Below are 60,948 nucleotides of genomic sequence, written 5' to 3' on the forward strand. Positions count from 1 at the left end.
AGCTTGCTTTGGTTATTGTTCGTCATTTCAATCATTTCTGACTCTTTGTGACCCCATTTGGGGTTTTCTTGGCAAAGACCCTGGAATAGTTTGCCATGTCCTTCTCCAGCTCATTTTAACAGATGAGGAACTAAGACAAATTTAAGTGACTTACCCAGGGTCACACATCTAGAAAGTGTTTGAGACCATATTTGAATTCAGAAAAATTAGCCTTTCTGACTTCAGATCTGGCACTCTTTCCACTGGCTGCCATAGCTTGCTTTGAGCCTAAAGGAAATAAAATTGTACATAGGCCCAGGTGGTACCTTCCTCTGCTACTTTATGGAATTTGTATTAAGCAAAACATTAATATTATATTTATATTTCCCCCATTTAGGAAAATTCGTAATAATATTTTGCTCTCTGCCCTAATTTAAGTTTTGTTTATTCACAGATCATTCTTGATTTCTATATACAATTGAATCAAAATCAAGGTTCAGGAAACACTAAGATAAAAAAAAGAATACAAAATAAATTTTAGTATCGGTTATAGCAGAGGGAAAGAATGGAGAAATAGTGAGTGAAGGTAGACCTTATAGAACTTCCTGTCACCTCTGGGAAGCAAGATGGTAGAATAAAAGTTAAGTTGCTCCCACCCTCCCTTGTGGACTTCTAAAACAAAAACAGAAAATATTGACCCAGGAACAATCCTAGAACATGCAAGCCAACAGAAAGACAGGGTGCAACAGTCTTGGAGTTTTGGAACTTTAGGGATTTGACAGGAAATGTCACTCTCATTCTGATGGAAGGGGAGTAGCATAGCACAGGAAGCATCCCAGCAAGCCAATGGCAAGCCCCACCTCAGCAAACCAGGGGAAGTTCCTTTGTCTCAGGGTGGTGGGAGACGCAAGCCCCAACACCAGGATCCCACCAGGCTCCCCAAATGTCTTGGGACAGGCAAGGGAACCAATAGAGTCCAACTTGGAAAACTACCACATGCATTGACAGGTATCCTCCAGCAGCCAAACCTCCAAGCCCTTCACTACAACTTCAGGAAGCACAACTCCAGGATACACAATTACAGGTGGGCAGGCAGCTACCAGGAGTCTAATATTCCAGAGATTCACAGAAGCCTCGGTGAACGTGGCATCTTCCAGGGGCCAGAAGACCCACTACTACCCTGAGAGTTTCAGTGTTGTTGACCCTAGCTCAATACCAGGTAAGGCACCAGATCCCTAATTCCTCCAGCTTTTAGCACCAGAGGCCCTAGCACACAAAGCCAGTGACCAGGTCCCTGGTCGCCAGCACAAGAAGCCTGGGTCAATGCCCCTTGTGCTCCAGTAGGAGAGCTCAACTTGATAAGCCAGGAAATAGGCAAAGATCATGAGCAACAAACAAGTAGACTATAATCATAGATCCTTACAAAGGGGACAGGGAAAATCAAATGGAAAAAAGTACATTGAAAACAATAACTCCTTATAAATGAGACTTAGGCAAATGAAAAAGGAAGTAAAAAAAAAACTCAAAGAAGAGAACTCCTTAAAAAGTGAAATGGAAAAAGAGGTACAAATTCTAATTGAAGAAAACAATTAATTACAAAATTTGGGTTGGACAACTGGAAGCTAATGACCCTATGAAACAATCAGAATTTGTTGAGATTAAAAAGGTAAAGTTAAAAAGAATGAATTAGATTAGATTATTTAGTTTCCAAATCATTTTTGGTCTATCTTCATATGGCCTTTGATTACTTATAATTTTTATTGCATTATGATCTGAAAAGGATGCATTGACTATCTGCCTTTCTGCACTGGATTATGAGGTTTTTATGCCCTAGTACATGGTCAATTTTTGTATATGTGCCATGTACCAATGAGAGAAAGGTATATTCCTTTCTATCCCCATTTATTTTTCTCCAGAGATCTATCATATTTACCTTATCCAGAGTTTTATTCATCTCCTTAACTTCTGTCTTGTTTATTTTGAGGTTAGATTTATCAAATTCAAAGAGGAGGAGATTGAGGTCCCCCACTAGTATAGTTTTGCTGTCTATTTCTTCCTGTAACTCATTTAACTTCTCCTCTAAGAATTTGGATGCTATACCACTTGGAGCATATATGTTTAGTAATGAAATTGCTTCGTTGTCTATGGTGCCTTTTAGGGTTAGGGTTAGGGTTAGCAGGATATGGTTTCCTTCCTCATATCTTTTGATTAGATATATTCCTGCTTTTGCTTTGTCTGAGATTAGGATTGCTACCCCTGCTTTTTTTACATCAGCTGAAGCATAATATCTTTTGCTCCCATCTTTTACCTTTACCCTATGTGTATCCCAACAACATAATGCTGGATTATGGTTTTTAATCCATTCTGCTATCCGTGTCCATTTTATGAAAGAGTTCATCCCATTCACATTCACAGTTATGATTACTATCTCTGTCTTTCCCTCCATTCCATTTCTCCAATTTGTGCTTTCAGTTCTCCCTTCCCCTCCACAATACAGTTTTAATTTTTGACCACCGCCTCTCTCAGTCTTCCCTCTCTTCTTTCAGCCCCCCTCCTTTTTACCCCTTTTCCCTTACTTCTTCCCTCCCAGAGGGACCACATCACACCTATCAGATTAGCTAACATGACAAAACAGGAAAATGATAAATGTTGGAGAAGTTGTGGGAAAATTGGAACATTTATGCATTATTGATGGAATTGTGAACTGACCCAATCATTCTAGAGAGCAATTTGGACTTCTGCCCAAAGGGCTATAAAACTATGCATACCCAGCAATACCACTTCTAGGTCTGTATCTCAAAGAAATCATAAAAATGGGAAAAGGAGTCACATGTACAAAAATATTTATAGCAGTTCTTTTGGTGGCAACCAAGAATTGAAAATTCAGGGGATTCCCATCAATTGTGAGTGGCTAAACAAGTTATGGTATATGAATGTAATGGAATACTATTGTGTCATAAGAAATGAGCAGTCAAACTGCAGGAAAACCTTGAAAATCACGTATGAACTGATGCTGAGTGAAGTGAGCAGAACCAGGAGATCATTGTATACTGCAACAGCATCACTGTGAGATGACAAACTTTCATGGACTTGGCTCTTCTCAGCAATGCAAGGGTCTAACACAACTCCACAAAATTCATGAAGGAAAATGTTGTCCACATTCAGAGAAAGAAATATGCAGTGTGAGTGTAGATAAAAGCATACGATTTGATCTTTTTTCTTCTTTTGTTCTTTTATTTTGTTTCTTCTTTCTTGTGGTAACTGCAATTGGTTCTTCTTTGAAAAAGGTTCATCTATACAGCATGCCTAATGTAAAAATGTGTTTAATATGAATGTATATAGAGAACCAATATAAGACTGCAAGCAAACTTGGGGAGGGGGAAGAAGAGGGAAAGGGAGAAAATTGAAAACTCAAAAGCTTATGGAGGTGAATGTTGGAAACTAAAAATAAATGACTTTAAAATATTTTTAAATAGACTTTCTCTTCTTTTTTTGAAACATATCTTTATTTGATTGACCGAAACATGCTTCAAAGTGCAATGCAGTGGCTCTGAGAGAGTTCATCACATCTCGCAGATATTGTTACTGATCCATTCAGCTGATATGTGACTCTAGACACTTTGGTACTGGGATAGTTTTGGGGCAGATGCATTAAGTGGAACAAAATACAGAGTGAATATATATATAGGACATTGTGAGATGAACACTTGGAAATCTCATTTTGGCTTTCAAATGCAGCCATTTTACTTGGAATTGTCTGAGAGGGGAAATTTAAACTACTCTGATGCCATATTAATTGTCAGTTTTCTGATATTAGCAAGATTTTAGGGGATGGATATTTGTGTTTAAAAGTAACCCAAATGTATCTTCTGGCTTTTGTAAGCATGTCAAGATTTATAAGAGGATGTAACAAATTTTTTTACAAAATGAAAGAGTTTTTTAATTTGTTTATTTCATTGGAAGGAAATCGTGCATCCCATAATATTATATATCATAAAGATACAATATACAATATTACAGTGTATATCATAAACATATATGATATTAATACTAGGTACTATATGTAATGTTATTCTATATCTTATGATATATTAAATTTTATAAATAATGTGGTTCAACATCTGAAGGGGTATGGAGCATTGTAGCCAGTATGTCACAACAAACAGATTTGTAGACGAGGGTCAGTTTTAGTTTCATGTATATTTAATGGTATAATCTAAGAAATAAAAAGGACAATGGTTTTTTAAAAACATAAGGATATCTAATAAGGCAATCTTTGTGTAAATTATAATTGGACAGAAGTTAAAGAGTTAAGAACATCTGGCCATGAAAGAATTCCTAGAGCAAGTGTATTCCAAGACCTGGCTGTGCTGGTCATAGAAATGTTCAAGGCTCCAAAATTCCTTTGTTGTGTTGACTTCTGCTTTTGGTCACTCACTCATTGGCCCTGGGATAATAGCCCCTTCACCTTCAGGAAGGGAAAATAAGTTCCAGAAATAAAAGTCTTGTGTAACAAAAACTAGTAGTCAAGCAAAAGAAATCAACATATTGATTTTTATTTAGGGGCAAGCGTTTATGGGTAGTGGTAGATATGAAGACACTAAGAACATCAATAAAATATTTTATGCACAAAATGAACACTGAAAAATGCAAAAATAAAGAAACCATGTTACTGTCTTGTTAAATCGTACATATTTGTGTGTGTTTAATTTCTGGTATGAAATTTTTAAATATATACATTAAAGAATAATTCTATATAATGAAATTTCACCTTTTCTTTTTTCTTTTTTTATATATTCATTTTATTGTTTTAATGCTCAACAATCACTACCATAAAACTTAGATTTTTTTTCCCCATATGTACCCCCCACCACCCGCCTCCCTACCCAAGATAGCATATAATTCTATATAAGATCTAAACATACGTTCCTATTGAATACATTTTCATTATAGTCATGCTGTGCAGAAGAACTAAAATAAATGGGAGAAATCATATAACAAACCAAAAGATAATACACACACACACACACACACACACACACAAATACTCTGCTACATTCTGTGATTGAATTCCATAGTTCTTTCTCTGAATGTGGAAGGCATTTTGCCTTAAAAAACCATTGGGAATTTTTTTAAGTCCTTTCATTGCAATGAAGTTCCAAGTCTACCAGACAAAACTCTCACACACTGTGGTCACTGCTGTGCACAGAATTCTGGTTCTGCTCCTTTCACTCAGCATCAGATCATATAAGTTTTTCCAGGCCTCTCTGAAGTCTTCTTGTTTATCATTTCTTATAGCACAATAGTATTCCATTACATTCATATACCATAATTTATTCAGCCATTCCTCAATGGATGAACATCCCCAGTTTTTGGCCACTACAAAGAGTGCTGCTATAAATATTTTTGTACATGTGGGACCCTTTCCCATTTTTATGATCCCTTGGGGATACAATCCTAGAAGCGATATTGCTGGGTCAAAGAGCATGCACATTTTTGTAGCCCTTTGGGCATAGTTTCAAATCGCTCTCCAGAATGGTTGGATGAGCTCACAGCTCCACCAACAATGAATTAGTGTTCTAACTCTCTCACATCCTCTCCAACATTTATCGTTTTCCTGTTCTGTCATGTTTGCCAATCTAATCGCTGTGACGTGGTACCTCAGAGTTGTTTTGATTTACATCTCTCTAATCCAAAGTGATTTAAAGCATTTTTTCATATGATTATGGATATCTTTAATTTCTTCCTCTGAAAATTGCCTGTTCATATCCTTTGACCATTTATCAATTGGGGAATGACTTGTATTGTTGTACATTTGACTCAGTTCTCTATACATTCTAGAAATGAGGCCTTTATCCCCGAGATTAGCTACAAAATTTTTTCCCAACATACTACATCCCTCCTAATTTTGGTTGCATTGGGTTTGGTTGTACAAAAATTTTTCAGTTTCGTGTAATCAAAATTATCCATCTTGCACTTCATAATGCTTTCTATCTCTTCTTTAGTCAAAAATTCTTCCCTTCTCCATAAATTTAATAAATACACTATCCCTTGCTCCTCCAATTTGTCCATGATATCAATCTTTATACCTAGATCGTGTACCCATTTGGACTTTACTCTTGTGTAGGGTGTCAGGCATGGGTCTATGCCTAGTTTCCTCCACGCTGTTATCCAGTTTTCTCAGCAATTTTTGTCAATCAGTGAGTTCTTATCCCAGAAGCTGGGATCCTTGGGTTTATCAAACAAGAGTTTGCTATATTCATTGCCTACTGTGTCTTGAGTGCCTAGCTGATTCCACTTCTCTATCCTTCTGTTTATTAGCCAGTACCAACTGGTTTTGATAATTGCTGCTTTATAATACAATTTGAGATCTGGTAGCACTAGGCCACTTGCCCCAGCATTTCTTTTCATTAGTTCCCTTTGATATTCTGGATCTTTTGTTCTTCCAGATGAATTTTTATATGATTTTATACAGCTCTAGAAAATAATTATGTGATAGTTTAATTGTTATGGCACTAAATAAGTAAATTAATTTAGGTAGAATTGTCATTTTTATTATATTGGCTCGGCCTACCCATGAGTAAATGGTGTTTTTCCACTTACTTAGAGCTAACTTTATTTGTGCAAAAAAGTGTCTTGTAATCGTGTTCGTATAGTCCCTGAGCTTGTTTTGGCCGGTAAACTCCCAAATATTTTATAGTGTCTACCCTAGCATTAAATGGGATTTCTCTTTCTATCTCTTGCTGTTGGATTTTGTTATTAATATATAGCAATGCAGAAGATTTGTGTGGGTTTATTTTGTAACCTGCAACTTTGTCAAAGTCGTTTATTTTTTCAAGCAGTTTTTACTTGAATCTCTGGGATTCTCTCAGTATATCATCATATCATCTGCAAAGAGTGATAACTTAGTTTCTTCTTTGCATATTCTTATTCCTTCAGTTTCTTTGTCTTGCCTAATTACTACAGCTAACATTTCTAGTACCACATTGAATAATAGTGGTGATAATGGACATCCTTGTTTAACCCCTGATGTTTTTGGAAATACATCTAACTTATCTCCATTGCATATAATGCTTGCTGATGATATTAGGTAGATACTGCTTATTATTTTATAGAAGGCTCCTCTTATTCCTGTGTTCTCCAGAGTTTTTAATAGGAATGGGTGTTGTATTTTGTCAAAAGCTTTTTCTGCATCTATTGAGACAATCATGTGGTTTTTGTTAGTTTTGTTGTTGATTTGATCGATAATGCTAATAGTTTTCCTATTATTGAGCCAGCCCTGCATTCCTGGTATGAATCCTACCTGATCATAATGGACTATTATCCTGATAAGATGTTGTATTCGTTTTGCTAAAATCTTATTTAAAATTTTTGCATCTATATTCATTAGAGAAATTGGACTATAATTGTCTTTCTCTGTTTTGTCTCTTCCTGGTTTAGGTATCAAAACCATATTTATATCATAAAAAGAATTTAGGAGGAATCCTTCTTCCCAAATTTTCAAAAAGAGTCTATATAATATTGGAATTAACTCTTCTTTAAATGTTTGATAGAATTCACTTGTAAATCCATCTGATTCTGGAGACTTTTTCCTGGGGAGTTCATTGATGGTTTGTTCAATTTCTTTTTCTGAGATGGGGTTGTTTAACTATTCAACTTCTTCTTCTGTTAATCTGTGCAATTTGTATTTTTTGAAATACTCATCCATCTCATTTAGATTGTTGGATTTCTGGGCATAAAGTTGGGCAAAATAATTTCTAATTGTTGTTTTAATTTTCTCCTCATTGGAGGTGAGTTCGCTCCTTTCATTTTTGATATTAGTAATTTGATTTTCTGCTTTCTTTTTTGTAATCAAATTGACCAAAGGTTTATGAATTTTATTAGTTTTTCCATAAAACCAACTATGGGTTTTATTTATTAGTTCAATAGTTTTCTTAATTTCAGTTTTATTAATCTCTCCTTTGGTTTTCAGTATTTCTAATTTGGTATTTACTTGAGAATTTTCAATTTGCTCTTTTTCTAGTTTTTTCAGCTGCATGCCCAGGTCATTGATCTCCTCTTTCTCTATTTTATTTATGTAGGAATTCAAAGATATAAAACTTCCCCTAAGAATTGCTTTTGCAGTATCCCATAAGATTTGGTATTTTGTCTCATAATTGTCATTCTCTTGAATGAAGTTGTGGATTGTTTCTATGATTTCTTCTTTAACACACTCCTTCTTTATGATTACATTATTTCGTTTCCAGTTGATTTTTGGTTTATCTTTCCATGGCCTTTTATTACATATAATTTTTATTGCATTATGATCTGAGAAGGATGCATTAATTATCTCTACCTTTCTGCACTGGACTGTGAGGTTTTTATGTCCTAGTACATGATCAGTTTTTGTATATGTGCCATGTACTTCTGAGAAAAAAGGTATATTCCTTTCTATTCCCATTCAATTTTCTCCAGAGATCTATCATACCTACCTTATCCAGAGTTTTATTTACCTCCTTAACCTCTTTCTTGTTTATTTTGAGGTTAGATTTATCGAGTTCAGAGAGGGGGAAGTTGAGGTCCCCCACTAGTATAGTTTTGCTGTCAATTTCTTCCTTCAACTCCCCAACCTCTCCTCTCAGAATCTGGATGCTATCCCACTTGGAGCATACATGTTTAGTAATGTTATTGCTTCATTGTCTATGGTGCCTTTCAGCAGGATATAGTTTCCAACCTTATCTATTTTGATTAGATCTATTTCTGCTTTTGCTTGTCTGAGATTAGGATTGCTACTCCTGCTTTTCTTACATCAGCTGAAGCACAATATATTCTGTTCCATCCTTTGACCTTTATCCTGTGTGTATCCCCCCGTTTCAAATGTGTTTCTTGTAAACAACATATTGTTGGATTATGGCTTTTAATCCATTCTGCTATCCGTCTCCGTTTTATGGGAGAGTTCATTGCTTTCACATTCACAGTTATGATTACAGTCTATGTATTTCCTTCCATCCTCTTTCCCACCGTTTGTGCTTTTAGCTCTCCAGTCTCCCTTCCCCTCCTGAATAGTTTTCACTTTTCACCACCACCTCCTGCAGCCTTCCCTTCCTTCTTTTGGCCCCCCTCCCTTTTAATCCCCTTTACCCTTACTGCTTCTTCCCTCCCTTTTAGCTTCCCGTCCCCTTTCTTCCCCCTTCCCCTCCTACTGCCTATAGAGCTAGTTAGAATTATATACTTAAGTTGGTTGTTCTCTCCTTGAACCAAATCAGATAAGAGTACCTCTCAAACAATGTTCATCTCCCTCCCCTCTTTCACTCTTCTATAATTTTGTACTTCTTCCTGTGATGTAATTTACCATTTTCTGCTTCCTCCTTTTCACGCCTCCTGTTACAATCCCTTCCCATGCTTAAATCATGTTTTTCACATGACATCATTTACTTTAAGCTCGTTCCCTCTATGTATATCCCTTTCATATTTCACAATAGGTGTACAATTCTCAACATTAACAGGTATTATCTTCCCTTATAGGGAGGTAAGCAGTCTACCCAAATTGAGTAAAAAGTTTTTTAACTCCCTGTTTACCTTTTTATGCCTCTCTTGAGATCTGCATTTAAAGATCGAATTTTATATTAAGTTCTGGCATTTTTGTCAGGAAGGTCTGGAAATCCCTTACATTGTTGAATGACAGTCTCCTTGCCAGAAATATTATGCTGAACTTTGCTGAGTAGTTGATCCTTGGTTGTAGTCCCATCTCCTTTGCCTTGTGGAATATCAGATTCCAATTCCTTTGATCTTTTAACGTAGAAGCTGCAAGGTCCTGTGTGATCCTGACTGTAACTCCTCGATATTCGAATGGTTTCTTTCTGGCTGCCAGTAATAATTTCTCCTTCACTTGATAGTTCTGGAATTTGGCAATGATTTTTCTTGGGGTTTTGAGTTTGGGATTCCTTTCAGGAACTGCAGATTCTTTTGATGATTATTTTGCCCTCTGGATCTTGCACTTCTGGGAAGGTTTCCTTGATGATATCCTGGAAGATATTGTCCAGACTCTTTTTCATTGTGGCTTTCTGGCAGGCCAATAATTCTTAAATTTTCTCTCCTGGATCTATTTTCCAGGTCAGTTGTTTTTCGAATTAGGTATTTTACATTTTCTTCTATCTTTTCATTGTTAAGATTGTGTTTGACTGATTCTTGCAGTGTCATAGAGTCATTAGTTTCTACTTGCCCAGTTCTAATTTTTATCAAATTGTTTTCTTCAGTTAACTTTTGCATCTCCTATTCCATCTGTCCAATTTTTCCGTTGAAGGAGTTATTTTCTCCAGTTAATTTTTGTATTTCCTTTTCCATTTGTTCAATTTTCCTTTTTAAAGAGATGTTCTCATCAGTGAATTTTTTTTTTATACTTTTAAAATCATTGGCGAGTTTTTCTTCTCTTTCCTTCTTCAACTATTCCAGGAGAGCTGTTTGTGTATGCGAGCAGTTCATAGTCCCTTCTGAAGTTTCAGATGGAAGTACAGTCTCACTACTGACCTCTTTGGTATTTGTGTTTTGGTCCTTGTTCCCATAGAAAAATTCTATGGTTTTTTCCAGCTTGTTTTGCTTTTTCTTGTTCATGATGTTGATTGTGTGTTCTGGCTTCTGGTTCTTTCACTTAGAAGATGCAGAACTTGATGTTGAGCTGCCTTGTGTGAAAAAGCTAAGAGCAAGTGTCTTTTTATCCTTTTGTTTTTGTTTCCCTGATCTGCCCTGGGGTTGGCTTGTTAAGTTAAAGGGTGTTCTGGTCATGGGAGATCTCTTCAGCTGAACTGAGGCAAAGGCAAGCTTAGGGGATGGTGATCACAGTTGTCCTATTGTCCTCCCATTTCCCTTGGAGCACTGAGGCATGCCTAGATCCTAGTGCGAGTTTCCACCCCTCCTGGGATTCCTCTCCTGGCACTGAGGCTTGCCTAGGTCCTAGTGCGAGTTTCTATGGCCCTGGGGCCCCTCTTGTTCCGGTTTACCTCCGCCACAGTAGGAGGAGTCCCCCTTAGCTATTTTCCTAGCTTCAGGTGTTATGAGACTATTTGCCCCCTCTACTGTTCCCGCTAATCCAGGATTTTTCTGGGGAAATATTTTATGGTTCTTTCAAGGTCATCAAGGGGGAAGGAGAGAGGATTTACCGATCACTCCGCCACCTTGGCTCCTGGAAATTCAACTAGGTAATTTACAGACATTTAATCTCCGGGTTGAAAGTGTCAGGAGCTTCCCTGGCTGATATCTGGTGCTCAACTGATGTCACTCGCTGGGTTAGGGCTGATTTCTTACCCTGGGCTGCAGCTCCCCCTGCTGCTGTCTCAGGTTTGTCCAGGCCCTCCCATTCTGCTGTGCTGGATGCGCTGTGTTGTGCACTGTGAGCTCACCTCCACCAATTTCACATTTTCTTGTAGAACCTTCTTTTTCTTTTAATATTGAAATATATATTGGCTGATAATTATAAAGTTCACAATAAAAATGAGAATTTTAAAAAGATTAACAAAAGAAATTCAGACATCACTAAACATCAGTAAAGTACATTTTTTGGAGAGAAGATGGGGACTTCTGGGTGACTCTTGAATTACATCATGATAGAGATCCTCTATTTCCTCTAAATGTAATAGCAGCCAAGAATAGGATGTAACTGGCCTCTTTATAAAACATTGTATGAAATTCAGAAAGTGATGGGTGAGGGGAGATACTTACTGCAGCACTATGACGGAAGGAGAGGATCCTGATTCCTCCCGTGTTTGTGATACCTTGAATGCCTGAATTTATTTTTATATCTTCAATCTACTTCTCTGTAAACATGTATGAACCAAGCAAATTTTAGTCCTTGTGTCCTAGCTTCCAGGATGCTTTCTGGCACACAGTAGACTATTCACAAATGTTTGTTTGTTCAGTGATTGACAGGGTAAGCCTATATTTAAAGACAGAAAACATCATCTTGCCCAGTATCACTATCTTATAGGTGATAAAAATCAAAATCAGAAAGTTTACATGGATGACTCTGGGTCATACAAGTAGTCATGGCTTTTGTCAGGACTAAAAAGAGAAGGCTTCAACTCAAATGCCAAACTCTGTTACAATATCCAGTTTCACACATGCTGCTTATAAAGACACAAATAATTTCCTTCCATGAATTTGTTTCTGCTTCTTATATAACTATTCCAGAATAAAACTCAAAATAATCACTATGATAATTTATTCTCATATATACTTTTTCATTCCCCTCTCAAGTTCCCTTTCTTCCTCCACAGCCTCTTCATGGCATTCTTCACTTCTGCATTTCTCAAGGTATATATAATAGGGTTCAACATTGGAGTAACCACCGTGTAAAACACAGCCACAAGTTTGTCTTCAGTGAAGGTGGAAGAGGGCCGCAAGTAGAGAAAGGTAGCAGGACCAAAGAATAAGAGGACAACAGTGATGTGGGAGGCACAAGTGGAGAGGGCCTTGCGTCTCCCCTCTGCAGATTGATTTCTCAAGTGAACCAAGATAACAACATAAGAAGAAATCAAGAACAGAAGGGAAATCACAGAGGATAAACCACTATTGGCAAACACAACAACCCCTACCATGAAAGTATCAGTACATGCAAGTTTGAACAAGGGATGGAGGTCACAGAAATAATGGTCAATCACATTGGGACCACAGAAGGGCAATTGGACAGTGATAAGAATCTGAATCACAGAGTGCAACATGCCCCCTAGCCAGGAGCTGAACACCAGCACATGACATATGGGACGACTCATGATGGTCACATAGCGCAGAGGTTTACAGATGGCCACATACCGGTCATAGGCCATCACTGTGAGCAAGAAGGTCTCAGCAACACCAAAGAAGTGGAAGAAAAAGATCTGGGTAATGCAACCATCCAAAGAAATGGTTTTATTCTCAGCCAGTAAACCAGAAATGAATTTAGGAACAACCGTAGAGGAGTAACAGATCTCTACTAAGGACAGATGGTTAAGGAAGAAGTACATGGGGGATCTCAGGCTCTTGCTAGTGTTGATAGTTAAGATGATGAGGCCATTGCCCAACATTGTGGCCAGGTACATGGGAAGAAACACCACAAAAGAAACTCTCTGTGCTTCTCGATCCTGGAAGAGCCCTGTGAATATCAACTGGGTCACATTGTTTATAACAGCCATGGAATCCAATTATGTCATATCAACTCTAAAGAAGTTCAATAGGCCTGAAATAAAACAAAAGAAGAAAAGGCCACTGTAATTATTAAGAGAGTTTCCTGCAAGAAGAACAACAAATTGATGGATGGATGGATGGATGGATGGATGGATGGATGGGTGGATGGACGGGTCAAATGGTACTTACTGAGCATTTACCAGGCACAAGACAGTGGTAAGTTCTAATATTAGAATAGAATAACAATACAGTCCCTGCTTTCAAAGAAGTTAGGGGAAGATAACATAGAGCAATCACTTAAAAAGTTGAATATAAATCAGGAAATAATAAAAAAGGAGAAATAAATGCACTTAATGTGTTAAAAGAAACCATGGTGAGGACAAAAGAAATAAAGAGAACACTGAGAATGAAAATCATATCAATTAAAAATAAACTACTTAGAACTTTAAGTTTTGCAAAACACATTGCATGCATCGCCTTGTTTGATCTCAAAACAACCTTATGAGTTGTTGCAAGTAACTCACTATGAATGACTATAAGCATTAATATCTCTATTTTATATCTCAACCGATCAAGAAACATTTATTAAGTGCTTTCTCATGCCAAGAACACTAGGTATATGAATCCAAAGAATGAGATTTATGAGTAAACTGAAATTTAGAGAAGTTACACCATGGTGAGTTCTGAAGGTTGACCTTGAACTCAAGCATCTCCTGATTTCAAAGCCAGTGCTCTTTCCATCACTTCACACTGAACAAATATATAGACACTCAATGATATGGCAACTAAAATTGAAAAGTTACCTGAATTGCAAAAACATTGAAAGAGAAAGTGATCATTAGTGTGATGTTTCAGTAATCTACTAAAGAAAGGTAATATGCCCAACAGAAAGATAAATCAGAGGTTAGAGATGTGAACAGAATATTAGAAAGACTTCCTGGTGTTTAGTCATTTCAGCCATGTCTCACTCTTCATGACCCCACTTGGGGTTGTCTCCCCAAAGATGCTGGAGGGGTTTGCCATTTCCTTCTCCAGATCATTTTGCACGAGGAAACTGAGGCAAAAAGGGCAGAGTGACTTGTCCAGGATCACATGGTGTCTAAGATCAGATTTGAATTCAGGTCTTCCTAACTCCAGGCTTGGTGCTCTAACCACTGCACCATAGAGGAATGACTAAACGTATCATAGAATCATAAATTCCATGCTGGAAGGGACCACAGAGATCATCCAATACAACTCTCTCATTTTATTATTGAGGAAACTAAGACCCAAGGAAACTATGGTAAGTGACTTACCTAATGTTACACATGTGATAAGCATCTCAGGTAGGGTTCAAACTCAGTTTCTCTTATTCTAGAGACATTTCTTCCTTGGGCACAAAGCAGAGTATCAGGGAACTTAGTTTCTACTCAAAAAACACATGAAACATTTGCCAAAACTGATCATACCTTAGGTCACATAAAGAATTTTTTAAAAAAAAGAAAGAAAGAAAAGCAAAACTTGAAATACAATTGATATTGACCATAATTTAAATTTTTAAAAGTAACCAGAATGTGAATTGAGACCAGAAGGCAGAAGCCTATATGGAGAATATTGAGAAAGCCTTGATTTATTTCTAATTACATTCCAAATAATAACAGAGAGACAGACAGACAGAAAATTATGGGATCAACAAAAAATATTAAATAAAATAAAAGGAATTAAAAACCGCAACATATCAAGAAAGTATTCTTTATGGTCAAGTGGAATTTATACCAGAATTTTGGGTATAACTTAGTAGTAGAAAATTAGAAATGATGGTGTACAACCTTTTTACCTTTCCTGGTTCATTTTAAATAGGATTTTTTCTTTATTCTCTAAACAAAAATTGCAGGGAGGAAGAATTGGGTAGGAGTTTGATGAAAAAAGAATTGGGGTGCAAAAGCATTTGACATATCGAATGACAAAAAAAAAATGAAATGAATTAAAAAGAAGTAAGAGCCGTCGATAGAAGTCAGACCTTTTTTGAAGGAATGAGGATGGATAGCCAAGAAACTGCCTGTTACAATCAAGATCTTTGTAGAGGAAGACCTTTAGTGCTTCCAGTAGAACCTCCACAGGAAAGGGAGGAGGAAGATGGAGTGAATGGGAAGATGACAAGAATCACAGCAAATGAGAATATAGAGTCATAAGAGATTCCTTCTTCATTATGATTCCATATCTTATACATAAATGGTTTTATATCTGACAGTCAACAAAAAAGATATTTTACTTTAACACATTCATATACACATATACCAACTTACCCATGTTCTTAGTTTGATCAGGTCTACAAATGTGATTTAAACTCATACATGTAGATATGTGTGTATATATGGATATGTGTGTGTATGATATTTACATATATGTCATATATGCATATATAAACAAAAGAAATATATTCGTTTGATACTTTCAGTCTTTGAAAAGATAAAGCTACAGGGTCATTGGAAGAGTAGTAGGTGATTCAATTTAATGAAACTTTTTTTTTAAATTACTAAGCACCTATTATACGTGGGGACATCATGTCAGGGGTAAAGATTGGAAGTTTATTTTAAAACACTACATACTTCCAAGGAGTGCATATTTTATTAGAGGTAATTGGTTATAGTGCTCTGAGGGTCAGAAGACCAAGATCCTCATAGTTTTCCAAAACTTGGGGCACAAAAAGAGATGGGGAGTGAGAAGAAGAAAATGGGGTGATATGATAGGACTCTCATTCTTGCTTTATTTTCCTTCCCTTCTCAATTTTCTGTGCATATGGTTGCTTCCTCTAGTTCCCCTTTCTTAAAGGATGCAAAAAATATACTTCTAAGCTTCCACAATACACCTTACCACCAAAGTCAGACTGTGGGAATTAAAAATGAGCCAGTGACTGAAAAGGATATCTCTAGGTTAATAATATTCCCTGGTCCTTAAATTTCAGGTCTCTGGGTGCCAAGATGGCAGAGTAGAAGGACGGACCTGTTGTACCTCTCCCACCAAAGCCCACAAAATGCCTGTAAAAATGACTGTAAACAAATTCTAGAGCAGCAGAAGCCATAAAACGACAGAGTGAAAGACTTCCAGTTCAAGGCAGCCTGGAAGGCTGACAGGAAAGGTCTATCACTGCGAGCTCAGAGTGGAGTGCAGCCCAGCCTTGGCCAAACAGCGTGCCTCAGACAATACTGCAGCAGGCTTCAGGGAATGGAAACCCAGGTAGCACCTGCAGTTCCCAGATTCCTCAACTCACAAACACCAGAGACAGTTTCAAAGGTCACTGAAAAAGCTCTTTCACCTGGGAGAGAAGGGAGCAGGGTCCTACACTAGCTCCAGCCCCAGGCATCAGCAGCATCCATTTTTGGAACCCTCGAACTAAAATTCTCGAGGGAATCAAGGGGCTGATCTGAATCTCAGCTCTAAGTGGCAGCCCTGGGGTGAAGAAGAACACTGGTGTGGTAGAGCTGGAGGCAGTTGTGGAGAGGGAACCCTACTCGCATATCCTGGGCAGAAAAGCTTGTGTTTGCTCCCAGACCACAGTGCAGACCAGGAGAGCAGTAAATTCATCTCCCTTGATTGTGCCACCTTGGAGGAACTGAGAACTTACAGGTCTTTAGAATATATCCTCCGCTTGAAAAAGGACTCAAAAGTCAAGTAACTGATGGGGAAATGGACCAAAAAAGGGGAAAAAATAAGAATATACACGGTTACATTGTTGATGAATAGGTATTTTTCTCCATCTTTTAAGATGAGGAAGTGCAAAGCGTCCCATTACATGAATACATCAAAGTCAAGGATTCTGGATACAAAACCTCCAAGATAAATACGCAGTGCTCTCAGGCCATGGAAGAGCTCAAAAAGGATTTTGAAAATCAATTAAGAGAGGTAGAGGAAAAATTGGGAAGAGAAATGGGAGAGATGCAAGAAAATCATGAAAAGCCACTGAACAGCTTGCTAAAGAATACCCAAACACTGATGAAGAAAATGACACTTTGAAAAATAGGCTAACTCAATTGGCAAAAGAGGTTCAAAAAGCCAATGAGGAGAAGAATGCTTTAAAAAGCAGAATTAGCCCAATGGAAAAGGAGGTTCAAAAGCTCACTGAAGAAAATTGTTCTTTAAAAACTAGAATAGAACAGATGGAGGCTAATGACTTTATAAGAAACCACGAAATTACAAAACAAAACCAAAAGAATGAAAAAATATGGGGGGCGGAGCCAAGATGGCGGAGTAGAAAGACGCACATACACATAGCTCTGAACCCACAACCCACAGAATGGCTAGAGGGGACCAACCCAGGGTGAATTCTGCACCCAGAGGCCACGGAATATTGGAGCGAGGGAGATTTCTGTTCCGGAGAGAACTGCAAACCTCTCGCGGGGGGTCCGTCGCGCTGTGGACTGGGTGCCAGGACTGGGAGCTGAGTGCAGCCCTGCAGCAGCCACGACACCGTGAGGAAAAGATCCGAACGGGCTACGGAGACGAGATATCCTGCGGCCACGAGGGTCCCTCCACCCACAGAGGGACCTGCAAACCTCTCACGGAGGGTCCGTCGCGCTGTGGCCACGGAGCCCAGCCTGGACCTGCAGTGGCCACGGCTCCGAGAGGTACAGATCTGAGCAGGCTTTAGGGACGGGATTTCCAGCGGCAGCACAAGCCCCTCCACCCACAGGTGAGGGTCGGTGAGAGAGTCTCTCTGGCGGGTCGAGAGGGGAGTGGGGTGCCCCCATGGCTCGGGCCCGCCCGGGAGATAGAAGCTGAGAGGCGGCTGCAGACAGGGGCTCCCCAAGCGGGCGGGAGCCTGGATCCATTGTGGAAGGTCTGTGCATAAACCCCCTGAGGGAACTGTGCCTGAGAGGCGGCCCTGCTCCGACCTGACCATCTGAACTTAATTCTCACACTGAATAGCAGCCCTGCCCCCGCCAAAAGCCCTAAGGCGTGAAGCAGCATTTGAATCTCAGTTCCCAAACGCTGGCTGGGAGGACCAGGAGGCGAGGTGGGTGTGAGGAGAATATTCAGAGGTCAAGCCACTGGCTGGGGAGAATGCCAAGAAAAGGGAAAAGAAATAAAACTATTGAAGGGTACTTTCTCGGAGAAAAGAAACCTCCTCCCTTCCTTTCTGACGAGGAAGAACAATGCTTATCATCAGGCAAAGACACAGAAATCAAGGATTCTGTGTCCCAGCCCACCCAATGGGCTCAGGCCATGGAAGAACTCAAAAAGAATTTTGAAAATCAAGTTAGAGAGGTGGAGGAAAAACTGGGAAGAGAAATGAGAGGGATGAAAGAGAAGCATGAAAAGCAGATCAGCTCCCTGCTAAAGGAGAACCAAAAAAATGTTGAAGAAATTAATACCTTGAAAACTAGCCTAACTCAATTGGCAAAAGAGGTTCAAAAGGCCAATGAGGAGAAGAATGCTTTCAAAAGCAGAATTAGCCAAATGGAAAAGGAGATTCAAAAGCTCGCTGAAGAAAATAGATCTGTCAAAACTGGAATGGTACAGATGGACACTAAGGACTTTATGAGAAAGACAGATATCACAGAACATAGCATGCAGATTCGAAAAATGGAAGATAATGTGAAATATCTTATTGGAAAAACAACTGACCTGGAAAATAGAATTAGGAGAGACAATGTAAAAATTCTGGGACTACCTGAAAACCATGATCAAAAGAAGAGCCTAGACATCATCTTCCATGAAATTATCAAGGAAAACTGCCCTGAGATTCTAGAACCAGAGGGCAAAATAAATATTCAAGGAATCTGCAGAACACCGCATGAAAGAGATCCAAAAAGAGAAACTCCTAGGAGCATTGTGGCCAAATTACAGAATTCCCAGGTGAAAGAGAAAATATTGCAAGCAGTTAGAAAGAAACAATTCAAGTATTGTGGAAATACAATCAGGATAACACAAGATCTAGCTCCCTCTACATTAAGGGATCGAAGGGAATGGAATAGGATATTCCAGAAGTCAAAGGAACTAGGACTAAAACCAAGAATCACCTACCCAGCAAAACTGAGTATAATACTTCAGGAGAAAAAATGGTCTTTCAATGAAATAGAGGATTTTCAAATTTTCCTGATGAAAAGACCAGAGCTAGAAAGAAAATTTGACTTTCTAACACAAGAATGAAGAGAACCATGAAAAGGTGAACAGCAAAGAGAAGTCATAAGGGACTTACTAAAGTTGAACTGTTTACATTCCTACATGGAAAGACAATATTTGTAACTCTTGAAACATTTCAGTATCTGGGTACTGGGTGGGAGTACACACACACACACATGCACACACGCACACATACATAGAGACAGAGTGCACAGAGTGAATTGAAGAGGATGGGATCATATCTTTAAAAAAATGAAATCAAGCAGTGAGAGAGAAATATTGGGAGGAGAAAGGGAGAAGTTGAATGGGGCAAATTATCTCTCATAAAAGAGGCAAGCAAAAGACTTATTAGTGGAGGGATAAAGAGGGGAAGCAAGAGAAAAACATGAGGTCTACTCTCATCACATTCCACTAAAGGAAAGAATAAAATGCACACTCATTTTGATAGGAAAACCTATCTCATAATACAGGAGAGTGGGGGACAGGGGCACAAGCAGGGTGGGGGGGAGGATGGAGGGGAGGGCATGGGGAGGAGAATGCAATCCGAGGTCGACACTCATGGGGAGGGAAAGGATCATAAGACAATAGAAGTAACGGGGGTCAAGATAGAATGGAGGGAAATATAATTAGTCCTATACAACACAACTAGTATGGAAATCATTTGCAAAACTACACAGATTTGGCCTATATTGAATTGCTTGCCTTCCAAAGGGAAGGGGTGGGGAGGGAGGGAGCTAAAGAAGTTGGAACTCAAAGTGTTAGGATCAAAAGTAATGTTCTTACCACTGGGAAATAAGAAATACAGGGTAAGGGGTCAAGAAAGCTATCTGGCCCTACAGGACAAAAGAGAAGACGGAGACAAGGGCAGGGAGGAAGGATAGGGGAGAGAGCACATTGGTCGCAGGGGTAATTAGAATGCTTGGGTTTGGGGGGGAGGGGAGAAAAGGGGAGAAAATTTGTAACCCAAAATTTTGTGAAAATAAATGTTAAAAGTTAAAAAAAAAAGAATGAAAAAATATAAGACAATGTGAAATATCTCAATGGAAAAACAACTGACTGGGAAAATAGATCCAGGAGAGACAATTCAAAAGTTATGGGGCAACCCAAAAACCATGATGAATAAAAGAGCCTAGACATCATTTTTCATGAAATTATCAAGGAAAACTGGCTTGATGTTTTAGAGGCAGAGGAAAAATAAATACTAAAAGTAAGAGATCCGAAAAGGAAAACTCCAAGAAATATTTCAGCCAGATTTCAAAATTCCCAGGTCAAGGAGAAAATATTGCAAGCAGTTAGAAAAAACAATTCCGGTATTGTGGAAATACAAACAGGATAACACAAGATCTAGCAGCTGCTACATTAAGAAACTGAAGGGCTTTGAATATGATATTGCAGAAATCAAACAAACTGGGATTAAAACCAAGAATCAGCTACCCAGTAAAACTGAGTATAATACTTCAGGGGGAAAAAATGGTCATACAATGAAATAGAGGACCTTCAAGAATTCTCGAAGAAAAGACCAGAGCTGAATAGAAAATTAGACTTTCAAACACAAGAATCAAGAGAAGCATGGAAAGGCAAACAGAAAAGAGATATTAAAGGGACTTACTAAAGTTGAACTGTTCACATTCCTACACGGAAAGATAATATTTGTAACTCTTGGGAATTTTTTTAGTATTGAGGTAGTTGGAGGGATTTTATATATGTGTATATATATATACATGCAGAAGGAACAGGTGACTTGAATATGAAGGGATGATATATAAAAGAATAAAATTCAGAGGTAAGACAGGAATATATTGGGAGGAGAAAAGCAGAAATGGAATGGGACAATTTATCTCTCATAAAACAGGTAAGAAAAAGCTGCTTCAATGGAGGGGAAAAGGGGGGAGGTGAGAGGGAAAAAGTGAAACTTAATCACATCACATTTGGCTTAAGGAGGGAATAACATGCACACTTAATTCGGTATGAAAATCTATCTTACACTACAGGAAAGTAGGGAAAAGGGGATAAGTGGGGTGTGGGGAGAATGATAGAAGGGAGGGCAAATGGAAGGAGGGAATAATTAGAAGTAAACATTTTTGGGGAGGGACAAGGTCAAAAGAAAGAACAGAATAATTGGGGGGGGAGCAGGACAGAATGGAGAGAAATATAGTTAGTCTTTCACAACATGAGCATTATGAAAGTTTTTGCATAACTGCACATGCATAGCCTATACTGAATTGCCTGCTTTTTCACTGGGGATGGGTGGGGAGGGAAGACAGGAGAGAAGTTGGAACTCAAAGTTTTAGGAAAAAATGTTGAGAATTGTTTTTGCATGCACCTGGAAAATAAGAAATACAGGTAAAGGGGTATAGAAATTGATCTTGCTCTACAAAGAAAGAGAGAAGATGGGGATAAAGGAAGGGAAGGTTGTGATAGAAGAGAGGGCAGATTGTGGAAAAGGGTAATCAGAATTCACGGTGTCTTGTGGGGGAGAGACAGGAAGAAAATTTGCAACTCAAAATCTTGTGGAAATGAATGTTGAAAACTAAAAATAAATAAATTTTTTAAAAAATTTCAACACTCTGGACATAGATCACAGGAAGCCTTGAAAGAATGCAACCAAGAGTTCTTTCAAAGCATGTCTAAGATGAACATTCGAGATTTCTAATAAAGATCAGATATGAGAAAGGACTGGGGGACAAATGGATTTCCCACATTCTACCTCTGGGACAAATATGAATCAACATGGGCCACCCTTAGAAAACATAGCCAACATAAACTAGACGATGTCCTTATTATCAGAAGTCTTAGTTAGTTGATTCTGAAAGTCCTTTGGACCCCAAGCAAATTCAATCCCGAAGAGGCAGTAAGTTTTCCTTAAAAATAGTGCTGTGTTGAGACAGTATGGAAGTCAAGATGACCATCTAAAGAAGAGGAGGACCACAGGAGAGACTCAGAGCTCTCTAGATGATCAGAAGGGAACAAGGTCTCACCGGCAAGTAGTGGGATACAAAGATGGGAGCACTAAGCTGAGCCTACCCACTGAGTGCTATCCTTTCACGAAGGTGAGAAAAACCTAACATTTTAAAATATATATAAATATATATGTTTATATTGGAATATACATTAGACATATTAAATTAAATATATAATAAATAATATTATACGGATATATTTCATTTTATATTGTTTTTTTATGTTCTATACTATGTATTAGACATATAATATATAATCATGTATGTTGAATATAAAATATATTAGATAGACAGGTATACTAACCAACAATTGGCTAAAGATGTTCACCACTATAGAAATTAAGGAAGAATCATAGAATAATACAATTTCAGGGTTGGAATTGGAATGAGAACATTAATTGTTAGAACTTAGAAAAAACGAGAATACAGTATATCAGAGTTGTGAGTGTCCATAGAACACTGGAAATAGGATAACAGATTTAAGGGTCAGGTAGTCAGTAAACTTAAAACTTAATATGTACCAGACACTGAATTAAGTTCTGGAGACACAAAGAAAGTCCCAAAGGAAAAGTACTCACTTGCAAAGACCTCACAATCTAACAATGGAAATGACAATAAAACTATGTATAAAAAAGCTGTGTGAAGAACAAATCAGAGAAAACCAATAGAGGGAAAGCACTAAAGAGGGGGATTAGGAGGGTTCTTAGGAAAGGTGAGATTTTTATCTGGGATTTAAAGGAAGCACAGAAGTGGAAAGGAGGAAGAAGAGAATACCAAGGATGGGGAACAGTCTGGGAATATGCACACAGTTAAGAATTACTGTGTCTTCTTTAAGGAATATCAAGGAACTCCATGTCATTGTATCAACGGGCATGGGGTAGGGAATGAGATACAGGAAGGAGTGAAGTTATTTGGAACTCTGAAAGACAAGGAGATATTATATTTGATCCTTATTTTAAGAAGGACCTGTGGACAAATATTGAGTCAGAGGTGGCGGGTGACATGATCAGAACTTCACTTTAGGACGATCCATTTGACAGTTGAGAGTGGGGACTATAGTGGGGAAAAACTTGAGGCAGGGTAGCCAACCAAAATGTGAAACGATAGTGTGAGTATGATGTAATGAGGTCCTTTACCACGAAGGTGATCATTCCAGAGGAGAAAGGGGAGCCTGTAAAGAGAGATATTGTAAAAGTAGAAGCAATAGAACTTAAGAAATGATTCCATGTGTGTGATGAGAAAAAATGAGAAGTTAAGGATGACACCGAGATTATAAGCCTGAATAAATGAGAGGATGATGATGCCCTCAAGATAAATAGGAAGAAGGGGGGGTTCCAAGGGGAATATGAGGGGTTTTTCTATGCACAGGTTGAGTTTCAAGGGTCTTTGGTCATCCAGTAAGAGATATCCAAGAGGAGGGTGAAGTAGCAAAACTGTGTGTCAGAAGAAATACGAGGGCAGGATACTTAGGTATGGGAATCCTATGCATACAGATTAAATGAACCCATTAAAGCTGCATAGATCACTAAATGAAATAGGATAGAGGAAGAAGAGAAAAAGATACTTGTTAGTGCCTATAGTTAATGGTCATGACTTAGATGAAGGGAAGAATGAGGAATGTATCTTAAAATACTGAACATAGAAGACAGTGGTAGAGGGGACTTACAGTATAAAACGTTCAATGTCATAGCTATAAAGGACTTAGAGATCAGCTGGTCCAACTTTTTCATTTGACCAAAGAGAATAAATGAGACCCAAAAAGAAGAGATTTGCTCAAGGCCACCCAGCTGTTTGCAATCAACAACCATACTAGAAGCTGTCTCTCCATTCAATATTCTTTCCACTACACAGTCTTACCTTCCCCATGGCATCAACTTTGTTATTGTTATTGCTGAATCAAAGTTTATAACTTGCCTTAACCCACACCAAATCTCAAGATAATTCATGATTTCTGAAAACAAGCAAAGTGTGTCCTCCTGGCAAGTAGTCATTCACAGCTCTATTCAAGATTACATGGCCAATCCGTTAGCCCCTTCCCTAGAAAGAGGAAAGAAATGCAAAAGGCAACGAAGTCACGGCTACTCACATTCTGTGACATCAGCGACTCACCTGCATGATTTCAATTCTGAGGTGCCCTAACATTATAAAATGCAGTAACACAACAGCTGAGATCAGATCAATTTCTCTGGAGTCTTCTTTGGCTCCTTTGGGAGGGAACTTTGTCAAAGAAATAATGACTTGGGGAAAGGTTGAATGGCTGCATCAATTATATATTTAGTGGCCTGAGTCTTCACCTATTTTTAGTGTAACACTGGTAGGTGTCTCTGGGGAGGGTGGATTTGGCTGACCAGTACTAGATCCTTTTCTCTCTTTCCTCTCTGGTGTTGTAATCAGTTCCACCGTGTTATAGGTAGCTTCCTTTGGCTCTTGCTCGGTCATTTCAATCATGTCTGACTCTTTGTGACCCCATTTGGGGTTTTCTTGGCAAAGACCCTGGAATAGTTTGCCATGTCCTTCTCCAGCTCATTATTACAGATAAGGAACTAAGACAAATTTAAGTGACTTACCCAGGGTCACACATCTAGAAAGTGTTTGAGACCATATTTGAATTCAGAAAAATTAGCCTTTCTGACTTCAGATCTAGAACACTTCCCACTGGGTGCCATAGTTTGCTTTGAGCCTAGGGGAAATAAAATTGTACATAGGCCCAGGTGGTCCCTTCCTCTGCTACTTTATGGAATTTGTATTAGGCAAAACATTAATATTATATTTATATTTCCCCCATTTAGGAAAATTCGTAATAATATTTTGCTCTCTGCCCTAATTTAAGTTTTGTTTATTCACAGATCATTCTTGATTTCTATATACAATTGAATCAAAATCAAGGTTCAGGAAACAATAAGATAAAAAAAGAATACAAAATAAATTTTAGTATCGGTTATAGCAGAGGGAAAGAATGGAGAAATAGTGAGTGAAGGCAGACCTTATAGAACTTCCTGTCACCTTTGGGAGGCAAGATGGTAGAATAAAATATAAGTTGCTCCCACCCTCCCTTGTGGACTTCTAAAACAGAAACAGAAAATATTGACCCAGGAACAATCCTGGAACATGCAAGCCAACAGAAAGACAGGGTTCAACAGTCTTGGAGTTCTGGAAGCTTAGGGAATTGACAGGACAGGTCACTCTCATTCTGATGGAAGGGGAGTAGCATAGCACAGGAAGCATCCCAGCAAGCCAGTGGCAAGCCCCACCTCAGCAAATCAGGGAAAGGTCCGGTGTCTCAGGGTGGTGGGAGACGCAAGCTCCAACACCAGGATCCCACCAGGCTCCCCAAATGTCTTGGGACAGGCAAGGGAACCAATAGAGTCCAACTTGGAAAACTACCACATACAATGACAGGTATCCTCCAGCAGCCAAACCTCCAAGCCCTTCACTACAACTTCAGGAAGCACAACTCCAGGACACACAATTACAGGTGGGCAGGCAGCTACCAGGAGTCTAATATTCCAGAGATTCACAGCAGCCTTGGTGAGCAGGCATCTTCCAGGGACCAGAACACCCACTCCTACCCTGAGAGGTTCAGCATTGCAGACCCTAGCTCAGCACCTGGTAAGGCACCAGATCCCTAATTACTTCAGCTTCTAGCACCAGAGGCCCTAGCACACAAAGCCAGTGACTAAGTCCCTGGTCGCCAGCACAAGGAGCCTGGGTCAGTGCCCCTTGTGCTCCAGTAGGAGAGCTCAACTTGAAAAGCCAGGAAATAGGCAAAGATCATGAGCAACAAACAAATGGACTATAATCATAAGTTCTTACAAAGGGGACAGGGAAGATCAAATGGAAAAAAGTACACTGAAAGCAATAATTCCTTAAAAACAAGAATTGGGCAAATGAAAAAGGAAGCAAAAAACCAAAAACACAAAGAAGAGAACTCCTTAAAAAGTAAAATGGAAAAAGAGGTACAAATTCTAATTGAAGAAAACAATTAATTAAAAAATCTGAGTTGAACAACTGGAAGCTAATGACCCTATGAGACAATCAGAATTTGTTGAAGTTAAAAAGGTAAAGTTAAAAAGAATGAAAAAATCAATGAAAACATAAAATGCCTCATTAGTAAAACAACAGACCTGGAAAATAGACCCAGGAAAGCTAATTTTGAGTTTCATGGTCTACCTGAAAGCCATGATGAAAAAAAGAACCTGGACAACATCTTCCAAGAGATCATTACAGGAAACTGACCTGAGGTTCAAGAACCTGAGCGTAAATCATCTTTGAAAGAATTCACCAATCACTTCCTGAAAGAGATCACAAATGGAAAATGCCAAGGCATATATTAGCCAGATTCCAAATCTTCCAGGTCAAAAAGAAGTACTGCAAGCACCCAAAAGGGAACAATTCAAATACTTTGGAACCAGTCAGGATTACACAGGACCTTGCAGCTTCTACATTAAAACGTCAGAGGACTTGGAATATGATATTCCATAAGGCAAAGGAGTTTGGATTACAACCAGGGATCAACTACCCAGCAAAATTGAGCATAATCTTTCAGGGGAGGAGATAGACAGCCAATGAAAGAGAGAACTTTCAAACCTTCCTGATGAAAAGACCAGAACTCAACAGAAAATTTGATTTTCAAATATGAGACACATGAGAGGCATAAAAAGGTAAACAGGAAAGAAAAAAAAACGTTATTCAATAGGGATAAACTGTTTACATCCCGACAAGGGAAGACGATATTTAGAAGTCTTCAGAACTGTATCATTACTACATTTAAAATGTGTATATATAGACAGAGGGTGTGGGTATAAGTTGACTTTTATATGATGATTAAAAAATACATACGTAAGTAGCAGAAAGGGATTGTATTGGGAGAAGAGGAAAGTAGGAGGCAGAAAAGGAAAAATTACATCTAATGCACAGGCACAAAAAGGGCTATTATGGTACAGGGAACAAAGGGAGTGACATGAACATTGTTTGAACATTACTTTCATCAGATTTGACTCAAAGATGGAGTAAAACAATCAGTTAGGTATAGAAATCTAACTTGCCCAAAGGAATTAGAAGGGGGAAGGGGAAAGAAAGGAGAGGGCAAGGATAGAAGGAAGGGAAGAGGTAGTCCAAGAAAAGGAACAGAAAATAGATGGGGCTTAGAGAAAGGAGGGCATACTGAGGGAAGCACAGTTCAAATCAAAACTCTAGTGAGGAGGGAAAGGGAGAAAAGGAAGAGAAAAACATAAACGGGGGAAGTAGAATGGAAAGACATAAATAGTAATCATAACTGTGAATGTAAACGAGATGAACTTCCCCATGAAACAGAGGCAGATAGCAGAGCGGATCAAAAAACATAATCCTACAATACGTTCTTTACAAGAAAGACATTTGAAGCAAAGGAATACCCACAGAGGAAAAATAAAAGTCTCCAGCAGAATATATCATGCTTCAGCTTAAAAAAATAAACAGAGGTAGCAATCCCGATCTCAGACAAAGCAAAAGCAAAAACAGATCTAGTTAAAAGAGATAAGGAGGGAAACTACATTCTGCTAAAATGTACCAGAGACAATGAAGTATTATTGTTATTAAACACATGCACCAAGTGGTATAGTATCTAAACTCTTATAGGAGAACTTGAGCTAATTACAAAAAGAAATAGACAGCTAAACTATACTAGTTGGGGACATAAACTTCGCCCTCTCTCAACTGGATAAATTTAAACGCAAAAAGGAAAAGAAAGGAGATAAACAGAATATTACAAAAGTCAGATATGGCTGACCTCTGAAGGAAATTGAATGGGGATAGAAAGGAATATACCTTTTTCTCAGTGGTATATGGCACCTACATGAAAAATTACCATGTCATAGGGCATGAAGACCTCACAATCCAAACCAGAAAAGCAGAAATAGTAAATGCATCCTTTTCAGATCATTATGTAATAAAAATTGCATGTAATGAAGGGTCATGGAAAGATACACTCAAAATCAGTTGGAAACTAAATAATCTCGTACTAAAGAATGAGTAGGTCAAACATCAAATCATAGAAACATCAACAGCTTCATACAAGAGAATGACAATAATGAGAAAACTTATCAAAACTAATGGGGTGCAACAAAAGTGATTCTTAGGGAAAGTTTTCTATCTCTTAATGCTAATATGAATAAGAAAGGGGGATCAATAAATTAGACATACAACTAAAAAAGGCTAGAAAAAGAACAAATTTTGAAAGTCAAAGGAAAGAGTAATAAAAATTGAAATTAAGAAAACTATTGAACTAATAAATAAATAAAGCTAAGAGCTGACTTTATGAAAAAACAATAAAATACATAAAACTTTGATTAAATTGATTTAAAAATAAAAAAGAAAATCAAATTACCAGTATCAAAAAATGGAAAGAGTGAATTCACCACCAACGAAGAGGAAATTAAAATAATAATTAGGAGTTATTTTGCCCTACTCTGTGCTGGTAAGTTTGACAATCTTAGTGAAATAGATGAATATTTACAAAACTATAACTGCCCAGATTAACAGAAAAGAAAAAGAAATACTTAAATACCACCATTTCAGAAGAAAAAAAAAAATGAACTCCTAAGAAAACGTCTCCGGGGCCTGATGGATTTACAAGTGAATTTTGTCAGATATTAAAAGAACAATCAATTCCACTACTATATAAACTATTTGGAAAAATAGGCAAAGAAACTGTTCTAGAAAATACATTTTATGACACAAATATGGTGCTGATGCCTAAACTGGAATGATCAAAACAGAGAAAGAAAATTATAGATCAATTTCACTAAAGAATACAGATGCAGAAATTTTATATAAAATTGTTAGCAAAGAAATTACATCAACTTATCTACGGATAATACACTATGACCAGGTAGGATTTATACCAAGAGAGGGACACTGGTTCAATATTAGGAAAACTATCAGCACACTTGACCATATCAATAACAGAATTCACGTTAATCATATGATTTTCACAATAGACCAAACAAAGCTTTTGAAAAAATCCAACATCCATTCTTAGTAAAAATGCTAGAGAACGTAGGAAGAAAGGGAGTCTTCCTTAAAATGATATGTAGCATCTATCTAAAACCATTGCAAAAGCATTATATCAAGGGGATAAACTAGAAGCATTTCCAATAACATCAGGGATGAAACAAAAATGTCCATTATCACCCCTGTTATTCAATATTGTACTGGAAGCATTAGTTTTAGCAATAAGGGAAGAAAAGGAAATCAAAGGAATAGGCAAAAAAGAAACAAAGATATCACTCTGGCAGTTGATTTGATGGTATACATATAGAACTGTAGAGAACCAAGTAAAAAATTACTTGAAATGATAACCAAATTTAGGAAAATTGCAGGATATAAAATAAACTCACATAAATCATGACCATTACTGTGTATTGCTACCAAAGTCCAAAAGGAAGAGATAGAGAAATTCCATTTAAAGTTACTGTAGACATAACAAAATATTTGGGAGTCTACCTACCAAAACAAACCCAGAAGCTATATGAACACAATTTCCATTTTTTCTTTTTTTATTAATTAATTTGTCTGTCTTCAGTTTTCAACAATCACTTCCATAAATCTAGGATTTTCTTCCCTTTTCTCCCTCTCCCTCCCTGAGATGGTGTGCAATCTTATATGGGTAATACACACACATTTTTACCTTGGTCATGTTGCATGGAAGAATTAAAATAAACGGGAGAAATCGTGAGAAAAACCAAAATAAAACAAAACAAAACACAAGAGAATATAGTCTGTTTCATTCTGCAATTCAATTTCACAGTTCCTTCTCTGCGTGTGGAAGCCATTTTGCCCCAAGAGTCCATTGGGAATTTTTACATTCTTGCATTGTTGTGAAGGGCTAAGTCTACCAGAAAAATTCCTCTCACGCTGTGGTTGTTACTGTGGACAAAGTTCTCCTAGTTCTGCTCCTTTCATTGAGCAGCAGTTCATATAAGTCCTTCCAGGTCTCTCTGAAATCTTCCTCTTCATCGTTTCTTACAGTATAATAGTATTCCATTGCATTCATATGCCACAACTTGTTCAACCATTCCCCAATTGATGGACATCCCCTTGATTTCCAGTTTTTGGTCACCACAAAGAGAGCTGCTATAAATATTTTTGTATATGTGGAACCCTTTCATATTTTTATGATCTCTTTGGGATACAGTCTTAGAAGCGATATTGCTGGGTCAAAACGTATGCACATTTTTGTAACCCTTTGGGCATAGTTCCAAATTGTTCTCCACAATGTTTGGATCAGCTCACATCTCCACCAACAATGAATTAGGGTTCCAACTCTCATGACCACTGGATGTGCTTTCCACATCCAGAAAAAGAAATATGGAGTCTGAGTGCAGATCAAAGCATACTATTTGATCTTTTTTGTTGTTGTTTTGTTTTGTTTCTTCTTTCTTGTGGTTACTCCCATTGGTTCTTCTTTGAAAAAGGTCCATCTATACAACATGCCTAATGTAAAAATGTGTTTAATATGAATGTATATAGAGAGCCAATATAAGACTGCAAGCAAACTTGGGGATGGGGAAGAGCAGGGAAAGGGAGAAAATTGACAACTCAAAAACTTATGGAAGTGAATGTTGAAAACTAAAAACAAATGACTTTAAAATATTTTAAATAGCCTTTCTCTTCTTTTTTTGAAACATATCTTTATTTGACTGACCAAAGCATGTTTCAGAGTGCAGTGCAGTGACTCTGAGAGAGTTCATCACATCTCGCAGATATTGTTATTGATCCATTCAGCTGAAATGTGACTCTAGACACTTTGGTACTGGGATAGGTTGGGGGCAGATGCATTAAGTGGAACAAAATTCAGGGTACAAATATCAGTAGAACGTTGTGAAATGAATATTTGGAAATCTCATTTTGGCTTTCAAATGCAGCCATTTTACTTGTAATTGGCTGAGAGGGGAAATTTAGACTACTGCGATGCCATATTAATTGTCAGTTTTCTGATAATAACAAGATTTTATGGGATGGATCTTTGTGTTTAAAAATAACACTTAAATGTATTTTCTGGCTGTTGCAACAATGCCAAGATTTATAAGAAGGTGTAACAAATTTTTTTACATAATGAAAGGGTTTTTTAATTTGTTTATTTCATTGGGGGGAAATCGTGCATCTCATAATATTATATATTATAAAGATACAAAATATAATAATACAGAGTATATTATAAACTACATGATATATACTAGGTATTATATGTAATATTATTCTGTATTTTATGATATATTAAATATTGTAAATAATGTGGTTCAACATCTGAGGGGGTATGGAGCATTGTAATCAGTATCTCACAACAACAGATTTGTAGAGAAGGGTCGGTTTTAGTTTCATGTGTATTTGATGGCATAATTTAAAAAATAAAAAGGACAATACTTTTTTTAAAAAATAAGGATATCTAATAAGGCAATCATTGTGTAACCTATCATTGAACAGCAGTTAAAGAGTTAAGAACATCTGGTTATGAAAGAATTCATAGAGCAAGTGTATTCCAAGACCTGACTGTGTTGGTCACAGAAATGTTCAAGGCTCCAAAATTCCTTTGTTGTATTGACTTCTAATTTTGGCCACTCACTCATTGGCCCTGGGATAACAGCCCGTTCACCTTCAGGAAAGGAAAATGAGCTCCAGAAATAAAACTCTTGTGTAACAAAAATGAGCAGTCAAACAAAAGAAATCAACATACCGGTTTTTATTTAGGGGCAAGGTTTTATGGGTAGTGACAGATATGAAGAAAGTAAGAACATCAATAAAATATTTTCTGCACAAAATGAATACCAAAAATTGCAAAAATAAAGCAACCATGTTACTGTCTTGTTAAGTCATACACATTTGTGTGTGTTTAACATCTGGTTTGAAATTTTTAAATACATACATTAAAGAATAATTCTATATAATGAAATTTCACATTTTCTTACAGAAACTTCCTTTTCTTTTAATACTGAAATATATGTTTGCTGATAATTATAAAGTTCACAATAAAAATGAGAATTTTGAAAAAGATTGACAGAAGAAGTTCAAACATCACTAAAAGATCCGTAAAGTACATCTTTTGGAGAGAAGGAGGAGACTTCCAGGTGACTCTTGAACTACATCATGGTAAAGATCCTGTATTTGCTCTAAATGTAATAGCAACCAAGAATAGGAGGTAATTGGCCTCTTTTTAAAACATTATATGAAATTGAGACAGTGATGGGTGAAGGGAGGCACTTACTGCAGCGCTATGAAGGGAGGAAAGGTTTCTGATTCTTCCAGTCTTCGTGATACCTTGAATGCCTGCATTTATTTTTATATCTTCAATTTACTTTTCTATAAACATGTATGAACCAAGCAAGTTTTGGTCTTTGTGTCCTAGCTTCCAAGATGCTTTCTGGCACACAGTAGACTATTCACAAATGTTTGTTTGTTCAATGATTGACAGGGCAAACCTATATTTAGAGATGGAAAAGATCATCTTGCCCAATATCACTATCTTATAGGTGATAAAAATCAAACTCAGAAAGTTTACATGGATGACTCTGGGTCATACAAGTAGTCATGGCTTTTGTCAGGACTAAAAAGAGAAGGCTTCAACTCAAATGCCAAACTCTGTTACAATATCCAGTTTCACACATGCTGCTTATAAAGACACAAATGAATTCTCTGCACGAATTTGTTTCTGTTTCTTAGGTAGCTATTCCAGAATAAAACTCAAAATAATCATTATCACAATTCATTCTCATATATACATTTTCATTCCCCTCTCAAGTTCCCTTTCTTCCTCCACAGCCTCTTCATGGCACTCTTCACTTCTGGATTTCTCAAGGTATAAATAATGGGGTTCAACATTGGAGTAATCACCGTGTAAAACACAGAGACAAGTTTGTCTTCAGTGAAGGTGGAAGAGGGCCGCAAGTAGAGAAAGGTAGCAGGACCAAAGAATAAGAGGACAACAGTGATGTGGGAGGCACAAGTGGAGAGGGCCTTGCGTCTCCCCTCTGCAGATTGGTTTCTCAAGTGAACCAAGATGACAGCATAGGAAGAAATCAAGAAGAGAAGGGAAATCACAGAGAATAAACCACTATTGGCAAACACAACAACCCCCACCATGAAAGTATCAGTACAGGCGAGCTTGAACAGGGGATGGAGGTCACAGAAATAGTGGTCAATCACATTGGGACCACAGAAGGGCAATTGGACAGTGATGAGAATCTGAATCACAGAGTGCAACATGCCCCCTAGCCAGGAGCTGAACACCAGCACATGACATATGGGACGACTCATGATGGTCACATAGCGCAGAGGTTTACAGATGGCCACATACCGGTCATAGGCCATCACTGTGAGCAAGAAGGTCTCAGCAACACCAAAGAAGTGGAAGAAAAAGATCTGGGTAATGCAGCCATCCAAAGAAATGGTTTTATTCTCAGCCAATAAACCAGATATGAATTTAGGAACAACATTAGAGGAGTAACAGATCTCTACTAAGGACAGATGGTTAAGGAAGAAGTACATGGGGGATCTCAGGCTCTTGCTAGTGTTGATAGTCAAAATGATGAGGCCATTGCCCAACATTGTGGCCAGGTACATGGGAAGAAACACCACAAAAGAAACTCTCTGTGCTTCTCGATCCTGGAAGAGCCCTGTAAATATTAACTGTGTCACATTGTTTGTAACAGCCATGGAATCCAATTATGTCATATCAACTCTAAAGAAGTTCAATAGGCCTGAAATAAGACAAAAGAAGAAAAGGCTACTGTAATTATTAAGATGGTTTCCTGCAACAAGAACAACAAATGGATGGATGGATGGATGGATAGGTCAAATGGTACTTACTGAGCACTTACTAGGTGCAAGATTGTGATAGGTTCTAATATTAGAATAGAATAAAAATACAGTCCCTGCTTTCAAGGAAGATAGGGGAAGATAACATAGAGCAATCACTTAAAAAGTTGAATATAAATCAGGAAATAATAAAAAAGGAGAAGCCCAAGCACTTAATATGTCAAAAGAAACCATGGTGAGGACAAAAGAAATAAAGAGAACACTGAAAATGAAAATCATATCAATAAAAAAATAATAATAGTTACTATTAAAACTGACTACGTAGAACTTTAAGGTTTGCAAAAACACATTACATGCATTGCCTTCTTTGATCCTCAAAACAACCTTATGAGTTACTGCAAGTAACTCATTATGAATGACTATGTGTTAATATCTCTATTTTATATCTCAATCAATCAAGAAACATTTATTAAGTGCTTTCTTATGCCACAAACACTAGTTATATGAATTCAAGAAATGAGATCTATGAATAAACTGAAATTTAGAGTAGTTGCACAGCTGGTGAGTTCTGAAGGCTGACCTTGAACTGTCAGTGCTCTTTCCATCGCATCACACTGAACGAATATATGGACAATATATCCTCAAATATATGTCCTCAAACAAATATATCACTCAATGATATGGCAACTAAAATTGAAAAGTTACCTGAATTGCAAAAACATTGAAAGACAAAATGATCATTAGTGTGATGTTTCAATAATCTACTAAAGAAAGGTGATATGCCCAACAGAAAGATAAATCAGAGGTTAGAGATGTGAACAGAATATTAGAAAGACTTTCTGGTGTTCAGTCATTTCAGCCATGTCTCACTCTTCATGACCCCACTTGGGGTTTTCTCCCCAAAGATGCTGGAGAGGTTTGCCATTTCCTTCTCCAGATCATTTTACACATGAGGAAACTGAGGCAAACAGGGCAGAGTAACTTGTCCAGGATCACATGGTGTCTGAGATCAGATTTGAATTCAGGTCTTCCTAACTCCAGGCTTGGTGCTCTAACCACTGCACCATAGAGGAATGACTAAACGTATCATAGAATCATAAATTCCATGCTGGAAGGGACCACAGAGATCATCCAATACAACTCTCTCATTTTACTATTGAGGAAACTAAGACCCAAGGAGACTGTGGTAAGTGACTTACCTAATGTTACACATGTGATAAGCATCTCAGGTAGGGTTCAAACTCAGTTTCTCTTATTCTAGAGACAGTTCTTCCTTGGGCACAAAGCAGAGTATCAGGGAACTTAGTTTCTACTCAAAAAACACATGAAACAATTACCAAAACTAATCATATCTTAGGTCATATAAAGAATTAAAAAAGAAAGAAAGAAAAGCATAACTTGAAATACAACTATTATTGACCATAATTTAATTTTTAAAAGGAACCAGAATGTAAATTGTGACCAGAAGGCAGAAGCTTATATGGAAAATATTGAGAAAGCCTTGATTTATTTCTAATTTTCTAATACTAAGTTATCCCCAAAATCCTGATATAAATTCCACTTGACCAGAAAGAAAACTTTGTGGATATGTTGCGGTTTTTATTTCCTTATATTGTACTTAATATTTTTTGTTGATCCCAAAATTTTCTGTCTGTCTGTCTGCCTGCCTGCCTGCCTGCCTGTCTGTCTCTCTCCCTCTCCCTCTCCCTCCCCCTCTCCCTCTCCCTCTCTCGCTCGCTCTCTCGCTCTCTCTAAATTAATTTTTTTCTGATTTGTGAATCATAACCACATGGACTTACAAGTCAATCCTACTGAGAATTCGAAAAACAAAAGCTGTTCAAACGTAGAGAAGAAAGTTACTTGACCTGAAAAACTGACATCATTAAATTAAGTAGGGGTGTCCTAGCAAATCTCTAATTGGCTCTCGAAAATGTCTCGTGCACTTTCAAGTTTAATCTGTAATTTTAACTTTTTCTTAATCATTTTCTTAAGTATAAATATTCAAAAAACAATAAATCAATTTTGTAACATTTTGCGATGTTCAGCGATTTCTGAGGTAGAAATGCTGACACTTAAAATGTAATAATGGCTTCTTCAGAGAGTGAGAGCTTGCCCCAGTGCCCACCAGCAATACAGTAAAAACCTTTATTTCTGCTTAACAATGGATCCAAGGATATGAATGGGCTGTTCTTGAACTAGAAGCAAAACTGATCATTCATTACAAAAAAAAAAAAATCTTCCAATTTTCTAACGATCAGAAAAATGCTAATGAAAACAATCTGGAAATTCTCCCTTGGCATGCACCAAATTGTCAAAGGTAATATAAATGATCAAATTAAATGCTGACTTGGTCGTAATTAAAAAAGAAATCAACCACGTTGTTCCACCATTGGCAGAGCTGTGGACTCGTTCAAACCTTTTGAAAAATAACATGACATTATGCCAGAATAAAAGCTACAAATTCAAGTTAGCTATGCAGAAAAGGTTCTCAAAAAAGGAAGTAGAAATGAGCAACACAATGACTATGATTTGAACACAGATAGGTGTAATCAGTAGGAGTAATCAGTCTAATGAAGTAATTTCATTATTCAACTTTGAATCATTTTATGCTATAAATATATGTAAAATGGAGTGATTGGTTCCAATCCAAATGTTAAAAAGTATTATATAACTACTGTATTAAGCTTAAATGTCAGCAAACAGTAGAAATTTGTGGCCTCACAATTATTTACAACCTCTCTACCTTTCCTAGTTTATTTTAAATAGCATTTTTTTCTTTACTCTCAACAGAAAAATTGGAGGGAGGAAGAATTGGGTTGGAGTTTAATAAAAAACGAATTGGGCTACAAAACTGTATTGAATGATGAAAAATTGAGTGGAATTAAAAAGAATTAAGAGTTGTTGATGGTAGGCAAACCTATTTGAAGCAATGAGTGGCAACAGATGGATAGCCAAGAAGCTGCTCTGCTACACTCAAGATCTTTGAAAAGTAGTGGAGGAAGACCTTTAGTGTTTCCAGTAGATCCTCCACAGGAAAGGGAGTAGGAAGAGGGAGTAAATGGGAAGATGATAAGAATCACAGTAGAGGAGAAGATGAAGGAGACATAAGAAACTTCTTCCTTGTTAAGATTCTATTTCTTATAAATAAATCGGTTTTTATCTGACATTCAACAAAATAAGAAATTTTTACTTGCATGCATAAACACATATTTCCATTTAGCCATATTCTTGGGTTGATCAGATCTACAAATGTTGTGACTTAAATTCATGCATATAAATATGTATGTGTATGTTTATATATCTATGTATATATATGCGCATGAAAAGTATGTATAAATCATATATAATATATAAACAAAACAAATATATTAGTCTGACACGTCTAGCCTTTGCAAAGATAAAGCTATGGGGTCATTGGAAGTGTAGTAGGTGATTCAACTTAATTAAATGCAAAAACATTTATTAGGCATCTAGTATATGAGAGGACATCATGCCAGGAGTTAAGATTAGAAATTATCATTTAAAACAGTCCATATTTCCAAGAAGTTCGCATTTTATTAGAGGCAATAATACAAGTTTCAGGTTATAGTGTTCTAAGGGTCAGAGGACCAAGATCCTCATAGCTTCCCTAGACTGGGGACACAAAGGAGATAGAGAGGAAGAAGAAGAAAATGGGGTAACCTGATAGCCCTCTCATTCTTGCTTTATTTTCCTTCCCTTCTCAATCTTCTGTGCATATAGATTCTCCCTCTAGTTCTCTTTTTTAAAGAATTCAAAAAGATACTTCTCAGCTTCCACAATACACCTTAACACCAAAGCCAGACCATAGGAATTAAAAATGAGCCAGTGGCTAAAATTTCAGGTCTCTGGAGAGAGGCAGCTTTGAAAGAATAAAACCAACAAACCTTTGAAAGCATGTCTAAGATGAACATTCGAGATTTCTAACAAAGATCAGGCATAAAAAGGGTCTGACAGATGGAACTCCCACATTCTCCCTCTGGGAAAGAAATGAATCAACCCTGGCCAACCTTAGAAAACATAACCAGCATAAACTTGACTATTTCCTTATTCTCAGAAACCCTAGCCAATTGATTCTAAAAGTCCCTTGAACCCCAGAAACATTCGATCCATAAGAGTTGTTAAGTCATCTTTAGACATGCCTTGAGACAATATGGAAGTCAAGATGACCTTCCAAAGATGAGGAGCATCAAAGGATAGACTCAGAGCTCTCTAAATGATCAGAAGGGATCTAGGGCTTACAGGCAGGTTGTAGGATGCAAAGACTGAAGCATTGGGCTGTGCCTTCCCTCAGATTATCATGTTTTCAAAAAATTGAGAAAAATCTAACCTTATAAAACATATATATATATTTATATTATATCATATATTAGAAAAATTAAATATATAGCATCATGAACAATATTATATTGATATACTTTGTTATATACTGTATTTGTTATATGATTTCTATTCTATATTAGGTATATAATGTATAATGTATGTTTTATATAAGATAGATAGGTAGATAAATGAGATGGATATACTAATCCACAATTAGCTAAAGATGTTAACACCATAGAATGTAAAGGACGAATCATGAAATAATAGAATTTCGGGGTTGTAATTGATATGAAAATACAGAATATCAGTGTTGTAAGTGTCCTTAGAACACTGGGAATAGAATGAGTTTCAAGAGTCAGTCAGTAAGTAAACACACATTTATTAAAACTTTAATATGTACCATACACTGAATTAAGTTCTAGAGATATAAAAAAAGGCTCAAAGAATAAGTACTCACTTGCAAAAGACTCACAATCTAACAATGGAAATGACATGAAAACAACTATGTATGAATAAGCTGTGTATTATAGAACAAAGGAGAGAAAAGCAATAGAGGGAAAGTACTAAAGTGGGGATTAGGAAGGCTTCTTATGAAAGGTGAGATTTATCTGGGATTTGGTGGAGGACAAGAAATGGAAATGAGGAAGAAGAGAATGCCAAGGATGGGAGATAGTGTGTGAAAATGTCCACCATTAAGAAATAGTGTGTCTTGTTTGAGGAATAGCAAGGAAGCCCATGTCATTGTATCAATGGGGAAGTGAAAGGGAATGAGATATGAGGAGTGAAGTTATTGAAACCACTGAAAAACAAGCAACTGACATTATATTTGATCCTGCAGATAAGAGGGCCCCATGAACAAATATTGAGTCAGAGATGGAGGGGTGACAAAATCAGACCTTCACTTTAGGAAGATACATTTGACACCTGAGCAAAGGATGGACTCGAGTGGGGAGAGATTTGAGGCAGGGTGGCCAAACAACAACCAACATGGCACAATGATGTAAGTATGATGAAGGTTTGCAACCACAAAGGTGACCATGTAGGAGGAGAAAAGGGAGACTATAAAGAGAGATATAAAGGTAGAAGCAATAGGACTTAAAAAATGTTAGAATATGGGTGATTACAGAAAATGAGAAGTTAAAGATCACAACTAGATTATAAGCCTTAGTAAATGAAAGGGTAGTGATGCGTTTGAGACAAACAGGAAACTGAAGAAGAGAGGAGGGATTCAGAATGGAAGATAAGTGGTTCTTCTATCCACATGTTGAATTTCATGTGTCTCTTGGACATTCAGTGTGAGATACCCAAGAGGAGGTTGAAGATACAAAACCAGGTGTCAGAAGAGATGCCAAGGCTGGATACATAGGTATGGGAATCATACACACACAGATTAAATTAACCCATTAGAGCTGATGGGATCACTAAATGAAGTAGTACAGAGGAAGATGAGAGAAGCATTCTCAGCAAAGCCTTGGTAAAAGCCTATAATTAATGACCATGACCAAGAAGAAGGGAAGAATGAGAAATAGTCCTTAAGATACTGAACATAGAATTCAGGGGTGGAGGGAACTCATAATATAAAACATTCAATGTCATAGTTATAAAGGACTTAGAGATGATCGAATCCAACTTTTTCATGAGACCAAAGAGAATAAATGAGACCCAGAAAGAAAAGACTTGCTCAAGGCCACCCAAATATTTAGCATCAACAACCACACTAGAACCTGTCTTCCATTCAGTGCTCCTTCCATTACATGGTCTTACCTTCTCCATGGTATCAACTTTGTTATTGTTATTTTTGAATCAAAGTTTATAATTTGCCTTAACCCACACCAAATCTCAAGACAATCCATAATCTCTGAAAACAAGAAAAATGTGTCCTCCTGGCAAATAATCATTAACAGTCCTGTTCAAGGTTACATGGCCAATCCTTCTGTCCCTTCCTCTAGAAAAAGGAAAGAAATGCAAAAGGCAACAAAGTCACAGTTACTCACATTGTGTGACGTTGTGTGACAGAGACTCACCTGCATGATTTCAATTCTGAGGTGCCCTAATATTATAAAATGCAGTAACCCAACAGCTGAGATCAGGAGATCAAATTCTCTGAGGTCTTCTTTGGCTCCCTTGAGAGGGAACTTTGTCAAAGAAATAATGGCTTGGGGAAAGGTTGAACTCCTGCTTCAATAATTTATTTACTGGCCTGAGTCTTCACCTGTTTCTAGTGTAACACTAGTAGGAGTCACTGAAGAGGCGAAAGTTGGCTGACCAGCACTAGATCCTTTCCTCTTCTTCCTCTCTGGTGATTTCATCAGCTACACCATGTTACAGTTAGCCTACTTTTGTTCTAGTTCAGTTATTTCAATTATGTGTGACTTTTTGTGACCCCATTTGGAGTATTCTTTAGTTTGCCATTTCTTTCCCCAGCTCATTTTTACAGATGAGGAACTGAGACAAAGTTAAGTGACTTGCTCTGGGGTCACACAGCTAGTAAGTGTCTGTAACAAGATTTGAACTCAGAAATATGAGTCTTTCTGACTTCAGGCCTGGCACTCTTTCCACTGTCTGCCATAGCTTGTTTTGAGCTCAGAGAAAATAAAATGGGTTGCAGGTCCGTGTGGCCCCTTTCTCTTCTATTTTATAGAATTTATATCAGAAAAGAAGTTATTAATATTATCATAATAGTTCAGAACTCCCTGCCTACACTTAGAAAAATCCCTAACTATTTTGTTCTCAGCTCCAATTTCTGATATCTGTAAATCTGAGCAAAATCAAGGTTCCGGAAACACTAAGATAAAAGAAGCATATAAAAATATGTTACAGTACCAGGCACAGTAGAGGGAAAGGATGGAAAAATACTGGGTAAAGACAGAACTTTCTGTAACTCTGGGAGCCAAAATGGCAGAGTAAAACCTAAGTTTCTCCCAAACTCCCTTACTGATACTGATTTCTAAAAAACATACATAAAATACCAACCCAGGAACAACAATGAAACATCTGAGCCAATAGAAAGAAAAGGCACAACAGACTTGCAGTCCAGGAAGCTTGGGGAATTAACAGGAAAAGTCACTCTCCTACTGGTGGAAGGAGTGCAGTATAGCACAGGAGGCATCCCAGCAAGCCAGTGGCAAGCCCCACCTCGACAAACCAGGGGAAGATTCTGTGTCTCAGGGTGGGTGGAGCAGGCAAGCACCAACAGCAGGACCCCACCTCTGACCCCCAAATGCTTTGGCACTAGGAGGGGAACCAATAGAGTCCAACTTGGAAAACTACCACATGCATTGACTGGCATTCTCCAGCAGCCAAACCTCCCAGACCTTCACCACAACTCCAGGAAGCGCAACTCCAGGATACACAATTCCAGGTCGGCAGGCATCTACCAGGAGTCTAACATTCCAGGGCTTCAAAGCAGCCCAGGTGAACAGGCATCTTCCAAGGTCCAGACTCCCCATCCCCACCCTGAGAACTTCATTGATGCTGATGCCAGCTCAGCACCAGGTAAGCTGGCAGATCCCTAATACCTCCAGCTGCCAAGGTCTGAGGCCCCAGCACAAAAAAACAATGACCAGATCCCTAGCCCACAGCACAAGAAGCTTGGGTCAGTGCCCTTTGTGCTCCAGCAGGAGAGCTCAACTAGCAAAGCCAGGAAATACGCAAACACCATGAGTAAAAAGCCAAAAGACAATAACCATAGATGCTTACTATGGGGACAGGGAAGATCAAAACAAAATTCCATATGAGGACAACATTGTCAATATACCAACATCCAAAACCTCAAAGGGGGGAATATGAATTGGTCTCAAGCTCAAAAAGCCTTCTTGGGAGAACTCAAGAAGCATTTTAAAGGTCAAATAAGACTACACACTTATAGCCTATGTTGAATTGCTTACCTTCTCAATGAGAATGGGAGGGAAGGGGAAAAGGGAGACGATTTGGAACTCAAAGTTTTAAAAACAAATGCTAAAAAATTGTTTTTACATGCAACTGGGAAATAAGATATACAAGCAATGGAGTATAGAAATCTACAGTGCCCAAAAGAATGTAACTGGGAAGTGGATAAGGGGTGAGTTGACAGATGAGAGGGTTGACTAGGGGAAGGAGTAATCAGAATGCATGTCATCTTGATTTAGGGGGAAGGGGAGAGATGGACAGAAATTTTGGAACTCAAAATCTTCGTTAATGAATGTTGAAAATTAAAATAAATAAAGACAAAAAAGAAATCTAAAAACAGTCAAATAAGGAAAGTAGAAGAAAACCTGGAGAAAGACATGAGAAATAGGCAAAAAACAGTAAATGGAAAAGGAGGGGAAAAAATTGACTGTAGAAAACAAGTCCTTAAAAAATACAATTAGCCAAATGGAAAAAAACTACACTGAAGAAAAAGACACCTTAAAAATTAGAATTGTCGAAATGGAAAAGGAGGAAAAAAATCTCAAGGAAGAGCACTCCTTAAAAAGTGAAATGGACAAAATGAAAAAGAGGTTCAAATTCTAATTGAAGAAAACAAATTCATTAAAAATTTTAATTGGGCAACTGAAATATAATGACTCTATGAGACAACCAGAATCAGTTAAATAGAATCAAAAGAATGAAAAAAAAATCAAAGAAAACATAAAATGGCTCATTAGCAAAACAACAGACCTCGAAAATAGATTCAGGAGAGCTAATTTTAAAATTAATGCTCTACCTGAAAGTCATGATGAAAAAAAGAAAACATCTTCCATGAAATCATCAAGAAAAACTGCCCTGAGGTCCTAGAACCAGAGGGTAAAATTATCATTGAAGGAATCCACCAATCATCTCCTGAAAGAGAACCCAAATTGAAAATGCCAAGAAATATTGTAGTGAAATTCCAAAATTTCCAAGTCAAAGAGAAAATACCGCAAACAGACAGAAAGAAACAATTTAAATATCATGGAAGCACAGTCAGGATTATGCAGGACCTTGCAGTTTCTACATTAAAAGATCAGAGGACTTGGAATATGATATTCCATAAGGCAAAGGAGTTTGGATTACAGCCAAGGATCAACTACCCAGTAAAACCGAGCATAATCTTTCAGAGGAGAGAGATATTCAATGAAAGAGGGAACTTCCAAACTTCCTGATGAAAAGATCAGAGCTCAATAGAAAATTGATCTTCAAACACAAGATTCATGAGAGGCATAAAAAGGTAAACAGGAAAGAAAAAACGTTATTCAATAAGGATAAACTGTTTACATCCCTACAAGGGAAGATGATACTTATAAGTCTTGAGAATTGTATCTTTATTAAGACATTTAAAATGGATATACATAGACAGAGGCTGTCGGTATAAGTTGATGTCAGTGTGATGATAAATACATCTAATTAAATAATGGAAAGGGACTGTATTGAGAGAAAAGGAGAGAGTAGATTAAATCAAATAAAGAGGCAGAAAAACTTATTACGAGAGAGAAAGAAGGGAGGCACATGAACCTTACTCTCATCAGATTTGGCTCAAAGAGGGAATAGCATAATCAGTTAGGTATACAAATATAACAGCCTATAGGAAGTAGGAGGTGAAAGGGGAAAGAAAAGGGAGAACAAGGACAGAAGGAAGGGAAGAACTAGTAAAGGAAAACGGGAAGAAAAGGTGGGGCTGAGAGAAAGGGAAGACTGAGGGAGGTAGGGGTTGAAATCAAAACTCTAGTGAGGAGAGGAAGGGAGAAAAGAAAAAATAAACAGGGGGAGAAATTGAATTGAAAGAAATAGTAATCATTATTGTGAATGTGAATGGAATGAACTCTCCCATAAAACAGAAGCAGAGAGCAGAGTGGATTAAAAATCATAATCTTACAATATGTCCTTTACAAGAAACTCATTTAAAGCAGAGGAATACACACAGAGTAAAAGTAAAAGTCTGGAGCGGAATATATTATGCTTCAGCTAAAAAAAAACGGATAGCAATAGTAATCTCAGACAAAGCAAAAGCAAAAATAGATCTAGTTAAAAGATATAAAGAAGGAAACTACAGCCTGCTAAAGGGTATCATAGACAATAAATTAGTATTATTACGAAACATATATGCAACAAGTGGTAAAGCATCCAAATTCTTATAGGAGAACTTGAGAGAGTTACAGGAAGAAATTGACAGCAAAACTATACTAGTTGGGGACACTGGCTGCCCCCTCTTTAAATTAGATAAATCTAAACACAAAATAATCAAGAAGGAAGTTGAGGAGATAAACAGAATTTTAGAAAACTTAGATATAGTCGACCTCTAGAGAAAATTGAATGGGGATAGAAAGAAATACACCTTTTTCTCAGTGGTACATGCCACCTACACAAAAACTGACCATGTATTAGGGCATAAAGACCTCACAATCCAATACAGAAAAACAGAAATATTATATACCTCCTTTTCATATCACGATGCAATAAAAATTACATTTAATGTATGTCCATGGAAAGATAGACTTAAAACTAATTGCAGACTAAACCATCTAATACTAAAGAATGAGTGGGTCAAACATCAAATCATAGAAACAACCAATAACTTCATACAAGAGAATGACAATAAGGAGACAACATATCGAAACTTCTGGGATGAAGTAAAAGTGGTTTTTAGAGGAAATTTTCTATCTCTAAATGCTAACATGAATAAGACACAGAAAGAAAAGATCAATGAATTAGACAAGCAACTAAAAAAAGCTAGAAAAAGGAAATTTTAAAATACTGAATTAAATGTCATATTACAGATTCTGAAAACCAAACGAAAGATTAATAAAAATTGAAATTAAGAAAATGATGGATCTAATAAATAAAACTAAGAACTGGTTTTATGAAAAAACAATAAAACACATAAACCTTTGGATAATTTGATTTAAAAAAAGTTTTGTCCCACTGTATGTCAATAAACTTTACAATCTTAGTGAAACGGATGCATATTTACAAAAATGCAATTGCCCAGATTAACAGAAGAGGAAATGAAATCCTTAAATACCCCCATTTGTGAAAAAAAAAAAAGAAATTGAACAAGCCATCAATGAACTCCTAAGAAAAATTCTCCAGGGCTTGATGGATTTACAAGTGAATTTTGTCAAATATTAAAAGAACAATTAATTCCAGTACTATAAAAATAGTTTGAGAAAATAGGCAAAGAAGGTGTCCTATCAAATACTTTTTATGACAAAAATATGGTGCTGATGCCTAAACTGGGAAAATCAAAACAGAGAAAGAAAATTATAGACCAATCTCACTAATGAATATAGATGCAAAAAATTTTATATAAAATATTAGCAAAGAGATTATAGTAACTTATCCCAAGGATAATACACTGTGACCATGTAGAATTTATACCAGGAATGCAGGACTGGTTCAATATTAGGAAAACTATCAGCATAATTGACCATATCAACAGCAAAGCTCATGGTAATCATATGATTATCTCAATAGATACAGAAAAAGCTTTTGAAAAAATACAACATTCATTCCTATTAAAAATACTAGAGAGCATAGGAAAATTGAGTCTTCCTTAAAATGATATGTAACATCTATCTAAAACCATCAGCAAGCATCATACATCATGGGGATAAGCCTAGAAGCATTTCCAATAAGATCAGAGGTGAAACAAAGATGTCCATTATCACCGTTGTTATTCAATATTGTACTAGAAGTGTTAGTTTTAGCAGTATGAGAAGAAAAAGAAATCAAAGAAATTTAATAGGCAGAAAAAAAACAAAGCTATTACTCTGTGCAGATGATATGATGGTATACATACAGAATCCTAGAGAATCAAAGAAAAAATTACTAGAAATGATAAACAAATATGCAAAGTTCCAGGATATAAAATAAACCCACACAAATAATCAGTATTACTATATATTATGAACAAAGTCTAACAGGAAGAGACAGAGAAATTCAATTTAAAGTTACTGCAGACGTTATAAAATATTTGGGAATCTACACACCAAAACCAACCCAGGAACTATATGAACACAATTACAAAGCAGTTTTCCCACAAATAAAGTCAGATCTAAATAATTGGAAAAACATCCGTTCCTCATGGGTAGGTTGAGGTAATATATTAAAAATGACAATTCTCCTTAAATCAATTTACTTATTCGGTGCCATTTCAATGAAACTATAAAAAAAACTTATAGAGCTAGGAAAAGTAATAATAAAATTCACCTGAAAGAACAAAAGATTAGAATATCAAGGGAATTAATGAAAAGAAATGCAAGGGAAGATGGCCAAGCTATACCAGATCTTAAGTTGCACTATAAAGCAGCAATCATCAAAATGATTTGGTACTGTCTAAAAAATAGAGCGGTGGTTCAGTGGAAGAGGTTAAGTAAGCAAGATACAGTACTCAATGACTGTAGTAATCTACTGTTAGATAAACCCAAAGACTTCAGCTTCTGGGATAAGAGATGATTATTTAACAAAAACTATTTGGACAATGGCGGAACCAGGCATAGATCAACATCTTACATATTATATCAAGATAAAGTCAAAATGGATACATGATTTAGATATACTACAAGCAAACTAGGAGAGCAAGGAATAGTTTACCTGTCAGATTTATGGAGAAGGGAATAGTTTATGACCAAACAATAGATGGAGAACATGAAATGCAAAATGGATGATTTTGATTACATTATATTGAAAAGTTTTGCACAAAAAAAAGCCAATTCAAACAAGACTAGAAGGGAAACAAAGCTGGGAAAAAAATTTTCCAGCCTGTATCTCTGATAAAGGCCTCATTTCTTAAATATACAGAGAATTGAGACAAATTTATAGGAATACAAGTCATTTCCCAGTTTATAAATGGTCAAGGGCAGTTTTCAGAGGAAGAAATTAAAGCTATCTATAGCCATATGAAGAAATGCTCTGAATAACTTGAGCAGAGAAATGCAAATCAAAATAACTCTGAGGTTCCACAATACATCTATCAGATTGGCTAACACGATAAAACAGGAAAATGATAAATGCTGGAGAAGATGTGGAAAAATTGAAACACTAATGCATTGTTGGTGGAATTGTGAACTGGTCCAACCATTTTAGGGAGCAATTTTGAGTTATGCCCAAAGAGCTATAAAAGTGTGCATACCCTTTGACCAAGCAATACCACTTCTAAGTCTTTATCCCAAAGACATCATGCAAATGGGAAAACGACTCACATGTACAAAAATATTTATAGCAGCTCTTTTGGTGATGGCCAAGAATTGGAAATTGAGGGGATGCTACCTATTGGGGAATGGCTGAATAAGTTGTGGTATATGAATGTAATGGAAAACTATTGTACTATAAGAAATTAGCACTCAAACTTCAGGAAAACCTGGAAAGACTTGAACGAGCTGATGCTGAGTGAAGTGAATAGAACCAGGAGATCATTGTATACTGCAACAGCATCATTGTGAAATGACTAACTTTCATGGACTTGGCTCTTCTCAGCAATGGAAGGATCTCAGAGAACTCCAAAAGATTCATGCTGGAAAATGCTATCCACATTCAGAGAAAGAAATAGGGAGTCTGAATGCAGATCAAAGCAGACTATTTGATGTCTTTTTGTTGTTTTGTTCTGTTTCTTTTTTCTTATAGTTCTTCCCATTGGTTCTTCTTTGAAAAATGTTCATCTTTACAACACGACTAATGCGAAAATATGTTTAATATGAATGTATATATAGATGCTATATCAGATTGCATGCCAACTTGGGGAGGGGGAAGGGAAGGAAAGTGGAGAAAACTGAAAACCCAGAAGTTTATGAAAGTGAATGTTGAAAACTAAAAATAAATAAATAAATTTTTGAAGTATCCCTGAATGGGGGAAAAAAAGAAACCATCTGCCATTATGAAATCTTTTTATGTAAAAATAAAGTATACTTAAGAAAATTGGTTCTAAAAATAGCACCTCTCTTGTGAAATGGGTGAACAAGTTGTGATACATGAATGTAATGGAATATTATTGTTCCATAAGAAATAGTGAGCAAGTGGATTTCAGAAAAACCTGAACTTACAAGAACTGATGCTGAGAAAAGTGAACAGAACCAGGAAAACATGGTCCACAGGAACAGCAACATTGTGCTATGAAAGTACCTCTTCTGTGCAATGTAAGGATCTGAGACAATTCCAAAAGACTTACGATGGAAAATGCTATCCATAACCAGAGAAAGAGATATGGAGTCTGAATGCAGATCCAATCATACTATTTTATTTTATTTTATTTCTTTGCTTTTTCTTTCTCATGATTTTTCCCTTTTGCTTTGATTCTTCTTTCACAACAGGACTATTGTGGAAATATGTCTAATATGAATATATATGTACAGCCTGTATCAGATTGTATGCCATCTAGGGAATGGGGGAGGAGCAGTAGCAGTGAAAAATTTAGAACTCAAAATCTTAAAAAGTGAATGTTGAAAACTAAAAACAAATGTTTAAAATAACTTTTAAATAGCCTTTCTTTTCTTTTTCATGAAACGTGTCTTTAGTTGAATGACCAAAGCATGTTTCAGACTGCAGTGCATTGGCACTGAGAGAGCTCATCATGTCTCCCAGGTATTGTTATTGACCCATTAAGCTGAAATGTGACTTCGCTTTTGGGACAGATTTGGGGCAGATGCATTAATTAGAACAAAATATGTGGTGCAAATATCAGTAGAACCTTGTGAGATGAACAGCTGTAAATCTCACTTTGGTTCTCAAATGCAGTCATTTTACTTGGAATTGGCCAAGAGGAGAAATTTAGACTGTTGAGATGCCATTTTAACTGTCACTTTTCTGACAATAACTATGTTTTAAAGGGTGAATCATTGTGTTTAAAAATAACACATTTGAATGCATTTTCTGGCTTTTGTAAGCATATCAAGATTTTTTTTATAAAATGAAAGGTTTTTTTTAATTTATTGATTTCACTGGGTTCAATGATGAACCTTATAATATCATATATTATAAACATATAATATGTAATAATAGTGTATATTATAAACACATATGTTACATTTTAAATATTATATGCAATGTTATTCTGGGTTTTATTATATGTTAAATATTATAAATAATGTGGTTAAACATGTGATGAGTTGTGGAGCACTGTAACCAGTGTCTTACAATAAACTGATTTGAAGAGAAGGGCCACATTTAGTTTCATATGTGGCATAAATTCGGAAATAAAAAGAAAGGAAAATGTTTTTAAAAATAAGAATATCATTTTGTGTAACCTGTCATTGAACAGAAGAGTTAAGAACATCTGGTCGTGAAAGAATTCATAGCGCAAGTGTATTCCAAGACCTGACTCTGTTAGTCATTGAAATGTCCAAGGCTCCAAATTTCTTTGATGTGTTGACTTCTGCTTTTGGTCACTCACTCACTCACTGGCCCAGGGATAACAGCCCCTTCATCTTGAAGAAGGGAAAATAAATTCCAAAAATAAAACTCTTGTGTAACAAAAATGAGTAGTCAAGAAAGAACATCAACATATTAATTTTTATTTAAAAGGAGAGGTTTATGGTTAGTGATAAATATGAAGAAACAAAACATCAATAAAATAGTTTATATATAAAAGAAACCAAAAGTGAATATGGAAAAATACAAAAATAAAACAACCATGTTACTATCTTGTTAAATTGTAAATGTATGTGTGTTTAATTTCTCTTATAAAATTTTAAAACATATATTAAATAATAATTCTACATAATAGAAGTCCACTTTTTCTTACAGATTCCTCTTTCTTTTTCTTTCAATATTGAAATATATGTTTGCTGATAATTAAAAATTTCACAATAAAAATGAAAATTTTTTAAGAAAAAGATTGATGAAAGAAGTTCAGACATCAGAAAAAAATCGTCAAAGTACATCTTTTGGGGAGAAAGAGGGGTCTTCTGGGTAACTCTTGAACTACATCGTGTTAGAGTTTCTTTATTTCCTCTAAATGTAAGAGCACTCAAGAATAGGAGGTAATTGGTCCCTTTCTAAAACACTGCATGAAATTCAGACAGTGATAGATGAGAGAAGACATTTAATACAGCTCTATGAAGGGAGGAGCTGATCCTGATTCCTTCAGTCTTAAAGGACTTTAATGCCTGCATATATTTTTGTATCTTCTATAAACATGTGTAAGCCAAGTGAATTTTGGTCTTTATGTCCCAGAGTCCAGGATGACTGGCACAGAGTAGACTCATCACAAATATGTGTTTGTTGAATGACTGAAGGCAAACCTAGATGTAGAGCTGGAGAAGACCATCTTGCCCAACATCACTATCTTATAAGTGATAAAACTGAAACCCAGTGAGATTATATGGAAGACCCTATGTCATAGACCTAATCCTGGTGTTTGTCAGGATTCAAAAGAGGAAGCTTCAACTCAAATCCACGACGCTCTTACAATATCCAGTTTTACACATGCTGCTTACAAAGATATGGATAAATTCCTTTTATGTTTGCTTCTGCTTCTCCTGCAGTAATTTCAGAATCAAATTCAAAATAACTACTATTTTCAAAGTCACAATTCATTTTTACATATGCATTTTCATTCTACTCCCAAGTTCACTTGTTTCCTCCATAAGCCCTTCATGGCATTTTTCACTTCTGCATTTCTCAAGGTATAAATAATGGGGTTCAACACTGGAGTAACCACCGTGTAGAACACAGCCATAAGTTTATCTTCAGTGAATGTAGAAGAGGGCTGCAAGTAGAGAAAGGTGGCAGGACTAAAGAATAAGAGGACAACAGTGATGTGGGAGGCACAAGTGGAGAGGGTCTTGCATCTCCCCTCTGGTGGACTGGTTTCTCAAGTGAACTAAGATGACAATAGAAGAAATCAAGAAGAGAAGGGAAATCAGAAAATAAACGACTGCTGGCAAACACAATAATCCCCACCACTAACGTATCAGTACAGGTGAGCTTGAACATGGGATGGAGGTCATAGAAATAATGGTCAATCACATGGGGACCATAGAAGGGCAACTGGACAGAGATAAGAATCTGAATCACAAAGTGGAATATGCACCCTAGCCAGGAGCTAAACATCAGCACATGACACACGGGACAGCTCATGATGGTTAGGTAGTGCAGGGGTTTACAGATGGCCGCATACTGATCATAGACCATCACTGTGAGCAGGGAGGTTTCAGCAACTCCAAAGAAGTGGAAGAAAAAACCTGGGTCCTGCGGGCATTGAAAGAGTTGTTTTCATTCTCAGTCAATAAATCAGAAATGAATTTAGGAACAACAGTAGAGGAGTAACAGATGTCTACTAAGGAGAGATGGTTAAGGAAGAAGTACATGGGGGAGCTCAGGCTCTTGCTGGTGTTGAGAGTTAAGATGATGAGGCCATTGCCCAACACTGTTGCCTGGTACATGGGAAGAAACACCACAAAAGAAACCCGCAGTACTTCTTGATCCTGGAAAAGGCCCGTGAATATTAACTGGGTCGCATTGTTGTAGCAGCCATGGAATCCAGTCATGTCATATCAACTCTAAAGAAGCTCGATAACCCTAAAATAGGACAACAGAAGATAAAATCCCTGTAACTGTTAAGATAGTTTCCTGCGCCAAGAACAACAAATTGATGGATGGATGGATGAGTCAAAAGGTATTTATTAAGTGCTTACTATGTGTAAAACTCTCTGGTAAGTTCTCAGATCGTAATAGAATAGCATACAGTCCCTGCTGTCAAGGAACTCACATAAAAATAGGAAAAATTCCATATAGAAAGATTTTTAAATGTTGGCAAGTCAGTTACTTCAAAATGTTAAATGAGAACAGTGAATTAAAATTTATAATATTAACTTGACTCCAGAAATTAAGAAGTTAGAGAGATATAAATAAGTTAAATTTAAATCAAGAAATAATAAGAGAAAGATAAGCACTTTGTTATGCCTGAGGAGACCATGACAAGGACCAAAATAATAAAGAGATCTTTAAGAATAAAAATAAAGTTAATAAAAATAAAAATAGTTACCACTAAAACTGACTTTATTTAGAATGTTAAGGATTGCAAAATATACTACATGCATTATCCTGTTTGATCCTCAAAACAACCTTGTGAGTTACTACAAGTAAGTAATTATGGATTGCTACATAATTAATATAACCATGTATATCTCTATTTTATATCTCAATCAATCAATAAGAATTGCCTTCTGGGTGCCAATAATATCAGGGATAAGAATCCGAGGAATGAGGTCTATGAGTAAACTGAAATTTAAAGAAGTCCAGCTAATGAACTCTGAAGGCTGACCTTGAATTCAAATATCTCGTGATTTCAAAAGCAGTGCTCTTTCCATCACATCACACTGAATAAATATATGGACACTCAATGATATGGCAACAGAAATTGAAATGGTACCTGAATTACAAAAACATTGAAAGAGAAAATGATCATTCGTGTGATGCTTCAATAATCTATTAAAGAAAGGTGATGTGTCAGTTAGAAAGATAAATGAGAGGTTAAAGACTTGAACAGAATGTTAGAAAAATTTGTTGGTCTTCAATCATTTCAGTCATCTCTGACTCTTCATGACCTCATTTGGAGTTTCTTCAGTAAAGATACTGGAGCGATTTTGCCCTTTCCTTCTCCAGCTCATTTTACACATGAGGACACTGAGACAAACATGGCGAAATGACTTGTCAAGAGTCACATGGTGTCTGAGACCAGATTTGAAGTCAGGTCTTCCGAACTCCAAGCCTCTAACCACTGCACCATAGGAGAATAACTATCAGCATCGTAGGATCATAAATCCAGTTCTGGAAGGGACCACAGAGATCATCCAATATAATTCTCTCATTTTATTGTTGAGGAAAGCGAGACCCAAGAAGACTACAGTAAGTGACTTACCTAATGTCATACAGGTGGTAACCATCTCCGGTAAGGTTCAAACTCAGCTTCCCTGACTACAGGTTCTTCCTTGTGCACAATGCAGCTTTGTTTCTATTAAAAAAAAAAACTCAGGGAACATTTACCAAGACTGATCACACTTTAGGCCACAGAAAAAATTTCAATAAAAAAAGCGAAGTAAAACTTGAAACGCGATGGTTATTAACCAGAATTCAAATTTGAAGAAGTAACCAGAAAGTAAAATGTAATCAGAAGGCAGAGTCCAGATGAAAACTATCGAAAAAGCCTCGATTATTTCTAATTACTTTTCTAATACTCTTCTTCCTGAAATTCTGGAACAAATTCAACTTAACCATAAAGAATAATTTTTTTATATGTTGCTGCCTTTATTTCCTTAAATTTTATTAATCTTTTTGTTGATCCCCTGATTCTCTCTCTCCCTCCCTTCCTCCAGTCTTCCCTCCTTCTCTCCCTCCTTCTCTCTCTCTCTCTCTCTCTCTCTCTCTCTCTCTCTCTCTCTCTCTCTCTCTCTCTCTCTCTCTCTCTCTCTCTCCTCTGTCTCTTTCTGTCTGTCTGTCTGTCTCTTCTTCTTCTTTTCTCTCTCTCTCTCTCTCTCTCTCTCTCTCTCTCTCTTTCTCTCTCTCTCTCCCTCTCTATCTCTCAATTAACTTTTTCTGATTTGTGGATCAGAATCACATGAACTTACAAGTCAAACCTATTGAGGATTTGAAAAACAAAAACTCTTCAAACCTAGAGAAGTAAGGTACTCAACCTGAAGAACTGACACCATTAAATGAAGTACAGGTGTGCTAGGACATAGCTAACAAAAATCTCTGGTGCACTATCAAGTTTAATCTGTACTTTTAACATTTTCGCAATCATTTTTAAATCTAAAGAAAACAATGAATCATATTTTGTAACATTGTGTCGTGTTCAACAATTTCTGAGGTAGAAAGGCTCACACTAAAAATGTAACAATGGATTCTTCAGAAAGAGTAAGAACTGGCCCTAACACCCAGTTGCAGGAGAGTAAGAACCTTTATTTGTACTTAACAAGTAATCCAAGGATATGAATGGGGCCATTCTTGAACTGGAAGAAAACTAATCATCCGTTACAACCAAAAAACCTTCCAATTCTCTAATGATCAGAAAAATGCGAATGAAAATAACCTAGACTCCCCTTTGACACTCCCTTTATACCCATCAAAATGACAAAGGTAAAACAAATGATCAAATTAAATGTTGGGTTTGCTATGATTAAAAAAGAAATCAATCACATTGTTCTGCTATAGGCAGAGCTCTGGGTTGGTTCAAACATTTTGGAAAGCCACACGACATTATGTCATAATAAAAGCTACAAATCCAGGTTAGCTGTCCAAGAAAGGTTTTCAAAAAGGAAGTAAAACAAGCAAGACAAGGACTGTATTTTGAACACAGTGAAGTTCCAATTACTCTAATAATAGAAGTCATGGATCCCATAAAGTGGTGTCATTATTCATATTTGCACTATTCTATACTATAAACATGAAAATAGAGTGATTGATTCCAATCCATGTGTCAAAAACAGTATATATAACTCCTGTATTGAGCTTAAATGTCAGCAAACAATAGAAATTGGTGGTGTCACAGTAATTTAAAACCTCCTTACCATTCCTTGTTTATTTTAAATAACATTTTTTTCTTTACTTTCAACACAAAAATTGAAGGAAGTATTGGTTATGAGTTTGACCCAAAAAAAATTGAACTACAAAAGGATTTGACATATTGAATGACAAAAAGATGTAAATGGATTAAAAAATAGAGTTGTTGATGGTAGTCAGAACTTTTTTCAAGGAATGAGGATGGAAAGCCAAGAAACTCCCTGGTACATTCAAGATCTTTTGAAAGAACGAGAGGAAGACTTTTACTGCTTCCAGCAGATCCTGTACAGGAAAGGGAGGAGGAACAGGGAGTGAATGGGAAGATGACAAGAATCACAGCAGATGAGAAGATGAAGGAGACAGAAGAGATTCCTTCTACATCATTATTCTAGTTCTTATAAATAAATGGTTTTTTACCTGACCGTCATTCTTACTTCAACACATGCATACACACGTATCCCCAGCTAGCCATATCCTTAGGTTGATCAAGTCTACAAATGTGATTTAAACTTATACTTACAGCTGTGTGTGTGAATGTGCATATGATATGTACATGTACATCAAATATACATATATAAGCAAAATGAATAGATTAATTTGATACTTCTAGCCTTTACAAAGATGAAGCTACAGGGTCATTGGAAGAGTAGTAGGTCATTCAATTTAATTAAATTCAAAAAACATTTATTAAACATCTATTATATGGGAGGACATCGTGCCAGGAGATAAGATTAGAAATTTTGATTTGAAGAGGCAATCAAAAGACTCATTAGTGGAGGGATAAAGAGGGGAGGTGAGAGAAAAACATGAAGTCTACTCTCATCACATTCCACTAAAGAAAAGAATAAAGTGCACACTCATTTTGGTAGGAAAACCTATCTCACAATACAGGAAAGTGGGGGATAAGGGGACAAGCAGGGTGGGGGGGATGATAGAAGGGAGGGCATGAGAAGGAGAGTGAAATTCGAGGTCGACACTCATGGGGAGGGATAGGATCAAAAGAGAATAGAAGTAATGGGGGACAGGATAGGTTGGAGGGAAATATAGTTAGTCCTATACAGCACAACTATTATGGAAGTCATTTGCAAAACTACACAGATTTGGCCTATATTGAATTGCTTGCCTTCCAAAGGGAAGGGGTGGAGAGGGAGGGAGGTAAAGAAGGTGGAACTCAAAGTGTTAGGATCAACTGTCGAGTAATGTTCTTGCCACTAGGAAATAAGAAAAACAGGTAAAGGGGTATAGAAAGCTATCTGCCCCTACAGGACAAAAGAGAAGATGGAGACAAGGGCAGAGAGGGATGATAGAAGAGAGAGCAGATTGGTCATAGGGGCAATTAGAATGCTTGGTGTTTGGGGGGGGAGGGGATAAAAGGGGAGAAAATTTGTAACCCAAAATTTTGTGAAAATGAATGTTAAAAGTTAAATAAATAAATTTAATAAAAAAATAAAAATAAAAAAAAAAAAAAAAGAAATTTTGATTTGAAATAGTCAGTACTTCCAGGGAGCTCACATTGTATTAGAGGTAATGATTCTAGTTTCAGGTTATAATGCTCTGAGGGTTAGAGGACCAAGATAATCACAGTTTCCCTAAACTGGGGGCACAAAGAAGGTGGGGAAGCAGAAGAGGAAAATGGGATGACCTGATAGCCTTCTCATTCTTGCTTTATTTTCCTTCCCTTCTCAACCTTCTGTGCCTGTGGATTCTCCCTCTGGTTCCCCTTTCTTAAAGGATGCAAACAGATACTTCTCAGCTTCCACAATACACCTTACCAGCAAAGCCACACCATGGGAATTTAAAATGAGCCAGTGACTGAGAAGGCTGTCTCTAGGTTTATAATCTTTCCTGGCCTTTGAATTTCTGAGCTCTGAAGAGAGATCACGGGCAGACTTGAAAGAAGTAAGCCAGCAGACCTTTCAAAGTATGTGTAAGATGAAAATTTGAGATTTCTAACAAAGATCAGGCATAAAAAGGGTCTGTGTGACAAATGGATCTCCCACATTCTACCTCTGGGACAGAAATGAATTGACTCAGGCCAACCTTACAAAAAAAATCAACATAAACTTGACTATTTCCTTATTCTCAGGAATCCTAGCTAGTTGAAAAGTCCTTTGGACCCTAGAGACATTCAATCCCTGAGAGTTAGTAAGTCTTCTTTAGACATAGTGCTACAATTAGACAGTGTGGAAGTCAAAATGATCTTTCAAAGATAAGGAGCACCACAGGATAGACTCATAGCTGTCTACATGATCAGAAGGCATCTAAGGCTTACAGGCAGACTGTGGGATGTAGTGACTGGAGCACTGGACTGTGCCTTCCCTCTGATAATCATCCTTTTAAAAAATCAAGAGGAGCAGAGACCCTGATTGCCCACACAGCCCTAGGTAGCGATCCAGCTACCCAGAGTCCCTCCCTGAGACACTACGCGTGACCCCCTGCTTCCAAGCGTGCGGAATCGAGGCTCCATCCACACCACCCTGTGGTGCTTGGTACTTGTTTCCTGCAGGGTTGCTCCTGGAACCTCAGTTTCCCCAGTTCCGGAGGCGTTGGAGGCCCTGAGGGCCAGGATTACTCAGTGCCCCCGGGGCTCTCAGCCTTGGCACATCTCGCTCTTCAAAGACCTCTCATTCCTCTGTGTGGGAGTCCTGGTGGACCGCAAATGCGTATTAACCACAGCCCATTGCTCCGAAAGTTGGCTTTGGGTAAAACTCGGTCTACCATCTGCTACTTCCTGATGGAGGCGAACAACTCAACATCAGCTCTGTTATGATCCCCCACCCCAAGTACAACGTCAGTTCTGGTCCTTCCCTGCCTGCCCGAACCGATGAGCATGACCTCCTTCTGATGAAGCCTCGACGTCCAGCCATCCTGGGACCCCGGGTCCAGGTGTTACCTCTGGCCAGGAGCTGTGCTGTCCCAGGGACTCGATGTCAGGCTGCAGGCTTGGGGACTACCAGCCAACCCCGAGTGAAATGCAGCAAGAGCTTGTCCTGCTCGAAGGTCACTGTCCTGTCTCCCAAAGAGTGTTCAGTTTCCTACCTGGGTTGCTTACAAACAATATGATATGTGCTGGCTTGGACAATGGCCAGGATGCCTGTCAGAGTGATTCTGGAGGCCCCTTCGTCTGCAGTGGGACCCTTCAGGGCATCTTCTCCTGGGGTGATTACCCCTGTGGTTCAGTGCATCAACCAGCAGTCTATACTTGGATCTGTAAATATAGCTCCTGGATTGAGAGGATCATTCGGACCCACTGATATCACTGAATCCCCTACAATCTTCCCAGTATTCTTGTGACCTTCATGTATTTTGTTCTTCCCACCTGGACCCTGAGTGTTTGGCCCTATAGTTTCCTACCCCCTCTAGGACCTAACTCCTGCCTGCTTGAGGATGAAGGCATCCCTCAACTCTTCAGGCTCACAGATTCCATCCCTTCAAAGAAGTAGGCATCTGGGCCACCAGCTGTGACCCTCCTCCCTGGGACCCAAGGGTCTGTTCTCCTAGATCCCAAGCCCTTGAAGGACTGGGGCATCCAATCTCTCTCATTTCACTTCAGTGAAATGATGAGCAGTATCAGTCTGTTGAAGAGAACTGTCCTGAGCTTCTACCTACCTAGGACTTCAGAGGCAACTCCACCCCTCTTTTTGGAACCTTGGGGCGGGCCCCTTACCTCCAACTACTCCCATTACTGCTACCACTCCAACTACTCTCCTCCCATTTCCTCTTTTCTGGTCCTGCTCTATCAGCCATTCCACCTGTCAGGGCAGAGTTCTAGATCTCTTAGAGGTCTAAATTTTTCTGCCCTCCCCTCTTTAATCTCCGAATACTCTTTACTTCCCCCACTTTATAGGTCAGTTGGAACACTCACTGCTTGTGGACACTTGAAGACATTTTTGAAACAAACATCTTCCAAGACATTTTTGAGATTCTTAGAAATTAAGAGGAGAGATCTGAAAAAGTCAAATTTTCTTACAAATTCTTCTTGTTTTGGAGCTTCAGTCTTCTAATACATTCTTGAGATACTCTGGTGAGAATACCTAATGCTCTAAAATGAGTTGGTTTTTTGTCTCATTGAGCTTTGGAATGTGATGGGTAAAATCTGGAATAATAGATGAAGCAAATGTTTGGGAAAAAAAAGTCAAGAAAGGCAGAGCCAAGATGGCAGAGTAGAAAGACGGATCTACTCTAGCTCTCCCACCAAAGCCCATAAAGCTGTAAAAATGACTGTCTACAAATTTTAGAGGAGCAAAAGCCACAAAAGGACAGAGTGAAAGAGATTTCTATCCCAAGACAGCTTGGAAGGCTGACAGGAAGGATCTATTGCAATGAGCTCAGAGCATAGCACAGTCCATGGAGCACAGCCCTGGCAGGAAAAGGACTAGAGCAGGTTTCAGGGTATTAAATCCCAGGAAACAGCTGCAATTTCCCAGATTCCTCAAAACACAAACACCAAAGACACCTTCAAAGGTCAGTGAGAAAGCTCTTTCACCTGGGTGAGAAGGGAATGCAGTTTGACCCCGGCCACAGGGCTGCAGCTGTTGTTGAGGTGGCAGCGTCCATTTTTGGAGCCTTTGGACTAAAGACCCTCAGACTCAAGCCCTCGGACTAAAGACAATCAAGCTCAGCCTTGTGTGGCAGTTCTGGGGAGAGGAGGAACACTGGCATGGTGGAGCTGGAGGCAGTTGTGGAGAGGGAATTCTACTTGCAGATCCTGGGCAGAAAAGCTTGTGGTTACTCTCAGACCAAAGCACAGGCCAGGAGAGGAGTAAACTCCTCTCCCTTGCTTGTGCCACCTTGGAGGAACAAAGAACTTACAGGTCCCTAGAGTATATCCTTCACTTAATAAAAGACTCAGAAGTCAAGTAACAGCCTGGGAAAATACACAAAATAGAGGAAAAAATAAGACTATGTAAGGTTACTTTCTTGGTGAATAGGTATTTTCTTCCATCCTTTTGGATGATGAAGAACAAAGGAAGACACCAAAGTCAAGGTTTCTGCATCCAAAACCTCTAAAATAAGTGGTCTCAGGCCATGGAAGAGCTCAAAAAAAGATTTTGAAAATCAAATAAAAGAGGTGGAAGGAAAATTGGGAAGAGAAATGAGAGTGATGCAAGAAAACCATGACAAGCAGGTCGACAGTTTTCTGAAGGAGACTCAAAAAATGCTGAAGAAAATAACAGCTTTAAAAATAGACAAACAAATGGCTAAAGAGATCCAAAAAGCCAATTAGAAGAGTAATGCTTTAAAAAGCAGAATTAGTCAAATGGAAAAGGAGGTTCAAAAAGTCACTGAAGAAAATTGTTCTTTAAAAATTAGAATGGAGCAGATGGAAGTTAATGACTTTATGAGAAACCAAGAAATTATAAAACAAAACCAAAAGAATAAAAAAACTGAAGACATTGCGAAATATCTCATTGGAAAAACAACTGACCTGGAATATAGATGCAGGAGAGACAATTCAAAAATTATGGGGATACCTGAAAGTCATGATGAAGAAAAAAGCCTGCAAATCATCTTTCATGAAATTATCAAGGAAAACTGCCCTGATATTCCAGAACCAGAGAGTAAAATGAATATTGAAAGAATCTACTGATCACTTCCTGAAAGAGATCTGAAAACAAAATCTCCTAGGAATATTATAGCCAAATTCCAGAGTTCCCAGGTCAAGGAGAAAATATTACAAGCAGCCAGAAAAAACCAATTTGAGTGTTGTGGAAGCACAATCAGGATAACACAATATCTAGCAGCTACTATATTAAGGGATCAAAGGGCTTGGAATATGATATTCCAGAAGTCAAAGGAACTAGGATTAAAACCAAGAATCACCTATGCAGCAAAACTGAGTTTAATACTTCAGGGGGAGAAAATAGTCATTTAATAAAATAGAGGACTTTCAAGCACTTTTGATAAAAAGGAAAGAGTTGAATAGAAAATTTGGTTTTGAAACACAAGAGTCAAGAGAAGCATGAAAAGGTAAACAGGAAAGAGAAATCATAAGGGACTTACTAAAGTTGAACTGTTTACATTTCCACATGGAAAGATAATATTTGTAACTCTTAAGACTTTTCTCAGTATTGGAGTAGTTGGAGGGATTATATACATATAGACAGAGGGCACAGAGTGACTTGAATAGGATATCTAAAAAATAAAATTAAGGAGTGAGAGAGGAATATATTGGGAGGAGGAAGAGAGAAATAGAATGGGGCAAATTATC

The 60,948-nt window shown here is 37.4% G+C and overlaps 2 protein-coding genes and 2 pseudogenes across 2 annotated transcripts; 1 reads left to right on the forward strand and 3 right to left on the reverse strand.

The window, feature by feature from the left end:
- Positions 1-12,191: 12,191 nt before the first annotated feature.
- LOC140511602 (olfactory receptor 4B1-like) lies at positions 12,192-13,121 on the reverse strand. Its single transcript, XM_072620758.1, has one exon. The coding sequence runs from the start codon at positions 13,119-13,121 to the stop codon at positions 12,192-12,194; it is 930 nt and encodes a 309-aa protein (XP_072476859.1).
- Positions 13,122-32,933: 19,812 nt separating this feature from the next.
- On the reverse strand, positions 32,934-33,863 carry LOC140511603 (olfactory receptor 4B1-like). Its single transcript, XM_072620759.1, has one exon. The coding sequence runs from the start codon at positions 33,861-33,863 to the stop codon at positions 32,934-32,936; it is 930 nt and encodes a 309-aa protein (XP_072476860.1).
- Positions 33,864-50,787: 16,924 nt separating this feature from the next.
- LOC140511031 (olfactory receptor 4B1-like) lies at positions 50,788-51,724 on the reverse strand (annotated as a pseudogene).
- A 1,567-nt stretch (positions 51,725-53,291) lies between these two features.
- LOC140511032 (kallikrein-10 pseudogene) lies at positions 53,292-57,991 on the forward strand (annotated as a pseudogene).
- The last annotated feature ends 2,957 nt before the right edge of the window (positions 57,992-60,948 follow it).

This window comes from Notamacropus eugenii, chromosome 6, assembly GCF_028372415.1.
Source record: "Notamacropus eugenii isolate mMacEug1 chromosome 6, mMacEug1.pri_v2, whole genome shotgun sequence".
Classification (NCBI taxonomy): domain Eukaryota; kingdom Metazoa; phylum Chordata; class Mammalia; order Diprotodontia; family Macropodidae; genus Notamacropus; species Notamacropus eugenii.

Bases quoted from the DNA above. Each gene is read 5' to 3' on its own strand.
- LOC140511603 (XM_072620759.1), bottom strand. From the start codon at position 33,863: ATGGCTGTTACAAACAATGTGACACAGTTAATATTTACAGGGCTCTTC.
- LOC140511602 (XM_072620758.1), bottom strand. From the start codon at position 13,121: ATGGCTGTTATAAACAATGTGACCCAGTTGATATTCACAGGGCTCTTC.